This window comes from Vigna angularis, chromosome 4, assembly GCF_016808095.1.
Source record: "Vigna angularis cultivar LongXiaoDou No.4 chromosome 4, ASM1680809v1, whole genome shotgun sequence".
Taxonomy (NCBI): domain Eukaryota; kingdom Viridiplantae; phylum Streptophyta; class Magnoliopsida; order Fabales; family Fabaceae; genus Vigna; species Vigna angularis.
This window is the reverse complement of record NC_068973.1, coordinates 16,986,469-17,058,557: the sequence shown is the minus strand read 5'-3', so window position 1 is coordinate 17,058,557 and position 72,089 is coordinate 16,986,469. Positions and strand designations below refer to the sequence as shown.

The window sequence follows — 72,089 nt, the reverse complement described above, 5'->3', positions numbered from 1 at the left end:
ATTAACGTTAATCGATTAACAGCCCCTGCTAATCGATTAGCGTTAATCGATTAGTCTGCTCTGCTAATCGATTAGTCTGCATTGTTGTGCTTCTCCATGGCGCACTGGAACAATCGATTAACACCCTCTGTTAATCGATTAACACTGCACAGATTTTGCTGTTTGGCTTATTTTTACATCTCTTTTGAATGCAAACATAAAACCACTCATAATCTAAGTCCTAGATGCTAAACTATAATTATTACAAAAGCTTTCCATAGCAATACAAGTCTTCATAACATTTTGAATCTTGATTTCTCTTGACTTGATTTGGACATCATCAAAACTTCATCTTCATCATTTTGCTAATAGATCAAACATTTGAATCGTCCAATATACTCATCCATGCTCCGTGTTTGCTTTAACGCCGTCAACTGATCATATACGCTCCCTTCCCCATTCCTCCGTAACGTTCAAGCAACTCTTTCTTCAAATTATCCCATGACAAAACATCGTAATCTTTTAACAAAGAGTTGAAAAAGTGGATTGTCCCTCCTTCCAAACACAAATGAGTCTGGCTCACTTTCACTATCTTGTTGGTCTCCTGAACCTTGAAGTAAATCTCCGCTCTCGAAATTCACCCAACAGCATCGTCGGCATTGAACGTTCGTAACTCAATCCTTTTTACCGATTGTCGAAACTCCGCCAAAGCATCTCCTTCTAAGGGTATCAAACTCGCTCCAGCCTTGGTGTTTTCCTTGGGCTCTGTTTTTTTGTTTTCCATCGACCCTTCACCCTCTTCCTTAATCCTCTTCCCAAAACTCCTTGACATCAACTCCATTATTTTTGTTTCATTTTCTGTAGCTTCTTTTCTCATTTCTTCTAGTGCTGAATGATTCTAAGATGCTTGTAAACGAAACTCTTCCACGATCACTTTCACTTGAGTAACTTCTTCTTCCACATACCCTACTCGATCATCCATAGTTCCCGAAACCACTGGTTCTCCTTGCTTTCTGCTGTCTGCTCGAGTGATAACCATTCACCCCTCGAATGAAATATCTGGCATGTTAGACCAAAAATGATAGAAAACCATAGGAATAAGTAATGAAATAAGAAGAAAAGAGAATAAAGAAATGATCATTGATCTTGTTTCATTGAAGGAATAAACCTATTGTCTAGAGCTAGGCTTCTCAAGAGACCCAAAAGGTACAATCCACTATTGATTTTGTCAAAAAACAGAATGTCCACACATACACATTCCTCTAACACTATAAAGGCAAAAATGGAAACCTCGCGAAAAGGGAAATCTTCTAAGATCCTCCAATTTCTATCACCCTAACTAATCTGTGTCCATCTCAACTCCCTTACTTTTTCTCCTAACATAAAGTTGTCCCCATATCCTTCACTTCTTTGTTTCTTGGCCCAACATATCTAGAGAATCTTTAAAGATTTAAAACGTTTTTGAAATTCAATTCACCCCCCTCCCCCCTCCCTGTCCTTTCTAACAAAAAGAATTATGATTGTATCGTATGACCGTCCGGTCAGTCATGAATGGAGCGATGGACTATCAACAGAGTCTTCAATCCAACAACGAAACGATCGGTGTTGAACCACAAACAAGATTAGTAAATAAGAATTATTACGTTAACCATAAGTTAGGTCATTAGTATATGGGTCGTAATTGAGCTAGTAATAATTAGAAGCTCATTCTAAAAAAGTTTATAAATACAGGTTTGATATTCTGGTAGTTAGTTAATTTTTTAGGCATTTATTATCAAGATATTTAAACAAACACTGACTTTAACATTAGAATGTTTTTTGCATGTAACATCCTACTAGACCAAATAGTGGAGAAAGAATTAAAGAATTAAAATATGACCTAAGCTTGAAATTCAAAAATTATTTATGTGAAAAGAGTTAACCTCAACCCGGAAAATAACATAAACTTAAAAAATGCCGAAGTCATATGAATAAACGATGGATATCTTACAACCTTAGTTCAACCATTAAAGTAAATAAAAAAAACAAACTTCTAAATGAAGAAGTCACATTAATAAGCAATTAATAAAGAATTCAAATTAACAAACAATGGATGACAGTAAACTTCAGATTAAACATAAAAGTAAATAAAAAACATCAACTTCAGAACGAAAAAGTCAAATTAAGGAACAGTGGATAGCAATAAACTTCAGATTAAGCATATAAAAGTAAATGAAAAACATCAACTTCATAAAGTGGATAAAATTCAACTTCAGTTTAACAATAAATGATTAAAAAAATTAATAATAAAGGGTGAGCAAGAGCGACATGAAACAATAAAAAAAATACCACTCAAAGTGCCTACGGTTCAAAATAAAGGAGTCATATCAATGTAAAAGCAAAATCAGAGAAAAAATATACAAAATAACATACAATTTTTTTTTAAAAAAAAAACATAACAAGTCAAATATGAAAATAAAAAACAAAAATCAGTTTAACCATAACAAATAAAAAATAAGAAAAAAGCAATGGAAAGATTAACAGAGCAATGATGATAGATGAATCAATAGAACAAAAGACCATATGATACCAAAAAGCTCAAAATACAAGAAAAATATAAAGAAGTCGGAACAATGAAAAAGCAAGATCGGATAAAAATATAATCAATCCATATAAAAAATGAAAACAAATTCTAAAGAGGATAAAAAATAACAAACGCGTTGCATAAAGTATAAATGTATAAAAAATCATATCTTTAATTGACACGATTATTTTAATATTAAAAGTTTAAAATATAAGTAAATATTTATAAAAAGGTTTTATTATTTTAAAATATATCATTTCTCAATAATTATTTTCTTTCTCTTTAAATTTTCTTACTGTTTCTTTATTTATTTAAAAATTGAATATAATTAGGGTGATCCTTAATGTAGGTTCTTTCCTTCTATCTTAGTAAGTTGGTTTTCTACTCCATTTTCTTGATCTGTTCTTTCTTTCTTTGTCTGTGGTCCTTTTTGGCTTGCATGTAATGTTTGGATTTTCTTTACTAGTATATGTTGATCAATTAACCTAATAGTGTGCGTTGATTGTGTTTGTGTTGATTTCAGGGTCAAATAGAGTTTTTTGTACATTTGAAGATGTTTCAAGGGTCCTTGATTAGTCTAGTCTATCTCTTAGGTAAGGAAAGATAACTGCAAAGTTTTCATGTGATTGATATATTATAGTTCATAATTGTATGTTTGTCTAGTGTTTTGTCTGTATGATTGAATTGTATGAAGATGAATTTGTGAGTGGAATTGAAATTTAGATTATAAGTTGGTTACTTGAATTGCATGATGAATTCGAAAATGTTATCTGATTGGTATTGTAAATGATGTTGTTTGAATAATTGAATATGGTGTTATTTGAATTGGGCATTTGTGTCGAGTGTTGGACTAAAATTATAGGGTTAGACAAGTATAAATCTGCAGAATTTCGCTTTGCAGAATTACGCTTTGCAGAATTATATATATTTGTTAAGCAAAATCAAAGTAAAAAAATTACTGACTTGGTGATCACTGGGCGAGAATGTACTCGTTGCGCAAAACCAAAGTTAGACAGCTATTGACTTTATAGTTGTTGGATGAGAATATACTTGTTAGACAAAGTCAAAGTTGGAGAGCTATTGACTTGGTGATCAACTAAATGAGAAATACTCATTTGACGAAATCAAAGTCAGAGAACTTACTAACTTGATATTGGCTAGATGAGATAAGTCTCGTTAGACGACTTTTATAAGAGTTTAAGCTTATGAATTAATCTTGTTGGACGAGTCGTTGGACGAATGTACTACCTAAAAATGTGAAAAGTGAGATCGAGAGATGAAACTGTGTGAGACATGATACCATAGGATAGATCATACCAATGAATTGTAGAAAACCATAGATAAGAACATAAATGAACTATAGAAAAATGTAGAAAGAAGAAAAAGTACCTAAACCTGAAAAGCACTAGATATCGATGTTGGCAAAAGATGTAAACCATAAACTTCAAAATAAATAAGAAAAAGAGTAAGAAAATACGATAAGATGAATGAAGATAATAATGTGAGACGAAGAGAAAAAGAGAAAGAATGTGAGTTTGTGAAAAGAAAAATAATAGGATTTAGGGTTTGTGAAAAGAGAGATATAGGGTTTGTGAATGAAGTGAAAAAGCGAGTTAAAGAGAAAAAGAGAAAAAAAAGTGAGTCAAATGAAAAGAGAAAGAATAAGGAGAGATGATTTAAGAGGAAAATTAGAGTAGATTTAAAAATTCGCACATGTGTTACATTACTGGGGTGCCATGTTTTTGTATGTTTAAATTGGTAATGAAAAAAAAAAGGTTAAACCCCTTTAGTACACCCTATTTATGTTGGGTTTTCCCAGTTAGATCCTCATTTTATTGGATTCCCCAATTTAGTCCTAAAAAATTAAAATTTGAGTCAATTGAGCCCCTGCCGTTAAATTGGCTTAACGAGGTTAAGTTTTTAATGAGCTGGGATGTTGACGTGGTTAGTTTTTTAAATGTGGCATTAGCACATGTTGTTACTTGGAATTTCATTACATTATACATTTAAAAATTAAGTTTTTTGATAATTCAAAATCAACCCAATGAAGACCAACTTTTTCCAGCACTACCTGAAACCCAACATTCAGCACATCAACAAGAGCTTCAATCCTCTCCAAGTTATAAATTTCTAGGTCAAAGAAATTAAATCTGACTAAACCTTAATTAATCCCCAATTGGGAAATTTCTCTTTTAAGAAAACCAAACCTCAAGATGGGGAACGAAAGTTAGGAAGCAAATGTTCTACATCCCAAACAAAAGCAACGTCCTAGTGGTGGCGGGAAGCGACGGCACTACGGAGGCACAACTCAGACGGTGTTCTGAACAGCCTCCTAAGGAGGGACAATTTTCTTCTTTTCTTCTCCTTTGTGGTTCTAGTAGGGGTTTTGCAGGTAGGAGTTAAGTTTTCCGGTGGCCAGGGCCCGAACCCCTTCCTAGTGGCGTGGTGAAGGGCTACAGTGGTGGCACCGGCGGTGATCTGAGTGTGGGCATACTTGGGCGGTGGGAGTCGTGAGAGCTTTCTTCCTTTGAAGCGACTCGTGATGGTGGACGCGGGTTCCGTTCCGACCACGTCGAAGTATGAACGGCGTCATGATGGCGGAAGGAGATGACAACGACGTGTCGATGTTGGGAATGAGCCGTGAAGAAGAAAACCTTTGAGATATTAATGTTTTTGGGTTTTGATCTTGTGTTTGGGTTCATATGAGCTTCTTTGCAGATTAGGGATTTGCGATTGGTTTTCTGTGAATTTGGGGGTATCTGCTGCTCATGGGTGGTTCTGTAGGTTGGGCCGTGAGGGAGAACATGATGGTTTGATATTCTGGTTTAGGTGGTTCGATGTTGTGTTGGGATGATGTAAAAACTGATTGCACACTGTGGTTGAAGAAGGTCTGGCCGTGATGTTGACGATGATGGTCGTCATTGTTGACTATGGTTGAAAAATCAATCAACAAACCCTATTTTTAAATGTATAATGTAATGAAATTCCACGTAACAACCTGTGCTAATGCCACGTTTAAAAAATTGGCCACTTCAATGTCCCAGCTCAACAAAAACTTAACTTCGTTAAGTCAATTTAACGGCAGGGGCTTAATTGACTCAAATTTTTATTTTTTAGGACTAAATTGGGAAATCCAATAAAACGAAGATCTAACTGGGAAAACCCAATATAAATAGGGTCTACTAAAGGGGTTTAAACAAAAAAAAAAGGTTTAAACCCTTATTTAGTCCTCATATTTGTTGGTCAATCTCAAGTGGATTCTCGTTTTTTTCTCAATTTCAATTGGATCTATAAACTTGTAAAATTGATCCAATTAAGCCCTCACCGTTAAGTTTTCACTATAATTGTGATGACGTGCATTGTTTCATTACATGAAATTTTTATTTAAATTGGCAAAATTAAAAAAGGAAGTAGGGATTATGAAACCACCGCCTCTGGGTCGCCACCGTCACTGTTGCAGCACGTCCGCGGTGCCATCAATCACACTGGACACGGCGGTTCGACCCTTTCACGCATGAGAGAGGTTTTGTCGTCCCCATCGATGCGCCCTCCACCATCACGAACAAGGCTCGTCGCCCTTGGTGCCAACCGCTCACGCTGACGTCGCTGCAACCTCCAACCACTTTAACCGCCGCGACCTCCAACCACCGCGAGTTCGTCTTCCTATTCCTTCTCATAGCAACCCCCACATCATCCGCGACTTCTTGCTTCATGCGAGCGTCAATCAGAACATGCATTCTCCACCCTGCCACCCAAAAAAAAAAATATGCCCAAATCACAAAAATAGAGAGAGACGAGTAACCCAGCGGCACCATCATCCCTTCTTCTCGCGCCTCCCCTTTCGAACTAATTATGCCAATAGATATGTATCTGCAGGAAGGTAAATCTTGTGTTTACCTGTCTTGTCTATGCTGTTTTAATTTGTTCTTATATGGTGATATTGTGTGCAAGTTTTCATTCAGTGACCTAGATTGGAAGTTAATTTACATTTTGGTTATTTTATGTGTATATAGATGTATATTACTGTGTTTGGTTCCTCATCTCAGATGTGACTTCTCATGTTTTTGGATGTGATTTTAAGAAGCAAAGAGTTATAGCTTCCATATTCCTAATGTGATTTTTACTTCTCATTGTATTTCCAATACTGGTTAGCTGTAAAAGAGGTGATTTGCGTGCTTTTGTTTCTCAGTATTGAGTAGTGGCCGGGTTGTGTCGTTTCTTTGCAGATTTGTGGATGCTCTTTCCCAAGGAGGAGGAGGAGTATATTGGTCCTGTGTACCCAACATTTTGGTTGTCTCGTTTCTTTGCAGATTTGTGGATGCTCTTTCCCAAGGAGGAGGAGTATATTGACTGGTTTCAAAAGGCAGGGTTTAAGGATGTCCAACTTAAAAGGATTGGCCTTGGTTAGTGTTAAATAATGATGGACATGGAGGTTCTTTTTGATGGGTTATGTTTTGGTAGAGAAAAAAATATGACTGTGAAGATTATAAAGATATTGATGGAGGGATTGAATATTGAAGATAGAAATGGAAATTGTTCTTATAAGGAGATGATAAATCTGATAATGGCTTGGGTTTTTCGATGGTAGCAGTAACAACAACAGATTGGAGGCCAAAAACATTGAGTTTGCGGAGGGATCCACAAGCGATTGACACCGAGTCGGTCACCCTTCAAGCTTTTCCAAAGAACGTCCAATGGTTTCCAAATCTCTCATTCGCTTTTCAATTTTGTCATGTCATAATTCTTTTATTTAAATAAAAATTTCACGTAATGAAACAATGTACGTCAGCATAAACACGTCATCACAATTAGACATCGTTACTGAAAACTTAACGACGATAAGTTAATTGGTTCGATTTTACAAGTTTATAAATCCAATTGAGACCGAAAATAAAACGATGACCTACTTGAGATTGACTAACAAATATGACAAACAAACGAAGGTTTAAACAAAAAAAAGATAAGCTTTTATGTGATTTTAAATTTGGGTTCTCTATATTGTGCCGTGTGTCTTGAAATTTCTTTTTGGGGCCATTTTGTATTGTACTTTTTTTTATAGATAAAACAAATAAAATTTTCAACTCATACCGAAATTAAATTTCATAAAACTGCTAATTGAAAGTACTATGACTTTTAATTTGAATTCGTCACCCTATAACAATTTCCAATTCCAAAAGATTAAATTGAAATCCATATACAGAAAAGTCGCTAATCCTATATGACTTCTAATAAGAAAAAAATGTAAATGATTTAATCGTATTCACTTCTACGAACTCGTTTCGAAAATGACTTTTTCATATAAAATCGTCATTGCCCGACTTACCTATAATTGTAATAATTTTGACCTCTGTTTATTTACGTAATTTATTATAAAAACGTAAAAACTGCACCCTTGCAGTAGAAAAATCGTTTGTCATCACACATTACTTACATATGAATATAGTATTATGTTACGAGATGCTTTTCTCTTCTATTCTATTTAAATAAAAACACCGACATAACAAATTTTGACAGCCCCTGATTAATTTCTTTCTTTTAAAATTCAATTTTGTTTTCCTTTTACATAGTCATTATATATTGCAATATGTAGCTTTTTAAAGATAAAATTCATTATATTTTACTTTATTTTGTTGACTAAAATGTTAATGTGTCTGTACATTGAATTTAAAAATTGTTTTAGGACATATACTCACAAGAAGATAATTATTAAAAAAAAACAGCATGCAATTAATAAATAGTTATGACAAACTAGAGGATACTTTCGACAGACTTGAAAATAAAAAGTTATGACAAACTAGAGGATACTTTTGACAGATCTGAAAATTAGGGTTTTTCAATTATGTCTAGTTTTAAAGAATAATTATTTTTCAAATCTTTTTGGAAATCTAACTTTTCAGGGGGAAAGGAAAAAGCTAAGCCATGCATGCTAAGACCGGTAAGAATTACAGATAAAAGTATAATTTTTAAAATTAAAGAAAATGCATTGCAGTGTGGAACATTACTTATATAAATAATAAATTATCGATACTCATCTCGCACAACTCAAAGATCCTTGATTAACTAAATATTTTTCCATTGCAGTTAAATATCTGAGCACATATAAATGGTAGTACAATAATGTTCTGACTATATGATAAATCCTTGTGCCATACAAGTTGAAACACTTAAAAACAACCTAGGATATAGTAAAATAATGATTTGGGCATAGTACAAATTAATAAAGGAAATTGAAAGGCCTGATCTGATTCAAAATTGTTTTCTACAGTGTGTATTGAGTTCGCTCTGTATTCAACTTTAGGTCTGTACCAAGAATAATCTGCCTATACAAACTGTAACAAAAAGTCTTAAAGAAAATACATCCTTGAGAAAAATACAAGAATGAACCACTTGTTTCACCGCTAAGCAAACCAAGTTCTACTCCAAGATATGTAGCCACCACTAACCAAGGGCAAAGAGGAGTACACAAAGTCAATCAAATAATACTCTGCACCTTCCAATGGCGTCAAACTTTACCACCCAAAAAGAAGGTAATTTTCACCTTAATTCAGGCTTCAATGTTCACCCAAAAAGAAGGTAATTTTCACCGTAATTCAGGCTTCAATGTTCAACTCAATATCTGTGCCTCACAAAAACAATATACTTAAGCAAGACTCAAAACTGCTTAACCAAATCATAATGTGAATGAATTAAAAAACCTTCTTTTTTCCACTGTTGGAACTTGGAACTAAACTATCTAGGATTCGCGCATAGTAAAATATCAGGAAGGTGAACACCAGGATGAATAGCTATTGTTCTGCAACTCGAGACAAGGAACAGGGAAAACCTCGGTGGCAAAACCAGAAACATATTCACAACGCCATCTTCTGGATAAGGCAACACCATGCAGGGTAATGTTTTTGAAGCATAAACCTTCAAATGATGAACCCTCTACACCTTCCAAAACTGGGGCTTTTGTTGCATTTATACTGACCACATTACTGATCAAAATATCTTTGAATCTAGGAATAGCTTTTGGATCCCACCCATCATCAGGATGGTCATTTGAACCTCTACTGAACCTAATAGGTATCTTCACTCTCTCCATTCTTATATCACTTATAGAAACATTAGCTACATAGCCTCCTCTGCCCTTGTCAGATTTTATCCGAACACCAGCTGCAGAATCCCACACATGCAAATTCTCAATTGTGATATTTGAAATTCCACCAGACATTTCACTACCTATGCCTACTCCAGAACAAGTGGGAGTAGTGCCTGATATTCTCCTCACTACAATATTTGTGGAAGGATGGGCCACGTTGATTCCATATTGATCCCAACCACTCTTAATGGCAACAAGATCATCCCCACTTTCTATGTAGTTATCTTCAATACATACATTGGAACTTGAATCTGTATTATCAGAAAGGAAATTCATTAGCAAGGTGGTTTGACTCTACCAGTGCTCATTGCAGGATAACAGAATGGAAGAAAAGAGAATAAAGAGTAACAGTGGAATAAGACATACCTGGGTCTATGCCATCAGTATTTGGAGCATTAAGGGGAGCCAAGATTGTCATCTCTTTGATCACAACATTTCTGAAAGAAAACGCGGCAGATTATACAATCTCATTAAGTTGTTGTGGTTAAAAAAGCTAAAAACATACAATTGTTAACTGAACCCTGTTTCTTGGTTATTTTACATATCTACACAATTTTAGTGTAGTAATTACGGAAATAGGTAAATTTGGAAAAAGTTACGAGAATAGACAAGTCGCACAGTCCCACACGACTTTAAATAGAGAAGCCATGTACCTCATGCAACTTTTGTTTTGACCACTTTGAAATTGACCGTCATCAGTCTCCAATGACTTCAATGTGATTAATCGATTTCAACAGATTACAACATTACAATAAAGTCGTTGGGGTTTGACGAATTTCAATCTCAATAGAAAGTGGTTTTGAGACAAGATGACTTCCAATTACAGTCTCACGGGTCAGTCATGCCAGCCTAACTTGGCATTTCAATCTCAATAATTGAACCTTACATTTCATATCAACATTGTCCAATAGTCTGACCAAGGTCTGATACAACTCGGTCAAAGTTTGATGAAGCTCGGCCCAAACCTTAACAACCTGTCACGGCCCACTATCACCCTCCTATTTTTTTTTCTGTCATCAAAAGTCTAATATCACATGGAAACAAACTAAAATTTTTTATCTTATACATAAAATCATGTTGATGACAGGTTGTCACACTAATCCCGGACTGAAAAGGGCTGAAATGGATTGTTCTGGTTGTTTCAGATCTTGGCGGAGTTGTATCAAACCTTGACCGAAATGTATCAAACCTTGACCGATATGTATCAAACCTTGACTGAGTTGTATTAGACCTTAGCCGGGCTATCGAGTTTTTTTTTAATGAAGCATAGCTACAAGGCTGGCTTGACTAACCCGTGCGACTAAAATTAGAAGTTGTCTTGCCTCAAAATGAGTTTCTATTGAGATTGAAAGTCGTCAAGCCTCCGACGACTTTAATGTAATCTTATAATCGATTACATATTCATGGTAATTGATTACATCACAATGAAATCGTTGGAGGACTAACAATTTTCTATTTCAACACAGTCAAAACAGAAGTCGTGAGACAAAAGTCGTGTAGTGGTACATGACTTCTCCATTTAAATTGTATGACTTATCTATTCACATAATTTTTTTAAAATTAGCCTATTTTCCTAATTACTGCAGCAAATTTGCCTAGAAATAAAAGGCCCTTATTTCTTACATGTTCCTACAACTGTAATTACAAAGAATATAATTGCGCAAAAATAGAAAAAGACACCCAACAAATTGAACTTAACTAAGGATTAAGAGCCTCCCAAATAGAAAACTTTTTTAAATTTTCACGGGAATAAAAAGTAAAATATGGTATTACTACTTTTTCGGTTTGAAAAATACTAAGAAAAAAAATCAAAGATTATTTGAAACATGAAGATATTAAATTTCCAAGTTGACATTCCATGGAGTGATTTTGTAAATTGTGAAACAGACATACTCACAGAAGTGAGAATAGCCAAAATGATCAAACCTGCAATAAACAGGATGGATGGTCCAAAAAGGAGAATTTCGAAAGGTGAGGTTTGATATGAGAATATTATCAGAGTTCATTAGTTCAAGGAGGTGCCCTCTTGTATGCTCCAATGTTCTGTTCCACCAAAGTTCCCACCACATTTTTCCTTGACCATCAACTGTCCCATTTTGTCCTACAAAGCCAGATATGTCTAATAAAATGCATGTCTACAATATATGAACCGCATACTCAATTATTTAACGGTGGCGTACAAGTATAGCAAAGTTGAATTATAATCTCGTCTTTTTCCTTTCTAATGGAATCACTAACTGCGTTGAAATGTATAAAATAGCAGTCAAATATGTAATCTAACGCTGTCTGGGGTAGGCTGTGGAGTCCCACAGACTTACTATAATTAATCCAAATTGACATTTTCCCCCATAATGTTTTTCTAACATTTTTCTGACATTTCCTGGATTAGTTTGTCGTTGAACCAAATGAATTGAAGAAAAAGAAAAAAGCCCTCATGTTTTACCTGTAATAACAACATTGCTAATGCCATTTCCATGAATAAGGCTAATATGCCTTCCTCCAAGCCTCTCTCTACCTCTTCCATAAGATGGTAATGCCTCAATTATTGGCCATTCTTTCGGGTCCTGTGGATCAAAATTTAAATTAATGAATGAACAAAACAGTACCCTAATCATTTCTCAGAAGCATAATCAACGTCAAGGCATTGATTACCAACTAAGCCACAATAAAAAAGTCACCAATCAAGCATGATTCGGTCGGTACCATGTGGTTGCTAATTGTACCATTTGTCGCCACAGAAGTCAAAAAGCAATTTTTCACCTCTTTTCTGAAGAAAAACAACAATTTCCGCTAAAAAAAAAATAAAAATAAAGAAGGTGACTTTTAAGAGGAAGTTATTTATTCTAATCTTTTTCATAAAACGGAAAAAAGAAAAAGACAAATGAAAAACAACGAGCAGAACCCAACCGCATATCCCTCCTCAATAAAGCCGGTTATGATCAATCTTTATTGAAACGAAACAATTTAATTCATAAACTACTAGTGAACCACAACCTAAAGGGAATACAAGAACAAAACAAACGAAATAAAAAAAAAATTAGAGACCTGTGAACCGAGAATAACGGCACCGTGTTCAAGAAAAAGCGTGAAATTACTCGTGAGATTGAAGCTGCCCGTTAGCCAGGTTCCGGCGGGGATATTCAGCTGGCCCCCTCCGCGGTTCTGGAAGCGCTGCATGTACTTAATTGCCCTCCGGAACGATTCAGTGTTGGAAGTGGTGCCGTCGCCGACGCCGCCGAAGTCCTTGATGGACATGACGACCTTCCTGGGCGGACAGTGGCGGAAGAAGGCTGCGCATGTTGTGGGATGAGGCCCAGGGTGGGGGCCCGCGAGGAGCCAGACGGGCCTGGCGGGAAGGTGGAGGGAGAGAAAGGTGAGGAGGGTGAAGAGGAGAAACATGAGGGCCAAGGAGGGTCGCTTGAAGGTGGCGAGGAGCAGAGCTCCAAAGGTTGTTTTGTCGGATTCCATGGTATGAATAGAACAGATGTGGATGCTTTTGATTTTGTCAACGTTGGAAGAGTTTGTGGTGGTAGCGTGTGGAGAAAATAAGCAGAGAGTGGTGGTTCTGTGATGTGATAGGTTGAGGTGAAGGTGGAAGAGAGTGCGTGTTGCACTACTATTTGCATATCGGTGACCGCGTTTCACAACAGGGAAGGGTGGGGTGTAAGAAAGAGAAAAATTAAAAATTAAGAAAATATTAAAGTAGGGTTAGTGTGGGACCATGTTGTAAATTCAAAGATACTTGCATGTTCGTTTTGTTTTGTCTGGTCTGCGTGTCAAACCCCCACTGCGGCCGTTACTCGCGCTCTCCCACCCTTTTCTTTTTCTCCTCTTTTCTTCTTCTCCTTTTCGTTGGTCATGTCAATGGAATGGATTGAGAAAAAGATATTTATGGTGTTTTAATTCTATTTATTTTTATCATTCTTACTTTATGGAGAAAATTGATTTATATAATAGTTAATTTAACGCCATAAATACCAAAGAAATAGAGGTTGCAGTATTTTGTATATTTCTGTTTTTAAATTTTAGAATGAATCTGATATCAATATCTTAAGATGCGTATTTATTAGTTTTTTTAAAGTACCAATTGGGTGCAGACCACCGTTCCGTGCGGTGGAATTGACACGGGAATCAAAAGCTGCCACCGACACGTTACATTTCTTTTGGGTGACCTGTAGGATTGATGTATCGATGTTTTACGTGACTCCCTTTTTTCATCTTTACACATGAATGAATACACCGTTTGTTAGCTGTGAATTCTGACGACTCTAGTTTAAATATATATTAAGCAGAACAATTCTCATGACTATAGTTTAAATATACATATAAAAGATGAAGACCTCCTTTAACTAGGTTGAGTCAAAGCTTAAGAGTAAGGAGATGGTCTTATGAGTAAGGAGATGGTCTTATGATGGGTATGGTTGTGGAAATAAGAAATAAGTAGAAAAGAAGTGATATGATGCGCAAATGATGATGGTGAGGTGTTAGGTTCACACACTTTAGTGGTAGGATAAAGATGGTGTGTAGTTTAAAGGTTCAAGAAAATATTAGGCTAACTCCATGAGGTAGGTGACTAGAAGAGTCTCTTGTTATAGTATTGATCAAGGAAGAATGAGACTAAAATTTGACAGCATAACATTACTAATTTTCAAGATTAAATACAAGGGTGGAGACACCTCTATTTATAAGTCAAGGGTGTCTCCTTCTAACCCTAAAAGCATGATCTTCCACTGCTCTCATTGGCCAAAAACGAGGCTTTCTAACCTCTCTAATGATGAGAGGACATGTGGTCACTCACAAAACACAATCATCTTTATTCCTAGAGTGTCATGTGGTCACTACAAAAAGCAAATCTTCTTTAATGGTGGGACATGTGGCCACTACCAAAAAGAAATATTCTCCACTCCTAGGGTGCCATGTGACTACCTTTTAAAAAGCAAATCCTCTTTAATGAAATCTTATGCTACTTAGGCCTTAATACAAGCCTTAATCAAACATACACTACATGGCCGAATGAAGATTGTTATTGAAAAAATATACAATGATATTTTGTAAATAAATGCAACTTATGAAGGACATATGATGATTATTATAAGTATGAATGTTTTTTTTTATGTCCTCCCATATAATTGGTATACGATAAGTGTATCACTAACATAAACTTAATGTATGACTTCACTTACTATTCAAGAAATTGGTACTTATTGAGTTATATATTATAGACTCAGTTATTAAAAATATGATTTGAGTATATTTGTGATTTGATTTTGACATAAAATTAAAATTGAGATAATTGTGAATGTTTGGGAATGAAGTGGATGAAATCTAGTTTTGATAATTGTACATACTCTATATTAATTTTTATTGTAGATCAACGGTTTAATAAAAATACAAAAAAAAAAGTTTCTTTGTATTTTTGTGACTTTTATTATTTAATTGAGTTAGTAAATGTAAGAATTGTAATGAATCATGTATTGTCCTTAGATACAAGCTATTTTAGGTATTAATTTTAGTTCTAGATTAAAAAATATTTTTCAACACCTCAAGAACTACAAGTAAAGCCATTGGTGATCAAGCAAGAAGAAGAAGTAAGCATTAAAAACAAAATACTAACATTGAAATGGAAAAACATATATACTAACATCACAAAATACACAATAATTCAATTTATTACATCTAATATCAACAATAGGTTTAACATCCATGGTGGAGAACCTAGGGTTTACAAATTGAAGAGATAAGAAAGAAATTGGAAGCAAAGAAAAGAAGAAGGCCAAGGCACCAAGCAGCAACTCCAAGCTCCATTTGCACATTTCATTCGCATCCACATCTCCAATTCATAGTTCATCTTCCTCTCCAACCCAAAAGGGGGAAAACCCCTATGGATGAAGAAGGAGATCTAAGGAGGAGAAGGGAAAGCTTCCCAACACCCGTAACAACCTTCAAGAGCCTCTCTAAAGCACTCAAGATGTTTCTCTTTGTGCGAAATGAGGAATGACCCCAACCTCTCATAAAACATGATCAAATACCCATTTTCAGATATTAGGGTTGATACTCTCTCTCAATGACTTCATTCTAACATAGCGAAGCTTAAAATTAGGTGTTCTCTGATTTGCAACTTGTTGGGCGAGCCATATGGTCGCCCAACAACCTAAATAATTCAAGTTTTGTTTTCCAAATACGTGCAACGACCCAGCCTGATGCCCAATGGTGGTTTCTGCTCGCCTCGACAATAGTCAGTGGCAATGCAGCCTTACAAGTGAATCATTTCTTTGTGTTTGCAGTGTTGAACATGAATCTAGTGTTGTTTGAAGTGGGTATTTTCCACAAAATCATATTTTTCTTGTTCAATCACACTTTTTGAGTTTAGGCTTGTTTTTCTCTAACAAAATTGCTTCTTATTATTCCCTTATTTCACACAAATAGATACTAGAGGTAAAACAAGCACAACACCAGTAAAATACAAAACAATGCAAAAACAAGATAAACTTGAGAATTATACAAGATTAAAGCTAGAAAATAGTTTATTTATTCACAAAACTTAACACAAATAAAAAGTAAAAATTAATGTTACCTATGATCATGTCCAACAATTTTTCTTTTTTCTTCATGCAAACAATAATTCTCATGTCCTTCCATTTTCTCCTATTATGTGTCGTTAGTGACACCCATTATCATTCTTTCTTCCACTCTTCTCTCTTCTCCCCTCTCACATTGTGCTTTTATTGTCTTTCATATTAAAGTCATACTAACAACCCATGTTTCTTTCTTCTTCCCACCACTCCTCCTCAAAAGTAGTATACCAAAATTACATGTTTGTTTGTTATGTATGTTATTTTATTATAGTTATAATATTACAAAAAATCTATAGAATTAAATTTTATTATAGAGTTAAATATGTTTACAATTTAATTAGTTTATATTAAAATTTAATAGATTTTTTATCCTTCTACTGTGATGATTTTTCAATTTTGTCCTATTAGTTTTAATTTGTTCTTTTTTTTTTTTAAATAAATCAATAAAATCCTTTCTATCAAATTCATGGTGACTATGTTACTACAATGACATATGACATTTATTACTCATGTCATGTGGTATTGGCTACTCGTATCGTTTGGCACTTCTAGTAATAAGTCAACTAGATATCATTCATTGCTCATGACACACATCTTAATTATAATGTTGTTATTATCACTTTGATGAAAGAAACTACATTGATTTGTTTCGAAAAGGATGGGATCAAGTTGATTACATTCACAATAACAAGACAAAACTAAAAATATCATCCTAATGGTGATACTAAAATTAATTAAACCAAATGTTAAAAAAATTAGTACATGGTGATGAAATTTAACATCAATCATGCATTATAGAATGTAAGTATGAACTAAAGTTACATTCAATTAGTACATAAAAGTCATGATTAAAATGATTTTAGTGTATCATAATGTTTGTAACAATTATGATGGAGTGAGGATCAAGTATCCATGTGTAATATGTTTGAAGGGAAAAAGACTACATATTACAAAGATTATAGAGCATCTTCTAAGTCATGACTTTCTTAAAAATTATATGATATGAACATAACATGGTGAATTGTTAGATTTGCAAAGACATTTCCAAGCAAAAGTGGTTGTTCATTTAGTCATAAGATGACCAATTAGAGAATATCATTCAAAATGTTGAGGTTTATTGCTTTTGCACAAGAATATATGTATAATTATATGTCCAACAATGTAGAGATTTTATTGTATACTAGTTCAACTAAATTTACATGATTGTTAATAATGTTAAGGTTGATGAATTTGAACTTCTTGAATACCTAAGTGATTATTTGCAATGGAAGAAGATTGATAATTAATTTGAAAATAAATCTATCAATGTCAAAGTTTGGTTGGAAAATGGCACCACAGTGGAATCTCGAGGCAAAGGAACTGTCATGGTGAAGACAAAGAAATGTACGAAATTAATCAAAGGATGTTTTACTAGTTCCTAATCTTAAAGAAAATCTTTTAAGTATTGGTCAAATGACAGAGAATGGATATTCTCTTCACTTTGAGAAAGATACATGCAAAATTTATGGTAGTAGAAGGATAAAAATTGGCCAAATAAAAACAAAGAAGAGAAATAAAAGTTTTCCTATAAGCTTCAAACCTAGAACTAATATTACCATGAAGGTAGAAGTTGATAACTCATGGCTCACTTTAACACACATGCCTTAAAGCTTCTATATTAGAAAAACATTATGAGAGATCTTCCATGCTTGAAGGAGAATAATGAATTATGCAAAGGATGTCTCCTCGACAAACAACACCAATTACCATTCTCAACAGACAAAGCATGAAGAGCAAAAGACTTATTGGAGTTGATTCATATCGATGTTTGTGGACTTATGAGAACACCTTCACATCACAACAACAAGTATTTCATCATCTTCATTGACGACTTCTTTAGAATGACATGGGTCTATTTCTTAAAGGCAAAGTCAGAAGTCTTCGGAGTATTTAAGAAATTCAAGGCCTTTGTTGAGAAGCAAAATGAAAAACAAATAGAAGTACTTATAAGTAATCGTGGAAAGGGGTACATATCTTATGAGTTTGACAAAATTTGTGAAGATAAAGGCATAGAGTGACAACTGACAGTCAAATATACTCCACAAAAAAACGATGTGTCAGAGAAAAAGAATCACACAATCATGGAGATGACAAGATCAATGGTAAAATAGAAAAGTATGTTTAACACTTTTTGGGACAAAGTAGTCTACACTGTAGTTTACATTGTAATCAGATGTCCAACAAAGGTAGTTAAAGACAAGACTACTATTGAAGTTTGAAGTGGAAGAAAGCCATAAGCTAAACACCTATGAGTATTTGGATCTATCTACTACATACATGTTCCTGATCAAAGGAGGCACAAGCTTGAAGACAAGACTATACGAAGAATACTCTTGAGATATAACACACAACTAAAAGGTTATTGAGTCTACAACCTATAAACAAAAATCATTAGTCGAGATTTTGAAGTTGATGAAAATGCTTCTTGGAATTAGGAAGAAGAAAAAGTTGTTAAAAGCAACATATTAGTTCCCTCAAGAAGAAATTCAAGAAAAGGCAAAAGATCCAAGTATGCTTTCTCCACCTCCACAACAACAACAACAACAACTAGATTCTTTACCTGAATCCATTCCAAGAAGAGTTAGATTTGGTTGACATATACGAAACTTGCAATATGGTCATGATTGAGCCTAACTGTTTTGAAGAAGCATCACGTCAAGAAGTATAGGTCAAGGCTAATTAAAGTGATTGAGAAGAATATTACTTGGGAACTCGTATACTACCGTTATGAAAAATACATCATTGGAGTGAAATGGATATATAAAACAAAGCTTAATCTTAATGGAACTATACAAAATTACAAGGCAAGATTGGTTGCTAAAGGCTACTCACAACAACCAAGAATCGATTACAATGAGACATTTGCTCTAGTCGCACAACCGAAGACTAAATTGTAGATATTTTTACAAAGGTATTGCTAAGATCAAGATTTGAACTATTACACACCATGTAAAGTTATTGAATTTGCATTAAGGAGGAGTATTTTGCATTAAGGAGGAGTATTAAAGTGTAATGCAAATTCTAAAAGAAGGTAGAAAATCCTAAGATAAAAGTATTAAAATTAAGAAAAATTCTAGAATATTGTAGAAAATCCCAAGATAGAAAGAAAAAAAAATAAAAAACATTCTACATAGGTAAGTATCTATAACATTTCACATAAGTTGTGACTATTTTCTAGAATAATCTATGGATCTATAAATATTCATATACTCTACCATTTAATTTAATGTAAGACAACATATAATACAACTAAGAAAACTACTATTTTCATATTCTACTATCTCCTCATTTTATCTACTTCATCAACTATTTCTTTCACAACTTCAAATACTAACAAAGACTTTGGAACATTAGAAGCACTTAGCATTTTGACCATGAAATAATGAAACATTGGAGATTCGAATCCAGGTGGAGCATCAGGTTCAGTAGTGGGACTCATAGGTTTACCATAAGTAGCTTCTATTCCAACCAAAGAAAGCATTCTAAAATGAAAGGTATTTCATGTGACGTAATTTATATGTACTTCATGATCTTCAGTTAATTTAGCAACGGAAAAACCTGAAACGCAGTTATGGATAATGCATGAAATGGGGATATTCTATCTCTTCCCATTGTGTACTGAAGATTCTTAACTCAAAGAATCGGTCACCCAAAAAAGCAGTGACAAGAAAATGAGGACGAGACAACTTATAAAGATTGATGATCTCAACATTTGCATCAAACAAACATCTCTGCTGCAAGGATTTTTCGAATTCAATTTTCATAACATTACCATTAGGATCTCTGAAATAGTTACATCCTGGTAACTATTGATTGCCCCAGTATCAAAAAAAAGTTTCTTCGAATTGAACATATTTTTGTGCCATCAAATATCATTACAACTATTACAACAACTTATAAAACAAAGCAACTCTATTGTAATATGCTTTTATAAATCACATTGAAAATAGTAAAAGCTTGTATCTGCATGAAATTTATACTGTAATATATCATTGCCATACCAAAGTTCCAACTTTTACAAATAAAAAACACTTAAAATGTTAACTAGCAGCAATGATAGTATGTCCAAAATGAAGAATAAGAACGAGTGGAGTCAGAAATGCAAATGAGAATTCAAAATCGAAGATCAAAAGACTCAACTTAACTGTCAAAATAAATACTAACATACCTCATCCAAATCCAAGCAGTTGCATCGTTTCAAAGAAATATTAATCCAATATTAATCAAAAGCTTACTTCAAAACCAATAAATATAGATTTAAGATAAGGAAAGCTAAAGATATAAGTAACGTACATTTATTCTGTTATTAATAAACTTTCAACATTAAACTGACTTTGATACGAGAATATCATTTACATACATCTTCTGGAACAATTTGGACAAACAATTGTGATAAGACTTGGACTTCAAAATAACTTTTTGATCCCAAATGACTCACTAAAATTTGAAGGGTTGATCTCAACCTACATTCGGAAATAATTTTAAAAAAATATGAAATAAACATACTCTATATTAACTATTACATCTATTACATTACAGGGTATTGGAATATTAGTCATTTATCATATTAAAAATTATTATATTTATGTTAACATCACTTTATTGTAAGTATTAAGTTTAATCCTTTTGAATGTGGAGGTTTGTCTCAAATAACTCCTCGTATTCTAAATTGTCCCAATTAGGTCTTTTATTGTATAAAATTGAATCAATTTAGAGCTTGTCGTTAATTAGGCTGGACGACGTTAAAAATTTTGATGTGTGGCTTGGTGACATGAGCAAGTTGTTATGACGTGGCATACATTGGTCGCTGAGTTGGCTTTCTTTCAAATAAGTTGGTGGTTGGCCACTCGGCCTGGTGGTCGGTCTGGTGGTCGGCCACTCGGCCTGGTGCTCAGTCACTCGGCCTAGTGCTCGGTTTGGTGGTCGGCCACTCGGCCTAGTGGTCGACCGACCACCAGGCCGAGTGGTTGACCACCATTCCGAGTGGCTGACCACTAGGCCGAGTGGTTGACCACCAGACCGACCACTAGGCTGAGTGGCCAACCGCCAGACCGAGTGACCGATTACCAGGCCAAGTGGCCAACCTCCAGACCGAGTGACCGACTGTCAGGCTGAGTGGCCGACTATCAGACTGATTGACCGACCACGAGGCTGATTGGCCGACCACCAGGCCGAGTGGTCGACCACCTGGCTGACCACCAACTTATTTAAAAGAAAGTCAACTCAGCGACCAATGTATGCCACGTCAAAACAACTTGCTCATGTCACCAAGTCACGCATCAAAATTTTTAACGTCATCCAGCCTAATTAACGGCAAGGTCTAAATTGATTCAACTTTTCATATTCAAGGACTTAATTGAGAGATTTTATAATATAAGAACCTAATTGAGAAATTCCTGAAAAATAAGGATATTCTAAATAATTAAACCTAAATATTATTATTGAACACGATCCGGTGCATCTTCATTGTTTGCGTTCTCTCATTTTAAATATGAATGCGAATTTTTATACCATCTATCAACAATAACAATAACAAAGTTGTTTATGATTTATCTCTTACATTTTAGTAAAATCAAATTTTTAATGCAATATTTGTCAAAATATTATCTTTGTCAATTTAAATAGATTTTACCAGTATATTATTCAAACTACTATCATTTATTACATTTAAACATATTCAAATTATTAAAATAATTTCTTTTTAAATATTCTTATTAATTGAATATATGTCATCAATAATTAAAACTTCTTTTGACAAAGAACAAATATTAACATCGCATAAATATCCCGTGAGTTGCACGGGTTAAAAAACTAGTTATCAAACAATGCATTGATTATTAATTAGTTTCTCTCTGAATTTTTATTTTTGTTAAATCTTATTTGAATTATTTGTTCAATATTTGTCATGGTAACGGTGGCTAGTTATAGCGACAAAAATTAAATCTCTAATGATAATGATTAGAAAGAATTGAGTAGAAATAAAAGAGAAAAGTGGAACGGTGACCCGGTAATTCGGACAAAGTTCCGTTTTATTTTCCTTGTTATTGTTGCATCCTGAATTCCTCTGCTACCAGTTCTTTGATTCTCTAAATAATCTTAGGTATGCTAATTTCTCTCTCTTTTTTTAATCACTTTATTTTGATATCAGTGCACATTTTTCTTATCGATCAAATGAGTTTCAGAATCAAATGCATGTTTGATTATTTTGTTTTAAATTGCTATTTGATCGTTGAATCAGTGCGATGGATTCAAGTTCATCCCCGGAATTCGAATATTTGTTTAAGTTGTTGATGATTGGGGACTCGGGTGTTGGCAAGAGTAGTCTCCTCCTCAGTTTCACCTCTGATTCCTTTGAAGATCTTTCTCCTACAATTGGTTCGTTTATATATACTTATTCTTATTTTTTGCACATTTCCGTAACTCGTGTTCCTTTTTTCTTTAATCAAGGGTTAAGCATCTCATTGGCATTGTCACAGGCCATAGGATTGCTAGTGCTACATATTCAGTGTGAAATGTCACCATTGTTCTTGTTTAGGCATAATGCTCTCTGATTGTTTGCAAAAAAAAAAAAAGTTGGTCTCGAGGTTCATGCTTTTATATCTTGTTTGTTTTATCTCTCAATGTAGGGGTTGATTTTAAGGTCAAGTATTTGAACATCGAAGGAAAAAGGCTGAAGCTTGCCATTTGGGACACAGGTGTTCACCTATGTTTATTTATTTATTAATTGATGTTCCACTTTATAAGATTATGTTTCTGCAAATTTTTGCTCAGTATAGTAGTGCTAAGTATGGATAATGATATGGTGTGATTAAATTATGCAGCTGGTCAAGAGAGATTCAGAACATTAACGAGTTCTTATTACCGAGGGGCACAAGGGATCATTATGGGTGAGTTTCAATTCTCTGTCTTCTCATTCACCTCCCTCCCAGTCATATTTATTAATTGGGTGAAATGTTTTGAATTTGCATGAACATCACTTCAATATCATTGTGAGAGTTGAAAAGCATTCACGTTGCTTGAGAGAACTCAACTGTGCATTCATTGATAAATGATAAAGACATTGTTCAGTAAATAATAAAGGAAAAAAAGTGTAAACAGCCAGCTTGAACTATACACCTTTTATAATTGAAGTCTTCAACTTTTACTTTGTCATGGTTAGTCCTCAAACTCCTCGTATCTCCAGAGACCCTTTTGTTAACTTGGTTTAAGTCGCTAACAGTGAATGAATCAGGGACATTTATTTAAAATGAATCTAGGTCATTGGTGTATTTTTTATTTTTGTAAATCACACTGAACAATGAGTTATTTCTGAACTGAGAAAAAAGTAAAGGAATCATCGCTGGTCCATTTTCAAGTTCATGCTTACAAAAGACCATATCCGGTAGCAATTTTAGTTTTAAGTTTATCTTCATGGAACATATCAGACCAAGAACAAACAAGTAAATCTAGGTATTTGTAAGGAAGCTTTAGCTGCTCAAAAGCACTGATAGGAAGCTGAGAGTGTATGTAAGGAGGAAGAGAGGTTAGTCAACTGTTAGTTAACAGTTAAAAGGGAGTTAGTTGCCTAACTGTGTTAACAGTTAGGAAGAGCGGGAATAGACTTTTGTATAAATTGTTGAGATGGGGAGAGGAGAGGGACTTTTGGCAATTCAAGTGTATAACAGACTGTTTAGTCTTGTTGGGGGAGATTAGGCTCCCTTATTGTTTCATTCTTGTATTCTTTCTTGGAAATCAATAAAGTCAGAGGTTATACAAAACTTTTGCTCTGTTTGAGTGTGTTAGTTGGGTGAAGGATAAGGTTTCTTTACCAGAAACCTATCAATTTGGTCCGACTTGCCGGATCCAAATTTTGTGGACGCGGAGGTGAAGAGATGGAGACGACGACGGGGGCAAGATTAGAAGCGATTGAGATAACGGTGGAGGGAATGAAGGCGGAGTCGACGGCGGTACGTCTCGGTTTACAACAAATTATGAAAATGCTAGAAAAACAGGGAAATCACGCGGAGAGTAATTCGGAGGATAGCTCCATGAATGATAACCGGCACAGAGGGAATGAGGAGACCGGAGGCGGTGGAAGCGGGGAAAGAAGTGGAGCGCAAAAACCTTGGAGGAAAAAGGTTGAGTTACCCACCTTTGACGGGGACGAGCCACTCAGTTGGCTCAATCGGGCAGAAAGGTTTTTCGATATACAAAGGGTGACGAACGATGAAGAAAAGGTGGAGGTCGCCTACGTAAGCATAGAGGGCAGCGCGGCGTACTGGTTCACTTTCTGGAAAGAGAAAGCGAGAAACCGAACGTGGAACGGGTTGAAGGAAGCCATGATTAATCGCTTCGGTGGTGGATTCAGGGGGACCGTATTCGAGCGACTGGCTACTCTGCGTCAGGAAGGAACCGTCGAGGAATTCGTGCGTCATTTTGAAGTATTGATGGGGCAGACGACGGGGATTCCAGAGGAACAGGTGATGGGCTACTTCTTAGCCGGTTTACGGGAGGACGTGAAGGGTCAGGTGCGGATCCAAAACCCATCGGCGTTGATGGAGGCGATGAGGATTGCGCGCGACGTAGAAGATGCGATGATGAAAGCGCAGGGAAGCCAGGCTAGTGGACTCAAGATGAACCCATTCGGTGCGCGATCAATGGGTATCGTGACGCGATCAAAATCGGCGAAACCAATGACGAACCCGTTGGGAAGAACCGAGGGTGGAGGATCCGCGAGGAGAGAGGGAGCGGCGGCTAACACCGTAGCGAGGGGGAGTGCTGCGATTGAGGGAGAAGGTCGAGGTCGAATGGTTCGAAACTTACCCTACCCCGAGTTTCTTAAGAGAAAGGAGGAGGGGCGTTGCTTTCGATGTGGTGGCCCGTTTGCACCAGGCCATCGATGCGCCGAGAGGAGCCTACGGGTGTTATTGCTAGCAGAGGACGAAGACGAAAGGGAAGAGGGTGAGGTAAACGGCGACCAGGAGGAAAAAGTGATGGAGCTATTCGCGTGCTCGGCAGAAGGCTGGACCAACCCGGGAACCTTAAAGTTGACGGGGAAAATTGGTGAACGGAGGGTGGTGGTGCTCATAGACAGCGGAGCGAGCCACAACTATATCAGTAAGAGGACCACGGAAGAGCTGGGCTTGCCGGTGATCGATACGGTACCATACCCCGTGAGTTTGGGCGACAGGTGTTGACGGATTACCCAAGGACGATGTGAAGGGGTGATTATCCGACTGGAGGGTGTGGATGTGGAGGAAGAGTTCCATGTTTTTGAGTTGGGGGGCGTCGATGTTATTCTGGGGGTTGCATGGTTGGCTAAATTGGGCGAAGTGTGGACGAACTGGGGTAGCATGACAATGGAATATATGGTGGGGAATAAACAGATCACGATCAAGGGTGATCCAGCCCTATCGCGCCAACTGGTGAAAGCGAGATCTTTGTGGAAGCTGGGAGATAACGCTGAGTCAGGAGCATTGGTGTGGGGTTTAAGTGCAATAGAGACAGCTGAAGACGGTGAGTGGGGAACAAATGTGACAGGCCAACAACAAGCTGAACTGGAAAAGCTGCTGCAAACCCACTATCGCTTATTCCAAGATGTGCACGAGCTGCCCCCAACACGTCACCTACAACACCGAATCAAGTTGAAAGTGGGTGTAGACCCTATAAATGTGAGGCCATACCGCTATCCTCACATTCTGAAAGGGGAGATCGAAAAACAGGTGGACGATATGTTGAAGCCCGGGATCATACGCCACAGTACGAGCCTGTTTTCCAGCCCGGTCATCCTCGTGAAGAAGAAGGATGGGAGTTGGCGCTTTTGTGTGGATTACCGAGCTCTGAACAAGGCCACTGTATCGGACAGATTCCCTATTCCGGTGATAGAGGAGCTGCTGGACGAATTAAGAGGGGCCAAGTACTTCTCAAAGATCGATTTGAAATCTGGGTACCACCAGATCATAATGGAGGAAGAGGACGTGGCCAAGACCGCCTTCCGCACCCACCTGGGACATTTCGAGTTTCTTGTGATGCCGTTCGGACTTATGAATGCGCCGACCACTTTTCAGAGTACAATGAACCAGCTGTTACAACCTATCTTAGGAAATGGGTGCTGGTGTTTTTCGACGATATTCTCGTCTATAGTGCAAACTAGGTGGATCATTTAAAGCAGCTGGGTATGGTGATGCAGCTGCTGGAACGAAATGGGTGGGTGGCCAACCGGAAAAAGTGTGATTTTGGAAGAAGGAAGATATGTTACTTGGGCCATCAAATTTCCGAACAAGGGGTGGAAATGGACGGTGATAAAATTAGAGCGGTGGTTGAATGGGAAGAACCCAAAAACTTAAAAGCGTTGAGAGGGTTCCTGGGGCTCACCGGTTACTATCGGAGGTTCGTGGCAGGCTATGGCAAAATAGCAAAACCATTGACAGAGTTACTCAAAAAGGGGAGATTCACGTGGAATGAGCAGGCAAAGCAAGCTATGGACGAATTAAAGACAGCTATCACGTCGGGGCCCGTGTTGGAGTTGCCCGATTTCAACCAAGAGTTCCATATTGAATGCGATGCCTCAGGAGGAGGAATAGGTGCCGTGCTGACCCAAAACAGGAGACCCATCGCCTTCTACAGTAAGGCCTTATCGGAGAACACCTTAAGTAAATCGATCTACGAGAAAGAGTTAATGGCTTTGGTTTTAGCCATCCAACACTGGAGACCGTACTTGGTGGGAAGAAAATTCACGGTGCACACAGACCAGCGTAGCTTGAAATATTTGTTAGAGCAGCGGATTACTACCCAGAGTCAGCAAAACTGGTTAGCGAAGTTGATGGGTTATGAATTTGAGATCGTGTATAGGAAAGGTAGTATGAACCAGGCTGTCGACGCTCTTTCGAGGAAACATGAAGGGGAACGGGAAGAAAGGGAGTTGCAAGCTATCTCTAAGCCATTTTGGCCAGACTTCCAAGAGATCTTGAAGGAGGTAAAGGAGGATTCCGAGTTACAGAAGGTGATCGCTGGTTTGAAACGTGATCCCAACTCGCAAGGGGCGTACACTTTAGAGAACGAAAGGCTGCATTATAAAGGCCGACTGGTAATATCGGCAAACTCAACTTGGATCCCTAAGTTACTTGAGGAATTTCATGTGACAAAGACCGGGGGGCATTCGGGAGTCTACAGAACTTATAGAAGAATAGCCCAATCTTTGTATTGGGTGGGAATGAAGAAGGAGATTACAGAATTTGTAGCATGTTGTGCAGTGTGCCAGCAGCACAAATACGTAATAGCATCCCCTCAAGGCTTGTTACAGCCTTTACCAATTCCGTAGGCAGTGTGGGAGGAAATTAGCCTAGACTTCATAGTGAGATTACCTAAGTCACAAGGATATGATGCTATCATGGTGGTTGTTGACCGGCTGAGTAAATATGCTCATTTTTTGGCATTAAAGCACCCGTATTCTGCAAAAACAGTCGCTGATGTATTTGCTAAGGAGGTAATCAAGTTGCATGGGATCCCAGTGTCAGTGGTGAGTGACAGAGATCCCTTATTCTTGAGCATTTTTTGGAGGGAGCTGGTTAAAATGCAAGGGACTAAGCTCAAGATGAGCACATCTTACCATCCGAAAACGGATGGGCAAACGGAGGTTGTGAACAACATAGTTGAAGGTTACCTGCGGTGTTTTTGTTCTTAACAGCCCAAGAGCTGGTATCCAATGTTACCCTGGGCAGAATTTTGGTACAACACAAGCTACCAAGGGGCAGCAAGATGCACGCCATTTGAGACCGTATACGGAAGGCCCCCTCCCTCTTTCAGTCGGTTTATTCCAGGAGAAACACAGGTTGAAGCTGTAGCACAAGATCTCATGACGAGAGATGAGGCCCTGAAGCAGTTGAAATATCATTTAAGTCGTGCCCAGGATTTGATGACACACCAAGCTAATAAAAAGAGAAGAGAAGTGGATATAAAAGTGGGGGATTGGGTATATCTGAAGATAAGGCCACACAGACAGTCTTCCATGCCGGTGTGACTACAACCAAAGTTGTCAGCTAGATATTTTGGGCCATTCAAAGTCTTACAGCAGGTTGGCAATGTGGCTTTTAGGCTGGAGCTTCCCGAGGCAGCGCGAATTCACTCGGTGATCCATGCTTCTCAATTAAAAAAAGCGGTGGGAGATCAAATAGTGGAAAAAGGTTTACCCGAGGAGTTGCAGGAAGCGGGACCTGCTTTTTGGCCAATAAAGATCCTGGAGCGCAGACAAATACAGCAGGGAGATGAGGGGTGTCAACAGGTGCTGGTAGAGTGGCAGACCGGGGGTGTAGAAGGGGCGAGATGGGAAGATTTAGCAACAATCAAGGACCAATTTCCGGAGTTCAACCTTGAGGACAAGGTTGAAAATGGAGGGGAGGGTAATGATAGGAAGTTGAGAGTTTATGTAAGGAGGAAGAGAGGTTAGTCAAGTGTTAGTTAACAGTTAGAGGGAGTTAGTTACCTAACTGTGTTAACAGTTAGGAAGAGCAGGAATAGACTTTTGTATAAATTGTTGAGATGGGGAGAGGAGAGGGACTTTTGGCAATTCAAGTGTATAACAGACTGTTTAGTCTTGTTGGGGGAGATTAGGCTCCCTTATTGTTTCATTCTTGTATTCTTTCTTGGAAATCAATAAAGTCAGAGGTTATACAAAACTTTTGCTCTGTTTGAGTGTGTTAGTTGGGTGAAGGATAAGGTTTCTTTACCAGAAACCTATTAAGCACTTTGCATAAAAAATTCAAAGATTTACCAAGGAAGTAAAAAATTCAACAACTTCTTGCAAGCATCCAAAAGCTGAATCATAAAGCTCTGGATTTTTTTTTTTGTTTTGCGAGGGGGGCAAATTTACTAACTTGTAAATAAACTGCTACGATAAACTTTTAAAATGTCTTACCAAGGGTCTAAAATGTTGACCTGTGCAGGCCCTTGGAGTTAGGCTTTGCTACCCATTCATCTTTCATTATCTGAACTAATTTCTCTGGCATTTTTGCTTGAACTGGAAGTAAGTCTTTTTTTAGCAATAGTTTCAGACTTTTTAGTGTATTTAAGCAACCTCTGGATTGAAACCTTGCCCCTTACATAATAAGAAATGAAGAGAAAAATATTTAATTTGCAAAAAAATGCACACCTTACATACTAACCAATGATTGTTGAAGCCACCAAACATGAAAGTGAGTCTGTTTTACCTACCTTAATGGAATTCTAGATTGATTTTGCTTTTTAAAAATTTTGGGAAAAGTGATTTATAAAAATGAAACAATTCAGTGGACAGGATTTATTTTCATAAGCGACGTAACTCTCTAGTTAACAGAAGGGGCTACCGATATAGGATTAATCTAGGGATGAAATGAAAGGTGAAGGTGCCCATATGAAAGCAAAGGGTAAAGATAAGCTTCTTTGTGTTCACTTTTCTCTGCTTACAAAACAAACTTTCCTACATATATCATGCCTCGGCTTATTAAGTGAATTTAGCTGTTCGTAGGAATGATGCATTGATTTGGAAATAAGGAGATAGAACTTCCTCGAGATATATTTTAAAATTTTACTGGATTTTTATTTTTCTCAAACTGGTGCAGTATATGATGTAACTCGGCGGGAATCGTTTACGAATCTTGCTGAAATATGGTCAAAGGAAATAGAACTTTATTCAACAAATTTGGAATGCATCAAGATGCTTGTTGGAAACAAAGTGGATAAGGTATCTTCTATTATGCCAAGTTTTTTAGTTACATAGTTATCGGGAACTTAATATGATGAGATAAATTTTAAGTTATCTAACGCCACCATTTATCTATGATGTTAGCTAATCTCAATATGATTTTCAAGATTTCAATCTGTGAAAAAAAAATAATAATATATGATTACATTTTAAATGGAGATTAAGCACTTAAACTAGCCATTGGACATGCTACGTAATCACTATTTAGAGGAGGTTCGGACAAACTTGAGATTTACTACTGTATTACACTTAAAACAAAGAAAACACTAATAGGACATAGTTTCCCGGGCATTTGTCATAAAGTGGGACACTCTTCTTCGACCAACTCCCACCTCAAAGAAAAGGTTAGTTCTAAAATGAGGGTTTAAGTAGAGTTGAAACATTGTGTTGAAGATTTTCTCAAGTCGTTCAATTAGACGTCTGAAGGGGGTTGTCTATAAGTTTTAAAGTGTTCTCAAAAGGTTTTTACAATGTTCTTTCAGATGACTAAGACACTAAGAGAAACACTATATGAGTAATAAAAAGATACAATGAATACTTTGGTTTATATACTGATTCATCCCTTTGGTGCAAATTGCAAAGGGTTCCACTGAACCATCAATTGTTTACAAGTATTCTCTAGTGTCACTTCTGGGTTACATAAGTAAATAAAGTCTTTCGAGACCATCTACTAAACTCCCTTGAGTTTAGTGGTGAGTACACAATGTCTCTCCAGTCTAAGTACATAGAGTCTTTCGTGACTATACAATAATAAAGTTGTTTTTATTAGGTTTCACACTCATCTAAATGGATATGAAATACAATCACTCATTGTCTAAAATCTAACCTCACACAAACATGAAGGATATACAATGAAAGCATACTCTTTTACAAGTTGTCTTAAGAGAAAGTTTCTCAAGCAGTAGAAGCCTTGAAGAATGAAAGAATAAGGGCTTATGCATGTAAATGAGTCTTTCATGAATGTTTCATCAAGTTTTTATGTGCAGAGCGAGTTTCTATTTATAGGCATTGCAAAAAGATTCAGTGACCTAGTGCTTATGTGTTGTCCTTGGTGTTAGAGCTTTTCAAAATGTATGTTTCATCTTGAATTTGTGTGATTAGAACCTGTCACCATAACTAAATATTTCTTTTCACGGTCTTCGTTAGAGGACATGACATGCATGTGGATAACATTTACTTTTCAGGAGGGTGATAGAGTTGTAACCAAGAAAGAGGCAGTAGACTTTGCCCGGGAGTGTGGTTGCCTATTTATCGAATGCAGTGCTAAAACTCGAGTTAACGTACAACAATGCTTTGAAGAACTTGTTCTAAAGGTATACTGAGTAACATATATATATATATATATATATGCCCACCGTATACAGAGATAACTTGGGAAACTTGGAAGCAAATAAGCATTCTATGAATCGTGATTATGAACTGTTAATATCATAGAAAATGGCTAACTTTTTTATTGTTCTGTGTGTGCATCAGATTCTGGATACGCCTAGCCTCTTAGCAGAGGGTGTTAAGAGTAAAAGGAACATATTTAAGGACAAGCCAGCCAACAATGCCACAACTAGTTGTTGCTGATATTAACAAGCTAGCTATTTTCACTCCAAACAAACTGCATAGATAGATCTCCACGGGCACTGAATCAGTTTCCAGAATCGAAGTTCTAACACTAGTTTATTGATTATTCATACCAGCTGCCGAAAAAGGCTCCAAAATTTAATGTTTCTGATTTGACTTGAATGTTATATGTAGCATGATCATGATGGTTGCTTATCCGCTTTTTTTATTATTATTTTATTTTATAGTTTATCGTTGAGTCACATTTAATTTCATTTATAGACGTGCAAGAATAGTTGATATCATGTTACGGAAACCAGTTCAAATTGTATGGTACAATAAAAAAAGAAAACAATTGTAAAGGACTACAGTTTTTGTCAATAAACCAGACGAGCATGTTCTCTACGGAGAAGTCATTGGGAGGAAGACAAGCTTTCACATATGCACAAATTTAAATGTATTCATTGTTGTAACTAATTCAAGTAAAGATTGTATGTTGTAGTTGACTCTATAAATAGAGTCATGCTTGTAAAACCATTTGTACAGTAATAAAATTGAGGTATACTTGGAAACATCTCTCTATTCTTCCTCTCCCTTCCTTCTAACAAGTGGTATCTAGAGCAAAGAATACTGAGATCTTACATGACTTTGAACGAATGAGGAAATTTTTTGTCTATCCTACCAATTATGGATGGCAAAAATTATGACTGGGTGATAAGAATGAAGGCAATTCTTGGTTATCAATAAGTCCTGGAAACTATAAAAGAAGGCAATTGTGAGAAGGATGATGTTGTAGCCAAGAAAAATGACTTCAAGGCACATTGTCTTCTTCATCAATGTGTGAATCTTGTCAACTTTGAGAAACTTTCCAAAGCCAAGACAGTTAAGGAGGCTTGAGATATTATGCATAGAGCATATGGAGGTGCTAAGCAGACTAAGAAAGTAAAGTTGTAGTCTCTCAGAAGACTGTTTATCCATGCTTGACCAAGAATTTGTTCCAAAGTACTTCAATCAGCTTTAGCTATTAATGAATTTGATAGGAACTAGAAAGTTTATGAGAGAAGAAAGAAACAAACGGCTAAGGGTGACGGGAAAGGAGCCAAACGGTTAAAAGCAGCAGGGACCGATCGTTCGCATGAAGTGGGAGCAACAGGGAACGAGCGATCAAATGAAGTGGGAGCATAAGGTGAATGTCAAACGGCTGAGGAAGAGGGGGAAGTAGTCATTCGGTGGAACAAGAGACGTTTGGTTGAAAAATGGAAAGCATAACGGTATTAACGGTTTTGGGTGGAAAGAACTTATTATAAATAGAATAATCGTCAGTTTGTAGGGGGGAGGATATATTTTTACTCATATAGTCAGGGCATTGGCCTGAGGAGGGGGATTAGGCTCCCGTAGTTATCCATACTTACATCCATACTTGTACATTGACTTTCGATACTCTTAATGTGCAAATAAATCAATACGTTTCATTCATTCTTCTGCTTTGTGTTCTTGTTGTGATTCACGAGAGAAGGGAATTAGGTTTTCGATTACAGAAACCTAACAATTGGTCCGACCTGCCGGATCCAATTGAGGGAGAAGAAAGCGATGGAGGGAAGAATTGATAGTACATTGAATGTAGTGGAGAGCCAGCTAGAAGCCATGGAGATAGCGGTTGATGGAATAAAGGCAGAAAACTTAGCGCTGCGCCAAGATACGACGGCGATTCGACAAGACTTGCAAGAGGTCATGTGAATTCTAGGAGCAAGGGCGCGCGAGGAGACGTGGTCAGACAGTAGTCAAGCATTAGTAAACCGAAATCGAGGGACAAGACGACGACGAGATGGGAGGAAGAGGGGGGGAGTGCGGCGAAGGAAATGGCGGGTGGCGAAAATGGGTAGAGTTGCCCCTTTTCGAGGGATTGGATCCGCTCAACTAGATCAATCGCGCAGAAAAATTCTTTGAATTACAAGGCGTTTCGGAGGAAGAGAAGATCCGCTTGGCTTACATTAGTATGGAAGGGAGTGCGGGGTACTGGTTTCAGTTCTGGAGGACGAAGGCGAGAAACCAATCATAGGAAGGATTGAAGGATGTGCTGGTAATGCGATTCGGGGGACGAAACAGGGGTACTGTTTTCGAGTGGTTGGGGGAGACCAAGCAAACTGGCACTATGGACGAATTCGTTCAGGAATTTGAGGTACTGGTGGGCCAAACGAGTGGGTTACTGGAGGAGCAATTGTTAGGGTATTTGCTTGCGGGGTTACAGGGGGAGATTCGAGATCAGGTTCGAATGCTCGACCCTAGCGAATTGATGATGGCCATGCGCATTGCTAGAGATGTGGAAGAAGCTCGCTGAAATAATAAGGTGGGAGGTTGGATCGGAAGTAAGACCTCATCATCGTGGGGACGCAGCACAGGCGGTGGAGGGACGAGTGGCCGAATAGAACCTAACAGGAGCGGAATGGGTAAGTCAGGAGGAAACAAGAGTGTTAGCTCAGTAAAAAGAGAGGGAGCACCTGGGGTAGTGGCGTACAAGACAAGGGCGATAGGAGGAAGTGATAACAGGGGAAAAAAGGGGTGAGAAACCTACCTTACCAGGAGTATCTGAAGCGACAAGATGAGGGTCGTTGTTTTCGTTGTGGTAGGCCTTTCGGCGTTGGCCATAGATGCCCTGAACGAAGCCTGAGAGTGACTATATTGGGCGAAGATGAGGTCGAAGAGGATGAAGGAGCGAAGGATGAGGTGGAACAGCGGCAAATGGAACTTTCGGCTTTCTCTGTAGGAGGATTAACTCAATCCAGGATGATGAAGCTTCAGGGGAAGATAAAGGGGAGACCGGTGCTACTTCTGATATATAGTGGCACCAGCCACAACTTCATATCTCAGAGGTTGGTGGCGGAGTTGGCCTTAGAGGTGGAGGATATTAGGCAGTATCAGGTGAGCCTCAGAGATGGGCAGAAGAAAAGGACCCAGGGGCTGTGCAGCAATGTAATACTAGAGATAGGAGAAGTGGAGATAGAGGAACAATTTTACTTGTTCGAGTTAGGAGGGGTAGAAGTGATATTAGGAGTAGATTGGTTGGCGAAATTGGGAGAAGTAACTACTGACTGGGGAATATTAACTATGGTCTTCAGGCAAGGAGGGAAGCAGGTAACAATCCAGGGGGATCCCACCTTGGCCAAAGAAGTGGTGGCGCCAGAAGCCCTGTTCAAAATGACAGAAATAGAAGAGGTGACAGTAGTATGGAGCTTAGGACATATGGAGGGAAAAAAAATATCAGAGAATTAACTCAAGGATTGACAATAACATAGGGAGAAGAATTGGAGAGCATACTGGAACAATATAAAGTGGTGTTCCAAGAGCCTAGAGGACTACCCCGAGATAGGGAAATGGTGCATAAAATACCATTGAAAGAAGGAGAGGGTCCCATTAATGTAAGACCCTATAGATATCCACATATGATAAAAGGAGAAATTGAAAAACAGGTGGAGGAGATGCTTAAGACGAGAATAATAAGGCCTAGCACAAGCCCTTATTCAAGCCCGATTAATCTAGTCAAGAGAAAGGATGGGAGTTGGAGATTCTGTATAGATTATAGGGCTCTTAATAGAGCAACCATTCCTGACAAGTTTCCCATACCGGTCATAAAGGAGCTTCTGGATGAACTGAGGGGGGAAAAATACTTTTCAAAGATGGATTTAAAGGCGAGTTACCACCAGATTAAAATGGGAGCAGCGAACATCCAAAAGACAGCCTTCTAGACGCATCAAGGACACTATGAGTTCCTTGTGATGCCATTCGGCCTTACTAATGCCCCAGCCACATTTCAGAGTGCTATGAATAGTTTGTTGAAGCCATATCTGAGAAGATTTGTACTAGTATTCTTTGATGATATACTAGTCTACAGCAGGACTTGGGAAGAACATAGGGAGCATGTGGGGCAAGGTTTGAGCACCTTGAGGCAGCATGGATGGGTGGCAAATAGAAAGAAGAGTGAATTTGGCAAAGTACAGATACAGTATTTGGGACATAACATTTCTGAGAAGAGAGTAGAAATGGATTCGGATAAGGTGGAAGCTGTAAGGGGGTGGCCTTAACTTAGGACCCTTAAAGCCTTGAGAGGATTTCTAGGCTTGATAGGGTACTATAGAAGATTTTTACGGAACTATGGGAAGATTGCACGTCCATTGACTGACCTGTTGAAGAAGGGAAATTTCAGATGGACAGAAACAGCTAAGACAACCATGGAGCAATTGAAGACAGCGATCACCACTGCACCAGTGTTGGCCTTGTCGAATTTTACCCAATAGTTTAATATTGAGTGTGATGCTTATGGTGGTGGAGTCGGGGTTGTTCTCACACAGAACAAAAGGCCCATTGCATTTTTTAGTAAGGCGTTATTAGAAAGAACACTGAGCAAGTCCATTTATGAAAAGGAGCTCATGGCCTTGGTGTTGGCTATCCAACATTGGAGACCCTATCTCCTTGGACATAAGTTTGTGGTACATATAGACAAGAAGAGTCTAAAATATCTGCTGGAGCAGAGGATTACTACGCAGAACCAATAGAATTGGATAGCCAAACTCCTTGGGTACGATTTCGAAATAATGTATAAGGCAAGGGCGGAAAATCGGGTGGCTGACGCCTTATCCAGGAATGGGGAAGAAGCAAAGGAGGAGAAGGAGTTGAGAATAATGGCTAAACCATATTGGCAGGATTTTCAGGAGGTCTTGGGGCAAGTCGAGGAGGACGAACAATTGAGGAAGATAAAGGAAAACTTGAAGGAGGATCCGGAGTGTAATTCCCCTTATACCATGGAAAGAGGCAGGCTCCACATAAGGGTAGATTGGTTATCTAAGCAAAGTCAACATGGATACCTAAAATATTAGTTGAGTTCCATACGTCTCCTACTGGGGGTCATTCTAGAGTATACCGAACGTACCGTCGGGTGGCCTAGTCGTTATACTGGGTAGGGATGAAGAAGGCAGTTACAGACTTCGTGGCCCACTGTCTAATCTGCCAGCAACACAAATATCTAACCTCCTCGCCTCAAGGATTGTTGCAGCCCTTACCGATTCCCCAAGCAATTTGGGAAGAGATTAATATGGATTTCATAGTAAAGCTTCCCAAATCGCAGGGCTATGATGCTTTGCTGGTTGTGGTAGATCGATTGAGTAAGTGCGGGCATTTTATTCCCCTGAAACATCCCTACACAACTCGCACAGTGGCTGAAATCTTCGTGAAGGAAGTGGTGAGGTTGCATGGGTGCCGATGACGATTGTTAGTGATAGAGATCCTTTATTTTTTAGCCTGTTTTGGAAGGAGTTGTTCAAAATACAAGGCATCCAACTCCAGATGAGTACAAGATATCATCCGGAGTCGAATGGACAAATGGAGGACTTAAACAGGGTTCTAGAGGGATACTTGAGATGTTTCAGTTCTGAGCAGCCAAGGAGTTGGTGTTCTATTCTCCCCTAGGTGGAATACTGGTACAATACCAATTATCAAGGGGCAGCTAGGTGTACACCATTTGTGATTGTGTATGGAAGAGCCCCTCCCTCATTGACAAGGTTTACTCCAAGAGAAACCTTAGTGGATGCCGTGGCGCAGGAATTGCAAATTAGGGATGAGGCGTTGCAGCAGCTCCGGTTTCATTTGATGAGAGCACAAGATTTGATGGCCAAACATGCTAATCGTAAGAGGAAACCAGTAGAGATCAAGGTTGATGACTAGGTCTACTTGAAGATCAGGCCCCATAGGCAATCTTATATGGTTGTAAGGCTACATCCAAAGTTTTCGACCAGGTATTTCGAGCCATTTAAGGTGGTGCAGCAAGTAGGACAGGTGGCTTACAGGCTACTATTACCAAACACAGCGAGGATACACCCTGTATTCCACGTGTCACAATTAATGCTGGCGGTAGGTACAAAGAGGGTGGAAAAGGAGTTACCAAAGGGGTTGCAGGCAGAGGGGCCCTCATTTTGGCCACTACGTGTATTGGACCAAAGACAGAAGCAAAAGGGCGAGGATCTGGTTGAACAAATATTGATTGAGTGGCAGGAAGGTGGAGTTGATGGGGCCACTTGGGAGGACTCGATGGCAATACAAGATCAATTTCTAGAGTTTAACCTTGGGGACAAGGTTAATTTTCAGGCGGAGGGTAATGATAGGACCTGGAAAGTTTATGAGAGAAGAAAGAAACGAACGACTAAGGGCGACGGGGAAGGAGCCGAACGGTTAAAAGCAGTAGGGACCGATCGGTCACATGCTAAGAGAGCAGTAGGAACCGATCGTTCACATGAAGTGGGAGCAACAGGGAACGAGCGGTCAAATGAAGTGAGAGCATAAGGTGAATGCCGAACGACTGAGGGAGAGGGGGAAGTAGTCGTTCGGTGGAACAAGAGACGTTCGGTTGAATAATGGAAAGCATAACGGTATTAACGGTTTTGGGTGAAAAGAACTTATTATAAATTGAATAATCGTTAGTCTGTAGGGGGGAGGATATATTTTTACTCATATAGTCAGGGCATTGGCCTGAGGAAGGGGATTACGCTCTCGTAGTTATCCATACTTACATCCATACTTGTACATTGACTTTCGATATTGTTAATGTGCAAATAAATCATTATGTTTCATTCATTCTTCTGCTTTGTGTTCTTGTTGTGATTCGTGAGAGAAGGGAATTAGGTTTTTGATTACAGAAACCTAACAGAATTCCATAAGAGCCTATGGGGAAATGGTGACAAAACAAAATATGGTGGAGAAAATCTTGTGGAAATTATCCTCTAAGTTTGACTACATTGTAGTTGGAATAGAAGAGTCTAAGGACATTATAAAGATGACGGTAGAAGAGCGCCAAGGATTGTTGGAGGCCCATGAGTTGAAATTACTATCGGGGATTGTTGACAGAGGTGTTAAAGAACAAACACTTCAAGCGAAAGTCTCCAAGAAGACTGGTTGATCATGTGGAAGGTGGACGAAAGGTAAGTACAATAACAGATTTAACAAGGAAAGGAGGAGGTCTTTTAATCAAGAACAATCTAAACACGATGATAAACCATAATCCCCTGGTAGGGGAAACATAGGAGGTAGAACTGGAAATTGATGTCAAGATAGAAAGAATATTCAATACTATAATTGTGAAAAATGGGGGCATTATGTAGCTAATTTTTGGCATGGAAAAGGAAAAAAAGAAGAAAGATTAGGAGAACAAGGCTTATGTAGGTCAAGATGAGTCTAACAAAGATCCTATTTGGCTCATGTTTACAACATAATTAAGATTATCTTTCTTTAGAAAATTGGTTTCTAGATACTAGATGTTCCAATCACATGATTTGACACACGGACTGACTACCCAATGTTGATACAAGTAGACAAAGCAAAGTAAGGTTTGTTGGTGATACATGACAGTTGCAGGTATTGGTGACATTGTGATCAAAAGAGATGAAGACAAGGTAAAAATCGTTGAGAATGTATTACATGTTTCTGGTTTGGAGTGTAATCTTTTGAGTGTAGGTCAGAGTTGAGAAAGGCTTCTCGGTCACCATGAAGGATAATCTTCTGAAGTTTTATGACTCGAGACAAAGATTGGTGTTAAAGTCTCCTTTGTCAAAGAATACAATGTTTTAAACCAGATTGCACAAGGTGGAAAGTCAGTGCTTCACAACCACTATTCTTGACAAATCAAACTGAATTTGGAACATGAGGTTTGACCATTTAAATTTCCAAAGTTTGAAGCAATTAACGAACAAGAAAATGGTGATTAGATTACCTAATATCTCTCCACCTAATAAAATGTGTGAAGAATGTTTGTTTGGAAAACAACCCAAGAAATGTTTTCAAGTCTCACATGCATATGAGAGCTATTGAATTGTTGCATGTAGTATATTATCATGTGTGTGGTTCTTTTGAATATCTTCTTTAGGACGAAACAAGCACTTTGTTTCTTTTGTAGATGATTATAGTTGCATGATGTGGTTATATTTGATAAAGACAGAGTGTGATGTGGTTATATGTGATAAAGGCCAAGCATGATGTGGTTATATCCGAAGGAATTGGTAATTGGTATGGAGTGATTTTTAGAGATGATGATTCAACATCCGAAGATGAGATCTGGAATGAACATTAGAAATCAAGCTAGAGAAGAGGCGATAATGCGTCAAAAGTATCATAATCCTCTAATAAAAACGAGTTTTCCAATCGAGGAACATGCTATATCCATACTCACACCATATGCCTTTGAGTTGCTTCAACATGAGATTGAGTTATCTACAAAATATGCAACAAGTGTGATTGAAAATGACTCTTACTCGGTGCGGCATCATACCAAACTTGATGGAGATCGTTCAGTAACTTGGATAAAGGAAAAAAATTTAATTCATTGTTCTCGTAAAGAATTTGAATTTTTTGGGATACTATGTAGACATGTTATTCGAGTGTTGTTGAAGAATGACTATTTTAGCATTCCAGAAGTATATCTTTCTTCTCGATGGAGAAGAGAAAGCTCATTGATCCCACAACCAAGACACATAATCAACTCTAATGATAACTCCTCTGTTGAGTTTCGATCACTCGTGCAATGTTTAAAGGTTGAATCTTTAAAGACCAAAGATCGAGTTGAAGTAACTACTAAAGAGTTAAAGAAAGCCATTCACTATTTAAAAGGCATGTCTGAGTTCAAGAAAATTCAATTGATCTAGAACATGGTGTTCTAAGTGTTGATGAGTGTGATGTTGAAAATCCTATCACATCTAAAATAAAAGGTCGACCAAGAGGATCAAGGGCAAAAGGAGGAGTTGAAGCTGCAAAGAAACCTCATCGTTGTCATTATCCTAATTGTAGTGGAACCGATCATGACTCACGAAATTGTCCAATCAAAAGGAAGAAAGACTCATTATTAGCTTCTCAATCATCTCCTAATAAGTAATGCATGATTTTGTTGTGAAAGTACTCAATGACTCATTGTCGCTGCTTTATTACACTCTCTCTTTACATGGGAAAAGTTAACAATAAGCCTAAAATTGTGAAAGTACTCAATGACATATACTTGAATCACATGTACTTTGTTTCAAGAATTACTCATACTTGAGTGAATCAATAAGCCCAAAATAATAAAAATAAACTAAATGGAAAACAAATTTCAATAATTTCAATTTACATTCTAAATAGGATTGTGCGTAACAAGTCTAATATAACATTTACCTAAAACAATTATTCTTCTTTGTTTGATCTTTTAAGTATTATAACTCCTTTGCTTTTTTCTTCTTTAGTGGCTCCAACAATTTGTCTATTATTGTTTTTTCTTCCTCTATTTTTCTTCGGTAGCTTTAACTTCTTTGAAGCTGAACCAAAGGAGGCAACATCTTTTAAAAAAAAGCATCATCAAATCTTGAGTCAATATTAGAGATATCAACAAAGAAGCAAGCAATATTCACAAGAGGAAATTGAACTAAAACAACAAAGACAATTGACATAAGAGACTTTAACCATTTTTACATGAAAATTTTCCCAAATCCCAACCTAAAAATATTGTAAAATAAAATTAAAAGATAGAAATACCTATTTGATGTATGCACACCATTGCTCATAAAAAAAATCTATGCACACCATTAATTTCTATACATAAACTTATTTTCATCATTACAATTTAAAAAGCATCGTTAAAATAAGTACTACGTCAACATACTGTAATAAGCATCAAAACAAGACCCATTTAGAGAAGCTAAGTAAATAAAATATAAGAAATTTAGAAAAAAAAACATAAATTAGCTAGATTTCTATCTCACTCCAGTCTATATTCTCCAAGAAGACTAACACTCAAACTGCACCAACCAACCAGTTCAGTCTCACCAACAACACCAAGTTCTATTAACTTTCATAAGATAATTTTTAAAATGAATTAATATTAGTTTTAATTACTTATTTTCTTTTAAAATACTTATACTTTTATATATATATATATATATATATATATATATATATATATATATATATAAATTAAATTGAATTAAAATAATAACACAATGACACAATACTTATCAATATAACACTGTACATCAAAGACATGACCTATGACAACAAAAATTTGGAAGAAAAAATAAAAAAATATTATAATTAAATTGTTGCAAATAGTTAAATAAATTTTTAGAGATAGAAATATTTTAAAAATTTATAATCAAATTATTAGAGAAAGAAATATTTTGAAAAATTATAATTAAATTATTCTAATCTAGTACACGCTAGCTTGAATATAAAAGTTCAAAATTAAAAAAAGTTATGCTTTTCTGACAAATATTTAAAATTTGATTAATGATGTTTTGTGAAAAAGAATTACTATAAGTATAAATTATGAAAAATATTTCTAGAGATTTATAAGACTATATATATAATTTTTTTGGTCAAATTACTTTGGTATAAAACTACTTCAATTATTTTAATTTAAGTAGGCTTTATCAATGTTCACTGTCATTTTTAAAACGTTGTTAAAGTAGTGAAATTTTAGAACAACTACTCTCTTATATCTTTTATTTATACTTTCATTTTTAGAACATAAAAAGTTAATTTATTTTTGTTCTTAAGTTTCAGGCATTTAAAAACCTAATTCTTAAATACATGATTTTCACTGTGCTACATAGAATAGAAGTTTGGTGATGCAAGGGAGAAAGGGGAAAATTGGTGAGCAGCGATGAGTAGGGTTTTTAATTGAAAGGGTTATAGAGTAGTGAGTTGGGTAAGGTGTTGAGAAAGCTTGAAAATTGAGATATGGGTCGCAGTGTTTCACGTTCTCCTTCTCGCAGAAGAAGATACTCTCCTTCTCCGATTTCTCATCGCCACTCTCGAACTTCCAGGTACCAATTCATCTCCTTTTTCTCTTTCATTTTCCCTCTCTCGCTCTCCCTCTCTTTAACTCGTTCTCTCTGTTGTTTCAGGCGCCGCTCTCCTTCCCACAAACGCCGCAGAAGGCGCAGAACCTCTTCCTCCCCCTCTCCTTCTCGCAGCCCAACTCCTAAGCTCAAGAAAGATCAGAAGAAAAGGTAAACCATCACCATAACCATTCCTTTTCTTCTCTTTCGATTTCGTTTGAATTGATCTTAGTTTTAAGAAATTTCATTAGTTGGGTTTCGTATTAAATGCACATATCACCACTATTGAATGGCATTTTTAAGCATGTGGTTGCTCGCCGCACTCATCTTGCATTTTTTACAATATTAAAAATTCGTTTTGTTTGAAATTGATAATGCTAATGAGAATGATAATAGTAATAATAAACAATGCTGCATTGCAATTATTATTCTGTGCAGATTTTTAGTCTTTATGCCATTGTTCGCTTGTGTTGTTTCAAAGGAGGAAACAAAGACGTGAGATAATTCAAATTCATGAATACTACTCATCTATGCTGCTGATGCGTTAGATCTAATTAAAATCCTCTTTACTTATCAAAATAAAAGATGAATACAACTAATCTATATTGTGGAGGAGATCCATTTACTAAGATGTATGAGAGTTTAGAGCAGCTTGTTAGTCTATTCACTTGTTTTCTATGTTTTTCTCCTTTTATAGATTTAGTCCGTATATGAGAAAGCTATAATTTGTAGTCTCTACTAGGGGATGTTTTCCTAGTTTTGGTCCCTCTTGCTCTAATACAGGGAAGACTTTCTGACAGTCGTGGTGATAATAAACTACTGGGAAAAACTGTATAGGAACTAAAATTTAATAGTTTTCCCGTACAGGGATTAAATCTTAAAATGTAGACACATCTTATTGTATAAGATTGTTCTTTTTAAGAATGCAAGGGTTTTGGTACTACACTTGACCTGATATAAGTTAGCGACCGTTTGAACATGAGTTCTCTTGCTAGATGCTTCTGAATAAATTCCAGTCTATGCTCAAGATAAGTGATGTAATTTTAAAATGCAACAGGTTAATTTCATTCTTCACTGGCTTTTCTGAAGGAAGTTCAACTTGTTAAATATGATGAACACTGGCTTCTTCCAATTATCTCCTCTTGCACTAGAAACTTCATTTGTTATGGATCAGAAACGTGCTAGAGAGGTATGCCTTGTAAGCATAACAAGCTCATATTTTCCATGTCAATGGATGAAATGGCTAGATAAATAATAAACAGATTTGAAAAAAAACATTGGTTTTACATACTTATCTAACTTTCTGGTATAGAAATTAGTATGACTTGCTTAGTTGCTTGTGCATCTTTCTTTTTTCATCAATGCCAATTAATTTATGTTTTCCAACTTCTAACATTGGCACAGGCGTCAACATGAGGAAGAGTTGAAACTGTTGGAAGAGGAAACTGCAAGAAGACTGGAAGAAGCAATTCGAAAAAATGTTGAGGAGAAGCTTAAATCAGAGGAAGTCAAGTTAGAAATAGAAAGGCGTGTGGCAGAGGGAGTGAAAAAATTGTTTGATGATGTTGAAGCTCAACTTGGAAAAGAAAAGGAAGATGCTCTTACTGAAGCTAGAAGGAAAGAAGTAAGTATTCTCACTGGGACTTCTTTTTTTCCTCTTTCCCCCTTTTCATCTGAACAAGAATCACGGGCAAGGTATTTATCATTCTCTGAATAATTCACATAAAAAATGTAGGAAGTTTCATCAGAAATTGATAAATTTAGTGTTGAAAAATGATACTGGTCTTTGGGATACCTTTTAATCATGTTTTGTCTGCTAAACAAGCTGTCACCCTGCCAGAATCCATGATCCTGAAATTAGGTTTACCCTGTCTGTTAAAATATTGATCAGATCGTAATAATCTCAGTCTGTCAAATACTAATCAGATTATATCAAGGTTCTCGGATATGTATACAGTTTTCACATCTGATTTAGTATCTATATTTGGTTCCAATTACTTTTTCTCTTGGTATCTTTGTTCATTAGCGCTATAAGTCATCAGGTAACAGTGTTGAAGTGTCTCTCCCTGTGACGACTGACAAATAAGCTGTTTGTGATTTGTATCTAAAAGTATGCATACTACCTTTTAAGTTGTGAGCATGGTTAGCAGTAGTTTGTACAATTTCGATGAAGCAAATTTTCAGCATGGCGATATGAATTGTGAGTTGTATTGTTTTCGTGTTTGAATCGTGCATGAACTGTGCAAATCGCACATGAATCGTGATCATTTGAATCGTATCTTACATGCGAATTGTGGTGTGTTGCAACACTTTGCTGTCCTAGGGCCATCATGTCTCATGTCTGTTGTGGTTGGAGTATTGATTTTTGCAGCCAAACGTGTAAAAAATGGACACTGGAGCGGGCCAATCATGCTGCACTGAAGTTCTACATCTTCTATTCTAATCGTGGCTGCACATGCTGCTAGTGGGTTGAAAAGAGACATGACCCGATTCACAGCCCTAAACCTAAACAATAGCGTTGTGTTTAGTTCCAAGAAAAGTGACCTTTTGACTTTTGGCCATCCATTATTTACTGAACTCTTTTATTCATATAGGACTTTCAAATATTTAATCAAAATTTTAAAAAAATAAAATTAAAATCTAGATTCACCATTTTCATTTTCTAATTAAATTTAAATAATGTTATTTTCTATTCTCATATTTTGGAAACTAAAATGAGAATTATCGAGGCTTACATGTCACTTTATATTTGACTTCATAATTCTAAAATATATGTTGTGTTTTATTGTTGAACATAAATCTTATGATTTGATTTGGGAAAGGCCCATTACGATTAGCCATTTTTGTATTCTGATTCAACTACCATGTTTGTAACCACTAGGAGAGTATGGTAAAATCTTAATTGGGTTTCTTTTTCTTTTCCTGGTCTCGTCTAATGTCTTTTGGAAATTGTGATGCGGTGTTGTCATTCGACAGGAACAAGCTCGTAAAGAAAGAGAAGAGCTGGATAAGATGCTTGAAGAGAATAGGAGAAGAGTGGAAGAAGCACAGAGAAGAGAAGCACTTGAGCAGCAAAGAAAGGAGGAGGAACGACAAAGGGAATTAGAGATGATTCAGAGACAAAAAGAAGAGGCTGCTCGGAGAAAGAAGCTGGAGGAGGAAGAAGAACATGCGAATCGAATTAATTCTTTGGGTAAGAACAAATCTAGGCCTAAGTCTTATGGTTTCTAATTACCATATCATATCAATTTGTACTCATCTGTACCCTAGTGTGAAACCATGATCTTGAATGAACGATTTGATACTCCTATAAATGCAACCTATTTTATTAAAAGATATAAGAAAAATTGAAAGTATAATTTTCTCTTGAAGTTACTATTATGATGAGATTTATTTGCGAAATGGCTACCTGCCTATGTCACTGGGTTTAGATATTATCAGTCAGAATGCAGTGAATGATCAATAAAATAATGATAGATCTTATTGCGGTACATGAGCTTGTGAAGTTGTAATCCCACATCATGCTTTCTCTGGAGAAATATTGAGGAAAAAACAGTTTTTCGACAATTTAAAGAATTCGATTTGAGTAAAATTTCTTTGTGAATATGCTATGCATTATCAAAAAGTTTATCTCGATTTTTTTCCCAGAATGTTTACTTTTTTAGCGACATATAAATATATTGGATGACAATGGATTAAAAACGCTTCTAAGAGCATCAGATTTAAAACTAATTTCATTGTGGTTCTGACTATAATTGTTGTGCTTGTTATGACTAGTTGTGTTGGTCTCGACAAAAAATGGTGTTATAATTTGATCAAGTTTGTTTTCGATGCTCAACAAGGATGATTGGTAGATAATTTGCACCTGTCAAAAACACAACTAAGTATTTGTTGCCGTTGTCACAGGTTGGCCGTCACTGTTATGATATGACCACTATATCTACCAAAAGTGGCAAAATCAGAGGAAAACTGTCTCATAATAGAAAGCGATAATTATTATCTTTAAACGCAGATCATTAAAACTTAATGGTTTTCTAGAAAAGCCTCCCGGTTCTTTTAATTTATCAGGTGGGACTGACTAATATATTTATGAATTTGTTTTCTATTATATTTTGACAAAATGAAAAAGAGCCTGAGCGGAGTTTTAAGTATGCAATAACGGATAATAATATATAATAAACTTTTAACTTCTGCTACAATTAGACAAAATATTTTCCACTCAGTATGACTACTAAACTCATTATACGTATCAAATTTATTTATGTAATTGTGAGACGAGAAAAATATATATAATTTCATTTTATGGTATTTGTTTAACAAATAAATATAATCTTCAAAGTCTTAAATATTTACTCTTTTGCATAGGTACTTGTTATATTTACGTGAGGGTGGGGGAAAGCAGCACCATTGCCATCCATCCCTGTTCTAAGGAATATAATATGTCATGTTTTACTTTATTTGTTTCCCCCATTAACTATCACATTCTCGCAATTGTTTGCATGCTTTTCTGCGGGAATTTATGCTTAGATGCCATCTATTACTGGAGCCAAAAAGTCATCACTTTTCCCTTTTATTAAATAAATTTAATTATTTCTTTAGTAAAGTAAATTAAACTGGGACTCCATATGACAGTCTTTTGGATTGCACACAATACCCTACCTTTTAGGTCTACGACAATCATTCTTGGAGAGATTAAGAAACTTTTTGTAAGTAGTAAAGAAGAAGAGATACAAAAGAGACGAGTATAATTTACTCAAAAAATTATGTGCTGCAATCATGTTGATCAATTTACACGAGACAAGGAAACAAACAACTTCAGTATTTGATGTTTAGATTTTACATGTACGGAGATAATAACAGTTAATTTCTTAAATCAATTACCTTTTGGTTTTTGAGTCGAGACATATTCCAGGTTAATGGAGAAAAAAATAGAAGCAGTAAATGGTGTTTTAGTCTAATTTGTTATCCCAGTATCTCACGGTGATTCTTAAGAGATTCATAAAAAATGAATGTCTAACTTTATACAGCAAAAAAGTATGAAATTAAGTGATTGTTACATATGAAGAGTGACTAAGGAAGGAATGAGAGATGGTAGGCAGCACCAATAATCATGCTAGAATTGACTAACACTTAGCTTTACTCAAAGGTAACAGGTCAAATTTCACCCTAGACCACCCTCCTTTTTTACCCTTTTTATTATTTATTTGTGTTTGGGTTAATGTAGGTAATCTTCCTAAACCTATCACTAATTTGGATTATGTCATTTCAAATCAAATGTACACCCATTAACTAAAAACATATGTAACAATAAGTTATATTTGAGGAAAGAAAAAACGGAAAAATTAATGATAAGTAAATAAAACGATAATACACTTTTTTTCTTAGGCTTTTTCTTTCTTGTTTTAGAATAAAGTAGTATTTTCAAGCATATCTCATCAATTACATATTTTTAGCTGTCTGGCTACTTTAACCATCATATTATCGTTAACTATTGCTGGTCGCAATACAAGCCACGCTTTCATACCAATTATTATGATAATTTGGTTTCAAATTTCGACTACAATATTCCTTTTGAATTCCAAAGCTTTATTGTTTCAAATGCTCAACGTAATTAGTTATATATATATATTAAGAATGCATCAAAATTTGCTACGAAGAAAATGTATCGAACGTTTTGACCAATGTTATTGCAAGTTACAAGAGATTGATAAATAAATAATTGGCATAATATCTTTGTCTCTAAGGCCTTCTACCTAACTAAAAAAGGATCATCAACCAACCCTTTTTTTTCCTGTTGGATGCGTGGAATTGAAACAAAGCTCAGTTTCCACTCTTTGGAGCATTTAGTAAACCAGTTTGTCCACCCAACCTATTCATCCAATCCAATCACTCCACAACTTACACATAAAAATCAAATGACGAAGCACAAAGATGCATGTATAAAATATATCAATATTCCTACTGCCTAATTTCTTACAAACTATATTTTATATGGGTTTCATAATTTATGTAAATTATGTGGTTCACCCAATTCGTGATCATTGATCAACATCGATTACTGCTCCAAGATTAGTCAGAAAAGTGGTGAAGCCGACAAATACAAATAGATAATTTCAAAGCTAAGCGAACCTCTTGAAGACAATCCAAAACTTGGGGTGATCCTCTAATCCAAGAAGTCTATATGTTATTATTTTGGTGATATAATCCAAGAACCCCTAAACCGTACGTGTTTCTTGGCTCGTGTTGTGTCACAACAATGTTGCCTTTTAGAAGTAAAATCTTTACCAACCTCAACGCAAGACTCGGTACTTAATTTTTGCGACACAACGCTGATATCTCAACCTCCATTCATCATCAAACGCACGACCCTCTCTCTTTACACCAAAAAAACTTCTCTCTCTCTCTCTCTCTCTCTCTCTCTCTCTCTCTCTCTCTCTCTCTCTCTCTCTCTCTCTCTCTCTCTCTCTCTCTCTCTCTCTCTCTCTCTCTCTCTCTCTCTCTCTCTCTCTCTCTCTCTCTCTCTCTCTCTCTCTCTCTCTCTCTCTCTCTCTCTCTCTCTCTCTCTCTCTCTCTCTCTCTCTCTCTCTCTCTCTCTCTCTCTCTCTCTCTCTCTCTCTCTCTCTCTCTCTCTCTCTCTCTCTCTCTCTCTCTCACTCACTCACTCTTGTAACTCTTCTGTTTTTTCCTAAAAGAAAAAAGAGAAGGACAAAACTTACAAGCTAAAACTCTTCTTCCCTTAATCCTCTTCACCACATTCGAAGGGAACGTTACAAAAAACACCAAAATTTTCTCGTGTGTCGAACAAGCTAAGATAAGATCTTTCCTTTCATATATACATTACTACACTTCTCATCATCACTCTTCTCTTTCACTCATTCACTTTATATAATTCCTTCCACATTGAGCACCCTAATTACCATGGCTACACTGAAACAACCTTCATTGTTTGTCACATTGCTGGCACTTCTGGCGGTGTCTCTTTTCGTGGCTCCGACAACCTCCACTTCCAGAAAAAACCTCAAGCACCACCCTTGTCCTACAGATGGGTTCCGAGTCAAGCTTCGCCACGTTGACTCGGGGAAAAACCTGACCAAACTAGAGCGTGTGCAACACGGGATGAAGCGTGGAAAGAGTAGGCTTCAGAGGCTAAACGCAATGGTGTTGGCAGCTTCAACCGCACCGGATTCTGATAAGTTGGAAGCCCCTACCCATGCAGGGAATGGAGAGTACTTGATGGAGTTAGCCATAGGAACTCCACCACTGTCTTACCCTGCGGTTTTGGACACCGGCAGTGACCTCATATGGACACAATGCAAGCCTTGCACACGATGTTACAAGCAGCCAACACCAATTTTCGACCCCAAGAAGTCCTCTTCGTTTTCCAAGGTCTCATGTGATAGCAGCTTATGCAGTGCTTTGCCTTCATCTACATGCAGTGATGGGTGTGAGTATGTGTATTCATACGGTGATTATTCAGTTACACAAGGGGTGTTGGGCACTGAGACCTTCACTTTCGGAAAGTCCAAGAAGAAAGTTTCGGTTCACAACATTGGTTTTGGTTGTGGGGAGGATAACGAAGGTGATGGGTTTGAACAGGCCTCGGGGTTGGTGGGGCTTGGACGTGGTCCTTTGTCTTTGGTTTCTCAACTGAAGGAACCCAGATTTTCTTATTGCTTGACCCCAATAGATGACAGAAAAAAGAGTGTTTTGTTGTTAGGGTCTTCGGCAAAGGTGAAAGATTCAAAAGGGGTGACAACTCCTCTTATCAAAAACCCTTTGCAACCTTCTTTTTACTACCTTTCTCTTGAAGGTATCTCTGTGGGGGACACTAGATTGCCCATTGACAAGTCCACTTTTGAGGTGGGTGATGATGGGAGTGGAGGTGCGATCATAGATTCTGGCACCACAATCACGTACATTGAAGAAAAAGCCTTTGATGAACTGAAGAAAGAGTTCATTTCTCAAACCAAGCTTCCTGTCGACAAAAGTAGCTCAACTGGGTTGGATCTTTGTTTCTCTTTGCCATCAGATTCAACAGAAGTGGAAATTCCGAAGCTGATTTTCCACTTCAGCGGTGGGGATTTGGAGCTGCCCGCTGAGAACTACATGATTGGTGACTCCAGCTTGGGAGTGGCTTGCTTGGCCATGGGTGCTTCCAGTGGAATGTCTATATTCGGGAATGTTCAACAGCAGAACATTTTGGTGAACCATGATCTCGAGAAAGACACCATTTCTTTTATCCCTACGTCCTGTGATGAGTTGTGAGGGTGTGTTGTATACACTGATTCTTAGTACATGCTTTTGTTGCTTTGTTTGTTTAATGTTCTGTCGCCAAACTCCTGTTGTTATGATTGAATTTCTTAGTTTTTGCAATAATATCAACATTGTTATTGTTTGTCCAATTCAACACAGAAAAGTTAGTATAGCTTTGCGTTGCATAGATCATCGGTGGATACTGTCTCTGAGTTAACTTTGAAAATGGTTAAGAAGCTCAACAACTACCACCCACCCACCCTAAAATCGAAAAGTACTGTTCTACCAATTATTTGAATTTTATACCTTTCTATTACTTAACCACTACGAACAATGATACAGTCTTATTATGTTCATGCCATGCTGCTAGAAAAAAAGGAACGCTACAAATTTCTAACATACAAAAATCTTACTCATTTCATATTGTAACGTAGGATTTGGATATGTGCAACGCACGGGTTTTTTAAAATATAATGTATAGTATCTGTATAGCCCAATATATATCCATTGAAAATTGATCGTTTAGGTTTAGGAGATATCAATCGGTCATGATGATTAGAATTAGTTAATAATCTAGTTAATCTAAATCGATCAGTAATCAAATTTAAACGAAATTAAACTCCCTAATCAAAAGCTTATGGAAAAATTATAAATATAGATCAAAGATATGATTGTTGAAATTTTTATGACACATTTATTATAACTTTGATCACTTAAATGATTGAACTTGAGCTGACTTTAGTATCAGAGTATCTTTAGGAGGTACACTTGATATGTTGAAAAACAGATTATTCGAACGAGAAGAGAAAACTAAGGAGTAAGCGACAAGGAAATTGTTTTAAGTTTTAAACATCTTTAAATTTGTGACTTGCATGAATGAGTTGTACGATGAAGTTTGATATGTTTAATTTGGTCGTTTTGGATGTTTGCCTTGTTGTTTGTCTTGTTTGACTTTGTGTTGATTTAGAAACTTAGAATCTGATCAATTGAGCAATTGGTATGTGTCTTGATATTAAAAGTTCTTTTTGACCAAAGTACTATGAAGGGAATACCAATTTGACCATTTGAACAAGTTCCATTTTCTAAAATCAAAAAATTTGGATATGTTGATATCTAATGCAGTGTTAAGTTGTTGTAAGCTGGTGTTGAGCACCAGTTCATTGTGTAAGTTTGTGATCATTTTAGCTTTAGATCGTTAAGAACTAGTCTTGTATTGTTGAGCACATGAAAATGTGAATGATTTGGTGCTGAGCGGTAGTAGGGCACTGTTGAGTGTCATGTTTCACTACAAGTCTAAAGCATTTTTGTTTAAGGAAGTTGAGCGGCAGGAGGGTTTCGCTGAGCACGTCTTTTCGCAAGAAGAATGACACTAAGCGTGAACATTGTTGTTCAGTGCCAAAATTGTTGCTAATTGTTAAGACTTTCGTTGAGAACCACCTTTTGTGAAAGGTATAATAGTAAGTGCCTAGACTATCGCTGAGTGTGACCTTCTACGAGAAGCCTAGTGTTGTGCGCCACTTCTGAGCACTAACATACATGTTTGAGTTTCTTATTCCATGGCTGTTTGAAATGAATTTGCAATATACTTTATGCATGTCTAAGAAGTATATGGTATTTATTTATGTATGAAATTGTGATGATGAGGAGTATGGTATATGTGTTGGCTAATTTCGTAGATCTCATGGGGAGGTTTTATGGGGACGTTTCATTAGTATATGTGTTGATATATGGATTCAATATTGAGAGTTATCTTGTCACTCTAATAACCATCCAATCTCAAGTAGATAAAGGTCAGGTATGTGGTGAGAGGTGTAGAAGATCATAGTCTAGAGCTTTTACCTTGACCGAAGATGGTTAACGGACTAACCTTGTGTGTAGTAGTTTGGGTAGGCGAGTTGTTCCACCACCACAAGTGCATAACTCACCAAAGCCTAATATCAATATATGTATCTAGATGACTGAGTCTAGTGTAAGTATTTGTATGTGTTAGGATTGTTGATATGAATTATTTATATATATATTTATTGTATGATTGCTCTTTGTGCATTTTAGCTTACTCTTTCTTCTATGTTTATTTTGTCTATATATTCTCTTTGTTTGCAATTATCACCTTAATAATATTAGCAAGATATAACAATTGATCCAATTCATATAAGTTTAGATGATGTGGATATGTACATGTTTTTCTTTTTTTAAATCTTTATTATGTTTTTGAATTAGAATAGTACCCGTGTATATATATTTTTGGTAGTATGATTATATTTAAGATAATTGTAATGACATATTATATTATATTATATTATATTATATTATATATATATATATATATATATATATATATAATCTGTTACTAAATATTAAATATTGAATGTGTAATGTTTTTTCATAATTATATATTATTAAAATGGAAAGTTGCAAAAATAATTTTTGTGTACATGTAACAGTAAAATGAATATAAATAAAAATATTTTATTTGTTGATAGGTGTTCTTGAGATAAAATTATTCTTATTATTTTTGAATGATAGTATTTTACAAAATAAAATTAAAATATATTTTTTAAATTTAATTTTATAAGTGACTAAGTAATGAAATATTATAAAAAAAAGTAGTATAATAAAATAATTAATATCATAAAAAAATAAAATGACAAAAAAATAACATGGATAAGAATATAACTTTCTTAGTATCTCTTTTATTTATTACAATATGAGATATTAGTTTAAATTTTACATAATAGATAATAGATAATTGATTAACAAAATATGTGCCAACAAAATAAATAAAAATAAAAAATTAGTTTAAAAATAAAATAAATAAATAAAAGGAGTAAAATAAGTTCTATGTATATGTGACAAGAAAATAAATATAAAAAAATTAAAAAATAATAAATAATTTAAAAGTAAAATAAATATAAAAAAGTTAAAAAGTAAAATAAATATAAAAAATTAAGAAATAAAATAAAATAAATGAATAAAAAGTAAAAATAACATGTAACAGCAAAAGAAATATAAATTAAAAAATTAAAAAACAAAATAAATGAATAAAAAAGTAAAATAACTTTCATGTCCATGAGTACAATTAATATAAATAAAAACAAATTAAAAATTACAAATGATTAAAAAAATAATTTATAGAACACTTATTCATAAAATAAAATGGATATTAAAATAAATTTTATAGGTAAAAAATGTTTTAATAAATAACAAAAATCAGAACAATAGATATATCATGTAATGTATATCGGTAATTACATCTATTTTGGCAACATTTTTTATTATAATATTAGAAAAGTATTATAATTTAATTAGAATAGACAACATTTTAATTTATGTAGCCACTAAACTGTTACAAAATATGTAGCATCTGTACTAGTGAGTTTTCCGAAAAACTTGTTTTGCAAGGTATTATATGTATTTCAAAAATCTTATTAAAGAAAACTTTTTCCATGTATTTCGGTATTCTGAATTTATTTTTTTCAGAAATTTCATTCCAGAAATCCTATTCCAAAAATCTTGGTAGCTTGAGAACATTTTCATAACATCAAAGTCACTTTTTGGAAGGGTAAAATAGTTATTTTAACATTTGGAGGGATGCACGAAGAAGTTAGGGGAGTACAGGAAGTAAAAAACCCAAAGAAAAACCCACTGATCAATCCATAAAAAAAAGGAAAAAATTTCAGTATACCATTAATTGCCGATAGACTTTTGTAATTGTGGGTATATTATGTGATGAGTGTGGTTCATTTCCTTCTACAATTTCTTTTCTCATTTCTACCACTTTATTTCCAAACTTGCCCAATGTCTTTCAATTTCACTTAATAATACATCATTTTACTTGTAAAAATACATCACATGCGTACAATACGGCATTTAAATTAACTATATTTCCTCGATTTTTCCTCTAAGTCAAATTTTTATTCTATTCAAATGGCTCATCTTTAACAAAAATTACTCAAATGAATAAGTCCTATTTAGAAAATAAGGCTTTATTAAAATTGTAAACAACGTGAATGTTTTAAAAATTGTGAAAATATTTTAAAATTTATATTTTAATGAATGAATGAAATTATTAAAATATTTTAAAAATAAAAATATATATATCATAAAGAAGTAAATTGAAAAAATTAAAATCAAAGTCATGTGATTAAAAGTTAAAACAAATAAAGAGCTTGAAATTATGTACATCTATACCTTTATAAAACTTAGAAGTCTTGTTTTTCGAAATACAGCCTATTTTTTAAGTTGTCATTCTATATCATGATTTTTTTCTCTACAGGATTATTTTTTTCTCTACATTATAGCTTATCTATTTGTATAATTTTAAAAAAAATACTATTTTAATAAGTTTGAATTAAAATTGTATTAGATTAGAAAAAGAATTATGTGCTCCACTATTTTTTGGGAAAATGTTACAGTAACGAAACATTATATTTTTGACTATTTGGTATGATAACAGTTATTAATATGTTAAGATATAAATAAACGATATATGAAGAAAAGAGTAGAATGTGAAAGTACATTGAAAAGCATACTAAGTCGTACAAGGTGGTGGAGTGGGTGGTCCGATGGTCGGTCACATCGTGTGGTTCTAATGCCTCTGACATTGCATCACTAAAATTCCTTTGCCAAAAAGTTAACGAAAGACGATTCCGATCAAAATTGGTTCACTGTATTGTACCATCTTCATATATATTTCCTTCTGTTTTTGCATTTGCATGCTAAAACAGGACTCTTACCGAGTTGACTTGGAAGATGGTTCTCCCACTTATTTTCTCACGCGTCTAATCACCGGAGATATATAATCCTTACATATAACATCATTCCCTTGTCGGTAATCCTTATTTATATGTTAAAAATAAGATCTAATATTCATAGATTTTAATTTCTCATCTTCTATATTTTTATTGATATACATGAATTGAATCATCTTTAATATAAAAACACTTGAATTCTTAGCATTATTTTTTCAAAACATCATAATAAGTCCTAACCAACCATCTTCAATGATTGGATGAAAGGACTTTTACATATATTTGACTCATGTATGTTTATTTCCTAAGAGATAAGAGTCACATGATTGTGTTCTTCAGTGCTGCTTTTGACCTATTTTCGTAGACGTGTTGTTGTTGTACACAAAGCATTAAGCTGACTAAAAAATATCTGGTTTGAGGGACCAGAAAAGGGGATAAACTTCATATGAAAGGTTCACCAAGTTTTGAAGAACTTCTTCAATCAAATCAAATCTTCAGTGTCATTGTATTTTGATAAAGTCTAGTAAAGAGGAAGATAATCTAGCATGTCATTATACCCTCAACTTAATCCTGATCCACAACTTACAAAAACAAATCTCTATAGTCAAATGCTCATAAAAAGATACATAAACTCAAATATTCATAATATTTTCACATGGAACAATGCTCTAAATTGAAAAAGAAGTACATCAAGTTACAATGTTAAGTTAATAAAATTATGGAAAACTATAATTAACTATACATTAAAGTATATATATTTTCACTATTAAATAATGTTATTTTAGATTTAATTTATTAAAAATGTTAATGTATTTATACTTATTATAAAAATACATCTTAATAGTATAACGTAATATTAAAGTAACTAAGGATTTAAATATGTAAATAAATTTATCAAGTTCATAAAACTAATCACTGACGAAGATTTTTTTACGTTAGTTATTTTAAGTTTTTTATGTCCATAGTTCCGATTTTATTGTTTGTTACGTAAATTTACATTGCATGAAAGACACAATATAGATTTACGTTGGATTATATTGATCCAGTATAAATGTGTAAATTTACATTCGACTATATCAGGTGGTCTGACATAAAAGTCTGACATAAGAAATTCTGTCACCAATAACCAAAACTTAATAAAATAAACATTTTTGAACTTTTTTTAGCACGTTTCATGTGTTTTTTCTTAAATTTCATTAGTAAATTTTTTAATAAACTCAGCACATTTGAAAAAAAAATCATAAATAAATAAATAAAGACTATTTTGAAAATAAAATTTTAAAATAATAATGATATTCTACTTTTTTATTTTTAATTTATTTAACTGAAATTTTATTTTAAGGAAATAGTTGGTCAAATTCACTTGGTCTAGACTCTTTATGTGGGAATTTTAGGAATGGGAGATTTTCATCCCTCAAAGCTATTTAAATGTGATTATATCCACTAATTGACGTAAACTTATACTTATTTAATTTCATAATATTGTTTGAATTTTTTAAGATAGACTTAAAATGAATGCTTTTCGATTTCTAGTATTTGTAATTTTTTTATTTTTATATCTAAAATTATGAATTTTTTATTAATATTATATGATTATTAACTACGTATTTGTTTAAAAATATATGTATAACATTAGTGTCATGCATTTTTAAAAAATAAAATAAATGTTATCTATCTAGTTTAAAATAATTGTTATGAACTAAATATAATTATTTTAAATTAATGAAAAACAATACAAGAAAAGTATACAATTTACCCATTTTTTAAAAGATGGTTTTAAAGTTTATAATAATAAAAGAAATATTTAAAAGTTAAAAAAAAGACATGCTTAGTAGATAATTTTTTTATCACTTAATCTTACTCAACTAAAATTTTAATTGTTTAAAATTTTTAATATAGAGGCAAACTAAAATGAGTGTGAAATTAATTAAAAAAATGTTACAGGTTTGGCGTGTCTTCGGCTAATGTTATCTGAGTTTAACTTTCGTTTAAAGTACGAACTAATTTTCAGTTTCTATTGAATATTATATTAACATTAGACATTTTCTTTAATAAATCCAATTAAAACTTAAAAATAAAACTCACCTAAATACATAGAATCAGAAATTTATTGATGTACGTACTCATGATATATTTATTCTCTATCATCGTTAACTGTGAAATTTATGCATAAACTTATCTAATACCTAAACTAAGGTCCATGTTAGGTCTATCTTTAGTTGACTTATTAATTGAACACAAAAAACTTTTTACCTAGTAAGTGGGGAAGTCAACTTTAGAGAAACATTAAATATCAGGGTTTGACTTATTTATAAACAACAATTCTTTATAACCAATATTATTCCCTCTCTTTCAAAACTATAATTATGTTTAACTAGTTACATTTATTCATTAAAAAATATCAACCGTTACATTTATAAATTAAAATACCTCTATATTTAACATAACAGTTAATTGTAAAATTGGAACAAAACTACATTTTAAAACAACCCTAGTTTTGAAGTAAAACAAGTATTTACAATATACTATTATTTATTATTTACTTATCAATTTAATATATAAAACATTAATAATAATATCTACTGTTTTAGTGTGACATTTGGAAAATATTTTTCTCTCTTCTAAATATTGGGTGTAAATAACAGTTCATGGTGTATATATATATATATATATATATATATATATATATATATATATATATATATATATATATATATATATATATATATATATTAACGCTAAATATTAAACAGTAGAAGACAGTTAATAGTTATATTGATTTTTCTTATAAGTTTTGTCTCTTTTAATAATGCATTACAACTAAATTTACCGTTTAGGTTAATTTATTTATATAAAGAATCTATTTTCAATAATTTAAAAATTGCCAAATTCAAGATAATTGCAAATACGATAATGGGGTTGGTATGTTGTTGTTTGCATGATGCAGATTCTAAATTCAAAGTGATATTTTGCAAATGTGACCACAACTAAAAAAATTCTCATATTTTTATGCTCTCTTGAAAATTCTGGTGGCATCTAGAACAAAGCATCCTACGCAAGAATGGAGGACAGATCATTTTATAGTTGGGAAAATATTTAGATATTAAATTGAAGAAAAGGATTTATATAGTTAAATATATTTATCTCATTTGAATAATCAAAGATATTAATAAAGTAAAACAAATACCAAACGGTTGTTTGATATTGCAAATAAAAAAAATTAAGGGGATGAAAGTGCCGTTAATATTTTTTTTTAGTTTATTTATGTTAATCTAATAATAATCAAATCAATGATTTTCTAATCAACGAATGTTATTATAATTTATTCTATAAATTAATTTTTCTCACTTTAAAAGAGTACAATTCTAAAACTAATTTAGAATCAGGGTCCAGGTTTAGGTCTAAGTATGGTTCATTAAACGTATGAACATTAAGAAAGCTATAGGTTAATTATGTTATATAATTTACATTTGACAATAAAAAATTAAAGGTAAACAACATTTTTATATATAAGAATAGTTTTTTTTTAATCTTTGATCTTTATGATGAGATGTAAAAAACTTCACTTATGTTAGGAGTTCAATATAGAACCTTTTACATATTACCACTAAGGAATGTAACGTGTAAGAGGCTAGAAAATTATGTCTTAAAATTAAAATTAAAATTGATAACATGTTCTAAATAATAAAATTTAGTTATTTTAATATTAAAAGTTCAATGTATAAATAAAATTTTTATAAACGAGTTCTATTATTTAAAAATATATTATCTTTCTAAAATATTTTTCTCTAAGAACTCTTTACCCTCTTTCTAGGTTTTTTAAACTCCTATTCATCTCTCTAAAAATCACAGACAACTTAGAGTGATCTTTGAGTTGAGATCTTCAACTTCATTCTATCAATTTCTCTATAAAAGCGTAAGTTGATTTCTATTTTTTTCTTTAGAGTGTGTGTTTTTCTATGCATGTGCGCTACTTTGGTTTACATGTGACATCTAAGTCTTCTATAAGACTCTATACTGATCAGTGGTCCTAATAGTGTGTCCTAATCGTGTTTTTGTGGTTTGTAGGAGCAAATAAAGATTCTTGAACTATTGAAGTAGTCTTAGGATCTTTAGAACTATTTGATCATCTAACATGTAAGGGAAGCTATATACCTTATTTTTAAGTTTTTAGTACTTTGATAATCTAAGTTGGTATGTTGAAGTTGTATGAAATTAGTTAAGTTGTTGTAATTGGTAGTTGAGCATGCTAAAGTTCTATTTTGTGTGATGATTATATGTTGCTTGATTTTGTATGAATTGGTGTTGAGTTGAGGGATTGAGATCTGACCATTGACATTAAAACCTGTTTTGAACCAAGCACCAAGTTAGGAATACGAATTTGATCATTTGGATAGGTCCCTAGTTCTCCAAATCATAAATTTAAATGTGTTGATTTCTATTATGGTACTGAGCAGTGTTGATGTGGCATTGAGTGCAATTTGGTTGTGCAAGTCTGGAAGCAATTGTGCTCCATACTGCTAAGTGTCCATTTTCATCAATAAGTGACCATTTTTGCGAATGATATGATGTTAAGCGGTGATAGGATACCACTGAACGTCACTTTCCACTACATGTTTATAACCTTTTTAATCATAATTTGTTGAGCGACAGAATGGCCTCACTAGGTGAGACATTTTGGAAGAGGTCTGGCACTAAGCGCTCCCTTTTTGCGAGAGGTTTTGTGCTAAGTGTCAGTTTGAGTGCTATTGTAGGTTTTTGTGATTTTTTTATCCTTTGATTGTTTGAAGTGGTTTACCATGCGTTATATGTATGCTTATTATGGATTTATGAGGTTTCATGGATTTATAACATGGCAGTGATTATGAATGGTGTATGTTGTGAAAGGAATTTCAAGGAGAAATTTCTTGTAATGGTTATAATAATGTATGTATTGATGTATAAATTTTGTATTGGGAGTTATCCTAATGCTTTAATAATAATTCAATCTCAAGTAGAAAGGGGTGAGGTATGTGGTGAGAGGAGTAAGAGGTCCTAGTCTAAGAGCTTTACCTTGGCTTAAGGCATTAACGAACTAACCTTATGTATGATAGGGTTTAATAGTAGAGGTCACCACAAGTGCATAACGTGCTAGAGTCTGATATTAATATATGTATACAAATGGTCAAGTCTAGAATGAATGATTGTATGACTTAGGATTGGTTGATATAAATCTTTATATGTGATATCATCTACTTAAATGTTGTATGAATACTCTTTTTGGTACATTAGCTTACGCTTTAATCTCTATTTGTTTGTATGTTTGTCTTCTTGTTTGTAATGAGCACTATAATGATGAGGATGTTCCGATAGATCTAGAGTAGGAAGGTGATGATGTTGAAGAAAAAAGTAGAATATTTGTTTTTTGTTTATATAAGTTTTTGAAAGAATATATCATGGTTTTGAATTCGGTGTGATAACATTTTTAGTAGTTGAATACTATTAAAGATGAAATGCTACATTTTTTGTATCAAAGCAGTTGTTCCTTAAGAAACCTGTAGGTTTGCTGCATAGTTTTTGTTGTGTGCTATTAGTTTTGTGTGACTAGTATGCTAGTTTCTTTGAGTTAGACTAATGAATTTTATATATGTGAGTAGAGTTATGGCACCTAGGCCACCTTCTCCTCCACCTCCAACCTTGAATATGCCTTACACGACAAGGGAAACTGAGTCCATGGAAGCAGGCCTCCAATAGTAGAGTGTTGCCATGATGTAGTAGCATTAAATGACCTTGCAACAAATATGGAGTTTGCTAGGCTCGCTTTTGAAGCCACCCGGTAGCAGCATATGGAGTCTTTGAGACACTTGAGAGAGAATAAGATGTTTTTGGTCCTTCTCAAGCTCCACCTCTCTAGTCCAAGAGTGAAGTTTAGAGAATTTCTTGCAGCATCACCCAACCAAGTTTGATGGGAAGACGAGTCTAGATGGGGTTGATCAGTGGCTAAAGGACATGGAGAGGATCTTTGACGCCAAGAGGTGTTCGACTCAGAATAGGTTGACCTATTTCAAGTATTAACTGTTTGGAGAAGTGATCCATTGGAGGGCTAGCATGAAGTTGATGTTAAGGAAAGAGGTAAGAGATCTTCAAGAAGAAGTTTTATGCTAAATATTTTCCTGTGTTAGATATACAAAACTTGGATTTGTGATTTAAGTGAACTTGAACCTGAATAATTGCTCAAATTGGTATTCCATTTTTCAAGAGTTTGTTAAACACAGTTTTTATATATTAAAATTTATACCAATTTTCCTAATTGCTCAACTCTTCCGTTCTCTCATTCACAACAGTCGGAACAACGAGCAATTCAATCCAATCCTCAAATCATATAATTAATTCAAGGTTTAATCATTCATTAAGTCCCTATTTTCGCATGGAATCTCAATTTCGTCCCTTTCTTTCTGAAAATATCAATTAGGTCCCAATTTTATGAAAATTGCAACAAATGGATCCTTTCCGTTAAATAGTGTCAAACGGCGTTACGGTGTGTTTGACGTGGCACGCTGTTGTGGACGTGTTATCTGATGTGGTTGATTCAAGCAGGAGCAGTGGGCACGTGGAAATTCATCCTCTCCCTCGTACCCCCTGTCCTCTTCTTCACCGGCTTCGCCGCCGCCATCGCCTCCTACAACCAAGCCCTAATCCACCACATCCTCCCCGACTTCCTCCCCCTCCTCCACTCCTCCTCCCTCCCCTACCAGCTCACCGCCCCCGCCCTACGCAGCCTAGATGACTGTTTTCTAAAACCTAGATCTAAGTTTGTGTTTGAATCAGTTGGGAGAGCTCAAAAGAGATTTTTAGATGCAACAAGTGCTATCTTCGTTTGATGCATTTCAATAGCAAATCTGAAGACAACAATTTTTTTAATTGATGATGGTTAAATAAGCATCATAGACAAAGGCAGGCACATGAAGAGAAAGAAAGGACAAAAATGCACTGTTTCCCTTTTGCTGAGTTCTAAAAGTCCATACAACCAAAACCACCAACGCCATTACTCTGCTTCTTCTCCTTTTCCCGTACGAACAGGGGCTGCTCACAGAGACGAAGTCCAAGAGGAAGACCCAAGCCCTCGTCGCAATGGCTAAAGAGAAACAACAGCAGCAAGAAGAAGACTATCACAAGATGTTGCGTTCGTATTTAGGGCTCAGCTTCTCCATGTTTCTGGCCACGCTGGCAAACAACTCGGTACCGGCGCTTCAGGGGAAGGTGCGCATGCTGTCGCTGCGGGCGGTGGAGGCGGTGGAGCCGCAACTCCCATTGCTTGAGTTCTTGGTTCAACGTGAGACAAAGAGAAAAGGGAATGAAGCTTCCCTGCTTTACGAGCTCGAACCATGGCGAAAGAGGAGAAGAAAAATTCTTTTCTTTTTACTTATAAAATATTCAATTTCCACGTGTCCCACTGCTCCTGCTCTCTTAAACCACGTCAGATAACACGTCCACAACAGCGTGCCACGTCAAACACACCGTAACGCCGTTTGACACTATTTAACGGAAAGGATCCATTTGTTGCAATTTTCATAAAATTGGGACCTAATTGATATTTTCAGAAAGAAAGGGACGAAATTGAGATTCCATGCGAAAATAGGGACTTAGTGAATGATTATACCTTAATTCAAATATAAACACCACATTAGATTCAAACAACATACCGATAACATTCTAAAGCAACTAGCTTCCCTTACCTAAAATAAAACCAAACAACTTAGTGACCCTTTAAAACACCCTAGACGAACAAAAAGCTTAAATTGTCCATATGAACATTAAAAACATGATCAGTACACATAATTAATATCACTGATCAAAAGAGACTAGCAAAAAGAACACAAACACTACATGCAAGCCAAAAAGGACCACATTCAAAAAATAAAAAATAAAAATCAGCAGACCAAGAAAGGGAAAGAAAACCAACTTACCATATTCAAGAAACTGACTAATTGATTTTGATGAACTCACTACTAAGAGAAATCCTATAGTATTTGATCTTAAAAAAATGAACGAATCGTAAGAAATCTTAGAAAGAAGTTTTAAGAAAAGGTTTCTAAAAAAATATATGTTTTTAAATAATGAAACTCATTTATAAAACTTCTTTATATTTTAAATTTTTAATATTAAAATAATTAAATCTAATCATTAAAGATACTATCAATTTTAAAATACTATTTTCTAGTGTTAGATATTAAAATATAAATATATTTTCAAAAAATAAATGAACAAATCATCATAACATTGGAAAATAAAGATTAATATTTAATATTGTTTTGGTTTAAACCCTTTTTGTCCCTATTTTTTAGGGTTTTTCCCATTTTGATCCCCTTTTTTTTTGGAATCCCCAATTGAGTCCTTAAAAGTGCTAATTTGAATCAATTGAACCCCTGCCGTTAAATTTACTTAACGGGGTTAAGTTTTTGCACAGGTGGGAGGTTGATGTGTCAATTTTTTAAAACGTGACATGTTGAGAGTTGAAACGTGGAATTTGACAACTTGTTAAATTTTAATAAAATGGATTTCTAAAATGGGATTTAGGGTTGAATGAACTTAAATATGGGATTTCATTCGTGATTAAAAATCTGAGAGGAATGTGGTTCTGAACCTTGCGCAAGCACGTGAAGTTTCCAAGCCCTATTTGGTTAATTAGGGTTCGTTGTTGTTGAAGATTGGCAAGCACATGAAGTTTCGAAACAGGGAAGTGCGAAAGCAGAAGACGCAACAATTTCGATGGGTCATTCGTGCTCATCTTCCACTTGCAATGAGTGTCGAAGACAACATTTGCGGTCTGTGAGCTCTCATGGAGATGGAGGGTGGAACAAGAATGAGACTTCGCTAATCTGCCATTGTGGAGAGAAGTGTGTGTTGAGGACTGCGAAAACCAGTAAGAATCGAGGCAAACAATTCTGGGTTGCCCTAGGTATAAGGTTGGAAGTGAAAATGGTGGATGCAACTACTTCAGATGGTGTAGTGATTAGGGAATTGAAGAAAGTGTTAGTTGTGAGGTGTTGGAAGAAAATGATGAGAGGTTGCTGAAGAGTTATGAAAGTGATAAGAAGATAGTTGGTGTGTAGAAAGTTGTGATGTGTCTTCAAAGGTGGATGAAATTTTTGGTTGGGGTTGGTAGTGTTCTATGTGTAATGAACATCATTATATTTGCAATGTTGATGGGACGGGCTTGATAATTTATGAATAGGTGTAATGTAGGTCTGTTTTGGTATTAGTTGTAGGCTTGATAATGTTAATGTAGTTCTGTTTAATGCAGAGGTTGCAATGTATTTATGTTTTCTGCTATGAAGATGTATCACTTTCAGATGTTTAATGAAATGAAAAATTGGAAAAAATGAGTTCAATTGAAAATTTGGTTTCAATCTTATGTCAGCAGTTGCCCTATATATAACATAAAATGTGCATAGAACCTGTAAAACAATGCTCAATAAAGGCTCCATCAACAGTTGAGAACACATAACTACAAACATACACAATGAAGAAACTACTTGTAATAAAGAAACTGCCAATGTCAAATTGAAGAAGTTGTATATTAATACCAAAAAGTAGTCATCCATTGTTTTTACAAATACCAATAAATAGGATACTTTGGGCAATTACATACTGAAACATAAAGCATTGTTTATAAAACATGTCTGAAGCGGTTCTTCTCCATATAACATTGGGCAATTACATACTGAAACATAAAACATTGTTATTACATTTGCTACTAATAAAACATATAACATTCTTCAAGTCTGAAGTGGTTCTTCTCCATGTGGTTGACCCTCAGCCAATGAACTGGGTTGTTGTTCCTCTTCCTGCACTTGGTTTCTCTTCGGGCAATTTTTGTTGTTGTGACCCACTTCCCTACACATGCTACATCTCTTTAGTAATCCCCCTTTTGACATTCTAGTGCTACTTTTCTTCAACTCCCATTGCTCTAACCTCCTTTTCTTCTTACGACGACCAAACATCTTTCGTTTTGATAGAGGCATGACATTTGGATATTGGGTTACCTCCCACAGGTTGTTTCCATTAATGGGATAGATAATAGAGGAATAAATTTCTTCATACGTTGACTTTTGAAAGCATACAGGTATGTAGTCCTTTGCATCTATGTTGAGAAACCTCATTGCTGCCAATGCATGAACACAAGGTATTCCACTAATGCTCCATTTCCTGCAGAAGCATGAATATTGATCTATATCTACCACAAACTTGTTCCCACTTTGGGACACATGTCTGACTTCAAATAGCCTTTGTACAGACTAGCTGTGAACATAAGCCAACATTAGTTATATGATACCTGTGAACATAAACAATAAAATACATATCGCATAATTCTTAGATACCTAGGAATCCGATTCTTTGTCAGTAATGCCTCCTTTTGTAGTCTACTCAGTATTTTTGGAAAAATTGTTGACTTAAATGACCCTACCCTAGACCTATTAGTTGCCCATCTCTTCATCATGTACAGTTTGATTTCCTCCAACATTGTAATAATTGGTTGTGTCCTCGTATTTACCAAAACACTATTAAAGGCTTCTGACATGTTATTTACCAAGGTATCACATTGAGCTATGCTTGTGAACCTTGGTCTGGACCAAAACCTTCAATGAAGATGTATGTCATACAACAACTATGTAAAATAATCATAAACTAAAAGATACGTAAACTGAAGGTGCCAAACCTTAGAGGAATAGCCATCAAGTGTCGAAAAACATCTTGGATCACCTCTTGGATACTTCTCATCTCATTCTCCCATTTTTGTGGATGGATTGCTGTAGCTGCCGTCCACATAAGCTTCTTAAGATTCTTTCCAGGGAATTTCTTCCTGAAGTTGGCATATAAATGCCTTACACAAAATTTGTGTGCAACTCCAGGAACAACATCTTGTACAACTTGTAACAAACCCTGTGAATGAGTCATAAAAAAGTTAGCTGATATTGATTTAAAGTCATTTCTATAAGATAAAAGAGAATAAATATAGTAGAGATTACCTTCTGTTGATATGATATCAATGTAAGTGAAGAACACACCTCAGGTCCACCTACGTCTTCAATGAGTAGCTCCATAAACCATGTCCAAGTCTCCTTGTTCTCAACCTCTACGATGGCATAAGCGAGTGGCAACATTTGGTCGTTTGCATCTCGACCCATAGAAGTTAATAGCTCACCATGATGTCTGCCTTTCAAAAAGGCTCCATCAAGGCCAATGATGGACCTGCATGAGAGAAAGCTATCTTTGCATGCCTTTAGGCATGCGTAAAACCTCTTGAATATTGGTTTTCCATCATATGGCTCAACTTTCACCTTGATTGTGGATCCTGGGTTTCTTGCTAATAGCTCATGAGCATAATCATAAATTCTATTATATTTCTTACTGAAGGACCCTTCCACTTCGTCTGATATATAGGCTTTGGCCCTGTAAGCCATATTCTTAGATATTTCTATGTTCCTTTTCCTACTAATTTTTTCTCTAATATCAACTCCCTTTACATTAGGATTCTCTTTGATTGTTTTTTCCAATTTTCTACTTAGCCATTTTGCAATGAATAGCCACAACTTGTGTTCCCTACTGCATGTATGCTTGTTAACCACAGTCCTCAGTTGCCATGATTTTTCTGCATCCATGAAACCAAAATATGCCACCCACGGACATTCTCCTTTTGATCCCAAACATTTAACCCTTATTCTTTTTTTTATCATTTTTAACAAGTTTCAAAATTTTCCCATTCTTTACTGCATAACTTTTGATGGCATCCAAGATGTCTTGTTTATGCACAAAATATGTTCCCACTTCCCAGTTGAAATCAAGCATTTTTTTTTGGCATACTAAATGTAGAAAAATTCTCATACCCCTCTTCATCTTCACTTTCTTCATCACTTATGTCAGGAGAAGTTAAGTCCTTAGATTTCCATTCATCATTGAACAAACTGGAATCACTAATCTCATTTTCTTCCATATCTGATTCAGACCCAAGTAAAAAAGGTTCAACCTCAACCTCCATATTACCAGCCCTTTCACTGAATTCACACTACACATTTATGTTTACTAACCCATCCTCACTATTCATCTCACCATCATCACCATCACCATCACGTGATGTACTCCAATCACGGACTTCTACTTCTATATCCTCCAAGTCTTCTACTTCTATTGTGTAAGCCTCACCATCCTGTGCTTCTATCCTCTCAGCCTCAGCATGACATTCCTCAACCTCTATCCTCTCACCTTGAACTTCATCTTCATTTGCTTCTGTCCTCTCAGTCTCAGCATGACATTCCTCAACCTTTATCCTCTCACCCTCAACTTCATCTTCATCTGCTTCTTTCCTCTCAGCCTCACCATCAACTTCCACAACCTCTATCCTATCACCCTCAACTTTATCTGCTTCTGTCATCTCACCCTGAACAACAACAACTTCTATCCTCTCACCATCAGGCCGTACCCTCTCACCACCCTCATTCACCTCAGGTGCAACTTCGTCACCTCCTTCATCAACATTGTATTCAATCATGTGAATCACATCAGGTTGAGACACATTGTGCATAACATATAAATGAACTCGTCCATTTAACTGAGCTAAAGTGACCATATGCATGACACCTACGTCAGCACACAAGGCTTCTAGCCTATCATGTAATACAGGACCACATCCAACAGAAAACCATAAGTCCTTAAATCCATTGTACCCAAGACTTTTGACTACACTCACTACAACAAAATAACTCCATAAGTCAGGATCAAAATACATTGTATCACTTTCCCCTTCATACTTCAGGCAGCCGTCATTGACGAACTTTCCCCCATGGTGAATAACCACCTCTATATCGCCCATCACACACAACACAATCAAGAATATTCTACACCTAGAAATAACCCTAAAACGACAAAAAACACCGCTTATTAAAGTGATAATGACAGAACAAACGAACTGTAACTATGGGGGACTGGGGGACCACAAGCGCAATATGAAAACACCACATTTTCAGACAACCCCAACCCCACATTCAAGAAAACATCCCCTGATAACAACAAAAAGCACCAAATATTAAATTCATATCTATCTATAGTAGAGATACTAACCTTCCACCAAATTCCACTCGAACCACTTCACGCACACGTAGAACGACTTCGCGATTCACGTCAAAACTCCAATAACGAAGCTCGAAAGCCCTAATGAAGTCTCTATCCTCTCCACTAAGGACTTCGCATTGCATTCTCCTATCAGATTTCTAATCCCAAATTGAATCCCAAATTCTATTTCATTGAACCCTAAATCCTATTTCAGAATTCCCTAATATTATATCATTACATTTTACCAAATTCCACGCATAAAGGCCTAAACCATGCCACGTTTCAACTCTCAGCATGCCACGCTTTAAAAAATTGACACATCAACTTTCCACATATGCAAAAACTTAACCCCATTAAGTAAATTTAATGACAGGAGTTCAATTAATTTAAATTAATACTTTTAATGACTCAATTGAGGATTAAAAAAAAAGGATCAAAATAGGAAAAACCCTCTAAGGACAATTAAAGCGTTTAAACCTATTATTTTTTATAAGTGAAGTTTTAAAGTATATGATAAGACATATTAATATAATCGTTTTTTTGGAAAACGTAAATTATTCTTAACCACTCCAATGTACTTGCATATTTTCTGTATTTTGGATAAAAGTAAAATAAAAAGCTAAATAGAAATAGAAAGTTGTTTTATTTTTCTAACAATTTTTATAATGTAACTAATTAGTGTTTTATTGTTACTTGCAACATCATACCGTAGTACTTCACACAAGGGAAGTAATTATTTTAAACAATTACGTAACCTGATATATATATATATATATATATATATATATATATATATATATATATATATATATATATATATATATATATATATATATATATATATATATATATATATATATATATATTAATGAACGTGTGATTGTAAATTAGTTATATAACCGACAATTCATATTAAATGGTGATTTGCCAAAACTACTATTAAGTTTTCAGTATTGTATTTATAATTTGTATCATGCAATATTGTAAAGATTAAATATATAATTAAATTATTTTATTTTTAATTCTGTATACTAATTTCTTAAAGAGACTTTAAAATATATAAGTATTTTTGTAGAATTTAAGTTTCCTAAATAATATGTTAAGGAAAAATCGTAAAAAAAAAGGTAGAAAATGAAGGAGTGAGCGTGTGATAGAGTGAAATGTTAATTAGAAGGAAGGAATGAGTGGGGTTTATGTGAGGAAAAAATTGTTGGCGAGAGTGCGCCACGAGGAGCCGACCAATGATACATAATCACTCGTTCCTCTTCAACTCATTCCTCGCCATTATCACAAACAATGAGGGCATCATTGCAACAAGGACCATAAAGCAATATGGTCCCCTCTATCCTACCCTTCTTCCTTTTATAAATGCTTTCAAATCTTCTCCCATCGATTTGCTTAATTTGTTGATAAGGACATGCACACCTCACATGTTCATGCCATTAATCTTGCATGCTAGAGACAACTATCACGGGTTAGGCTGCTGTCGGTAAAACCAAAAATGCTAATGAAACCATTTTTATTGGATTGGTTGTTAATAGACTTATTTTTTATAAACCAACATCAACAATAAAACAACATCGGAATGCCTTTCTTATAATAGAAGTTGTTCCAAAACATTATCATATCAAAACTTTGGGAAAAAATTACAATGATTGAGTTATAAATTGTATTCTTTGGAGTCTATGTTTATACAGTAAAATGAAATAAATGTGGAGTAGGTGAAAGAGGCAGTCACTAAGTGAATAATGAGCGTTTCTTAAAGTGATTATGACATATGGTATGGTTTGGAGCTTAAGAGGGGAAGGTTTATCTATCAACATTCATTCTCCTTAAATTCCACCTTTCTGATGCGACTAATCACTTTCTGATGCTACCCACTTTTGCCTTTTATTTTTTCCTTTGGAAAGAGGAACACTGAAAGAGTGCTTAGTCAGCGTTGGACGAGAATGGGAATTCAAATTACACTTGAAATGGAATGAATCTTGGTCTCATTCAGATGTTTCATCACACACTAAGCTATTATATACCTATCTATCTCTGTCACTATGTATGTACAACAGATTGGTTCCTTTCGTTCGGTTCTTTTCAAGCTTAACACAACACGTGTAGTCTAGTTAGGCCTCACCCATAGACCACTTTTAAGTTTCCTTTTCTTTTTCTTTCATTTTCTTCAAAGATTACAATTTTCTTTCACAATCTATATCATAATCTATTTCCATATTTTTAATCTCTCCATTGCATATACGTACATTATAACAGTTACGTAACTCACATAATATTGAGTTTGGAATAAACTTAAATATATTATAAATATATTATAGCTGCTGTGAATAGTTAATGTATTTTAGGTACCTATCGAAATTAGTCTTTGAAGTTCTAAGTTTTATGAATAGGTAATGTGTTAGTGGTTTTTAGTTGTTTGTAACTGTTTTTTTTTCCTGTTTGGAGTAAAATGGTTAAGAATGAGTCTGTAAATTGTATTGTTAAGTGCATGAATATTACAACAAGGTAAATCAGTTTATTCACAATAGAGATTTATTGTCTATTGATTGGTATGAGAGTTTAACTTGAGTGTTTAAGTGTTCTTTTGAGAAGTTTGAGTGACATGATCAATCTTATAAATAGTATGTTATTGTCGAGGATTACAAAAATTGACAAGTATGACAATTGAAGTCAACAATTGAAGGCTATTCATGGTGTCCAAGATAATTGAAAGGTGGTTGATGATGGTTTTGTAGAACTAGAAAGCTCTATAGGCTATACCAATGCCTATAATAATACATTAAAGACAGCACGCATGAAGGACAAGGTAGTCCTATGCATATTGTTCTGAGCTATCGATGAGTTTGACTTTGAGAAGATTGCAAGTGTAAAATCTTCAAAAGAAACATGGCATATATTAGAGAAGGCGTATAAGAGGGATGATCGAGTGAAGCAAGTTCAACTTTAAATACTCAAGGGAAAGTTAGAGAGAATGAAGATGAAGGAGACTGAAGGATTAATTGAGTACATAACTCAAGTTGAAATGGTGGTAAACCAACTCAACTGAAATGGATAGATGTTACCCGCTAGCCAAGTTGTGGAAAAGATCTTTTGGTCGCTAACATATGACTTTGAGAACATGGTATGCACAGTTGATGAATCCAAGGCTCTATCAATGCTCTCGGTTGAAGAGCTTATCGAGTCTTTTGAGGTATATGAGCAACAGAAGAAGAAGATTGTGGAGTCCCTTGAACAAACACTTAAACCAAAAACAACAATCAAGGGGAGAAGGTGTTCTGAACTCAAGATACTTGAGGCCAAGGAAGGGTTTGAAGAGGTAGAAGAAATGGTCTTGGAGGTAGACATCTTGGTCAAGATGAAGAAAAGGAGCAACATAGCCAAAAAAATTGACGCGGATGAGGACAATTGATGGGTACTATGTACCCGATCTCAAAAGTAATATTTTGAACATTTGACAATTGATGGGGAAAGGTTACTTAATTTTAGTGAAAGACTGAGTACTGCACTAGAAGAACAAACTCAAACATTTGATTTCCTGACTAGAAATAAAGAAAAACTAAATGTATAAGCTGGACTTAAAG

General features: G+C 35.3%; 5 protein-coding genes and 1 long non-coding RNA gene across 7 annotated transcripts; 4 read left to right on the top strand and 2 right to left on the bottom strand.

The window, feature by feature from the left end:
• The first annotated feature begins 5,902 nt into the window (after positions 1–5,902).
• On the top strand, positions 5,903–7,318 carry LOC128196164 (uncharacterized). The gene is made up of 2 exons (XR_008248368.1): positions 5,903–6,422; positions 6,769–7,318. It is a non-coding gene; the product is annotated as an uncharacterized LOC128196164 (long non-coding RNA).
• A 1,446-nt stretch (positions 7,319–8,764) lies between these two features.
• On the bottom strand, positions 8,765–13,498 carry LOC108332213 (probable polygalacturonase). Its single transcript, XM_017567409.2, has 5 exons — positions 12,729–13,498; positions 12,127–12,247; positions 11,610–11,784; positions 10,050–10,120; positions 8,765–9,934 (listed from the first exon to the last, which is right to left on the bottom strand). The coding sequence occupies exons 1-5, from the start codon at positions 13,149–13,151 to the stop codon at positions 9,300–9,302; spliced, it is 1,425 nt and encodes a 474-aa protein (XP_017422898.1). The 5' UTR covers positions 13,152–13,498; the 3' UTR covers positions 8,765–9,299.
• An 8,741-nt stretch (positions 13,499–22,239) lies between these two features.
• Positions 22,240–31,817, top strand: LOC108330854 (ras-related protein RABC1). The gene is made up of 7 exons (XM_017565434.2): positions 22,240–22,397; positions 22,536–22,672; positions 22,924–22,992; positions 23,119–23,184; positions 29,872–29,993; positions 31,199–31,327; positions 31,488–31,817. The coding sequence occupies exons 2-7, from the start codon at positions 22,540–22,542 to the stop codon at positions 31,584–31,586; spliced, it is 618 nt and encodes a 205-aa protein (XP_017420923.1). The 5' UTR covers positions 22,240–22,397; positions 22,536–22,539; the 3' UTR covers positions 31,587–31,817.
• A 10,343-nt stretch (positions 31,818–42,160) lies between these two features.
• LOC108330665 (uncharacterized protein At1g10890) lies at positions 42,161–45,756 on the top strand. Of its 2 annotated transcripts, XM_017565171.2 has the most exons (4): positions 42,164–42,394; positions 42,476–42,580; positions 43,814–44,033; positions 45,386–45,756. In XM_017565171.2, exons 1-4 carry the CDS (start codon positions 42,309–42,311, stop codon positions 45,638–45,640), a joined length of 666 nt encoding a protein of 221 aa, XP_017420660.1. In that variant the 5' UTR covers positions 42,164–42,308; the 3' UTR covers positions 45,641–45,756. The 2 variants fall into 2 exon arrangements, with proteins under 2 accessions (XP_052732895.1, XP_017420660.1); XM_052876935.1 differs by having other exon boundaries at positions 42,161–42,580.
• Positions 45,757–49,085: 3,329 nt separating this feature from the next.
• LOC108330937 (aspartic proteinase nepenthesin-1) lies at positions 49,086–50,811 on the top strand. Its single transcript, XM_017565540.2, has one exon. It carries the CDS (start codon positions 49,328–49,330, stop codon positions 50,672–50,674), a length of 1,347 nt encoding a protein of 448 aa, XP_017421029.1. The 5' UTR covers positions 49,086–49,327; the 3' UTR covers positions 50,675–50,811.
• Positions 50,812–65,171: 14,360 nt separating this feature from the next.
• LOC108330384 (uncharacterized) lies at positions 65,172–67,432 on the bottom strand. Its single transcript, XM_017564870.2, has 4 exons — positions 67,258–67,432; positions 66,423–67,045; positions 66,113–66,336; positions 65,172–65,601 (listed from the first exon to the last, which is right to left on the bottom strand). Exons 1-4 carry the CDS (start codon positions 67,430–67,432, stop codon positions 65,172–65,174), a joined length of 1,452 nt encoding a protein of 483 aa, XP_017420359.2.
• Positions 67,433–72,089: the final 4,657 nt, after the last annotated feature.

Excerpts from the sequence above, each read along its gene's own strand:
- LOC108332213 (XM_017567409.2), bottom strand. The coding sequence starts at position 13,151 with ATGGAATCCGACAAAACAACCTTTGGAGCTCTGCTCCTCGCCACCTTC. Across the intron at positions 11,785-12,126 it reads TAGCAATGTTGTTATTACAG|GACAAAATGGGACAGTTGAT; the intron begins GTAAAACATGAG and ends CTGGCTTTGTAG. Across the intron at positions 10,121-11,609 it reads ATCCATCCTGTTTATTGCAG|AAATGTTGTGATCAAAGAGA; the intron begins GTTTGATCATTT and ends GTTTTCTTTCAG.
- LOC108330854 (XM_017565434.2), top strand. The coding sequence starts at position 22,540 with ATGGATTCAAGTTCATCCCCGGAATTCGAATATTTGTTTAAGTTGTTG. Across the intron at positions 22,673-22,923 it reads AGATCTTTCTCCTACAATTG|GGGTTGATTTTAAGGTCAAG; the intron begins GTTCGTTTATAT and ends CTCTCAATGTAG. Across the intron at positions 23,185-29,871 it reads GGCACAAGGGATCATTATGG|TATATGATGTAACTCGGCGG; the intron begins GTGAGTTTCAAT and ends AAACTGGTGCAG.
- LOC108330665 (XM_052876935.1), top strand. The coding sequence starts at position 42,309 with ATGGGTCGCAGTGTTTCACGTTCTCCTTCTCGCAGAAGAAGATACTCT. Across the intron at positions 42,581-43,813 it reads AAGAAAGATCAGAAGAAAAG|GCGTCAACATGAGGAAGAGT; the intron begins GTAAACCATCAC and ends ACATTGGCACAG. Across the intron at positions 44,034-45,385 it reads CTGAAGCTAGAAGGAAAGAA|GAACAAGCTCGTAAAGAAAG; the intron begins GTAAGTATTCTC and ends GTCATTCGACAG.
- LOC108330937 (XM_017565540.2), top strand. The coding sequence starts at position 49,328 with ATGGCTACACTGAAACAACCTTCATTGTTTGTCACATTGCTGGCACTT.
- LOC108330384 (XM_017564870.2), bottom strand. The coding sequence starts at position 67,432 with ATGGAGGTTGAGGTTGAACCTTTTTTACTTGGGTCTGAATCAGATATG. Across the intron at positions 66,337-66,422 it reads TGATATCATATCAACAGAAG|GGTTTGTTACAAGTTGTACA; the intron begins GTAATCTCTACT and ends ACTCATTCACAG. Across the intron at positions 65,602-66,112 it reads TTGATGGCTATTCCTCTAAG|GAAATGGAGCATTAGTGGAA; the intron begins GTTTGGCACCTT and ends ATGCTTCTGCAG.